The sequence below is a fragment of the Arachis stenosperma genome, chromosome 1 (assembly GCF_014773155.1).
Source record: "Arachis stenosperma cultivar V10309 chromosome 1, arast.V10309.gnm1.PFL2, whole genome shotgun sequence".
Classification (NCBI taxonomy): Eukaryota; Viridiplantae; Streptophyta; class Magnoliopsida; order Fabales; family Fabaceae; genus Arachis; species Arachis stenosperma.
The window spans coordinates 12,702,282-12,774,370 of record NC_080377.1 but is presented as its reverse complement, the minus strand read 5'-3'; the positions used below and the strand labels follow the sequence as shown (position 1 = coordinate 12,774,370).

The 72,089-nt window shown below is 32.0% G+C and overlaps 7 protein-coding genes and 1 non-coding gene across 12 annotated transcripts; all 8 read left to right on the top strand.

Annotated features, from left to right (window-relative positions):
* The first annotated feature begins 601 nt into the window (after positions 1-601).
* On the top strand, positions 602-4,066 carry LOC130966827 (vacuolar protein sorting 38). Of its 3 annotated transcripts, none has more exons than XM_057891660.1 (6): positions 602-974; positions 1,569-1,775; positions 2,151-2,322; positions 3,141-3,286; positions 3,435-3,662; positions 3,792-4,066. In XM_057891660.1, exons 1-6 carry the CDS (start codon positions 795-797, stop codon positions 3,912-3,914), a joined length of 1,056 nt encoding a protein of 351 aa, XP_057747643.1. In that variant the 5' UTR covers positions 602-794; the 3' UTR covers positions 3,915-4,066. The 3 variants fall into 3 exon arrangements, with proteins under 3 accessions (XP_057747643.1, XP_057747637.1, XP_057747645.1); XM_057891654.1 differs by having other exon boundaries at positions 604-974; positions 2,151-2,334; XM_057891662.1 differs by having other exon boundaries at positions 606-974; positions 1,547-1,775; positions 2,151-2,334.
* Positions 4,067-5,155: 1,089 nt separating this feature from the next.
* Positions 5,156-19,482, top strand: LOC130975446 (uncharacterized). The gene is made up of 6 exons (XM_057900244.1): positions 5,156-5,633; positions 9,607-9,760; positions 10,472-10,835; positions 12,652-13,129; positions 18,638-18,791; positions 18,969-19,482. Exons 1-6 carry the CDS (start codon positions 5,156-5,158, stop codon positions 19,336-19,338), a joined length of 1,998 nt encoding a protein of 665 aa, XP_057756227.1. The 3' UTR covers positions 19,339-19,482.
* Positions 19,483-30,274: 10,792 nt separating this feature from the next.
* On the top strand, positions 30,275-33,681 carry LOC130975435 (uncharacterized). Its single transcript, XM_057900235.1, has 3 exons — positions 30,275-30,859; positions 33,407-33,481; positions 33,676-33,681. The coding sequence occupies exons 1-3, from the start codon at positions 30,275-30,277 to the stop codon at positions 33,679-33,681; spliced, it is 666 nt and encodes a 221-aa protein (XP_057756218.1).
* Positions 33,682-40,925: 7,244 nt separating this feature from the next.
* On the top strand, positions 40,926-41,006 carry TRNAL-AAG (transfer RNA leucine (anticodon AAG)). Its single transcript has one exon. It is a non-coding gene; the product is annotated as a tRNA-Leu (tRNA).
* Positions 41,007-45,353: 4,347 nt separating this feature from the next.
* LOC130965408 (uncharacterized) lies at positions 45,354-46,241 on the top strand. The gene has a single exon (XM_057890199.1). It carries the CDS (start codon positions 45,354-45,356, stop codon positions 46,239-46,241), a length of 888 nt encoding a protein of 295 aa, XP_057746182.1.
* Positions 46,242-49,782: 3,541 nt separating this feature from the next.
* On the top strand, positions 49,783-51,039 carry LOC130936617 (uncharacterized). Its single transcript, XM_057866715.1, has one exon. The coding sequence runs from the start codon at positions 49,878-49,880 to the stop codon at positions 50,826-50,828; it is 951 nt and encodes a 316-aa protein (XP_057722698.1). The 5' UTR covers positions 49,783-49,877; the 3' UTR covers positions 50,829-51,039.
* A 2,603-nt stretch (positions 51,040-53,642) lies between these two features.
* On the top strand, positions 53,643-55,909 carry LOC130940958 (uncharacterized). Its single transcript, XM_057869267.1, has 6 exons — positions 53,643-53,916; positions 54,293-54,396; positions 54,496-54,667; positions 54,773-54,913; positions 55,008-55,099; positions 55,191-55,909. Exons 1-6 carry the CDS (start codon positions 53,686-53,688, stop codon positions 55,750-55,752), a joined length of 1,302 nt encoding a protein of 433 aa, XP_057725250.1. The 5' UTR covers positions 53,643-53,685; the 3' UTR covers positions 55,753-55,909.
* A 3,096-nt stretch (positions 55,910-59,005) lies between these two features.
* Positions 59,006-64,145, top strand: LOC130946466 (GDSL esterase/lipase At5g37690-like). 3 transcript variants are annotated; one of them, XM_057875241.1, is made up of 5 exons: positions 59,006-59,274; positions 59,979-60,127; positions 60,833-61,075; positions 62,750-62,834; positions 63,881-64,145. In XM_057875241.1, the coding sequence occupies exons 1-5, from the start codon at positions 59,007-59,009 to the stop codon at positions 64,102-64,104; spliced, it is 969 nt and encodes a 322-aa protein (XP_057731224.1). In that variant the 5' UTR covers position 59,006; the 3' UTR covers positions 64,105-64,145. The 3 variants fall into 3 exon arrangements, with proteins under 3 accessions (XP_057731224.1, XP_057731218.1, XP_057731210.1); XM_057875235.1 differs by having other exon boundaries at positions 62,750-62,837; XM_057875227.1 differs by having other exon boundaries at positions 62,750-62,999.
* Positions 64,146-72,089: the final 7,944 nt, after the last annotated feature.

The window sequence follows — 72,089 nt, the reverse complement described above, 5'->3', positions numbered from 1 at the left end:
AGTGTTAGTGAATAAAGCTTCTCGTAACCCACATTAATATCTTTTTTTTTTGTTTGAAGAAAAATGATCTTGTTTTCAGGAATTTTTTTGTTTGTTTTTGTAGTGATCCTCAAATTTTTTGCTTTTGGTTGTAGAAGGGCCTAAGCCCAAATAGTTCTCAAAGTTAAAGGTTTATATCTAGGCTTTCTACATTTCATTAGTTTTAGCCCAATTCAATTTCCTCAACTCATGTTATGGCCCAATCAATGATAACTCTCTTGTGACTTGTGATAAAATTATTTATAGTCTAGACCAATTTACTCAATATGCATAATAATTAATAATGAACATACTTTCAATTTTTTCGGTCTGCTATGTTTTTCATGAAGAGGCCCAAGCCCATCCTCCTCCGGCAGATTGTTCTCTCCCCACCTCTGCCACCGATTCCGGCGATTCCACCGGCGCCAACCTCCTAGTCGCGACGGAAGCTGCTCCTAGAATCGCTTCGTTTCGAGACGCGATTTTGACTAACAAAATGAATCAATTGACGATGGTAAAGTGTGTTGCGTAAGTGCCACGTGTCCACTAATCTGCTGTTTTACACTTTTACAGTTTACCCCTCCAACAAAAAGAGAAACCAAACTCCTCCACTGACGCTTTCTTTCTTCTTCTTCTCCTCCTTTTTCCGAGAAAATTCAGAACCAATATTTTCCCGAGAAAATTAAAATTTGATGAAGTGGTGATGAAGAAGGGATCGACGAGCTTGTGAGTGTGAATTAAGCGCAGTCCAAGGACGATGGTGAGGTCGATCCCCAATGGAACCAAACCAGAACATCTCGTTGCTGACGACGACGATCGATCCAGAAGATTTGAGAGTGATTGAGTGGGAGGATTTCGAGAGCGAGCTTGCGAGGTTGTCGAGTCTCTCTTCTGCGCTCAATGAAGCCAAGGAGAAGAAGCGTCGTCTTCATCAGAAGCTCCATGACCTCATCCAGGTAGGGTTTTAGTAAGAGCTAGGTTTATGGCTTTGCGCTTTTAATTGATTTCCTGAGATTGTTGAATTCAATTTCTGCTGAGTGTGGTTGATGAGGAGTTAACTTAGAATAAAGAAAAATTTTAGGAAGAAGCTCTGTTTTGGTGAATTGCGGGGGAAGTGGAATCGCAATAGAATGATAGATTTGTGGAAGAAGGAAATGGTTCAATGTACAGTGTTAAATGCAGTTTCATTTTTGGTAATGTTAGAACTTGGAAGCAAACTGTTCTTTTTGTTCGAATTTGTTTATTCCACTAGATGCAACTTCCATTTAGGGTTATCCATGTCAGTAGATCAGAACTAGGGTTTTATTATGTACTTCAGGCACTGGTATTTGAGATTGTTCCTGGTAGGCATCAATAATATAAGCATACCAATTCAGTCTTGCTTGTTAAGTTGTTTGTTTCTTGCTTTCATCTTTTGTTGCTTTTGACCATGAATACTTGTTTCAGTTGACAATGACATATAGGGGAATGTTATGGTTATTTACTTTTAAATCATTGTACTTGTCCCTAATAACGGCCCGCGTATTAGCGGGTGATGATCTTTTGAGCAGGTCAATGCTGAATCATTGGGCCGTGTAAATGAACTTGAAGAAATGCGGCAGAAATTGGAATCAAAGAAATTGATGGTGGAGAATATGTCTGTGCGATCTAGGCTGGCAAAGGAGGATGCTTGCAGGCAAGAAGAGCAGCTTGGTGGTGCAGTCCAATCGCTGTTGGTGGCAGGAGGTGCTCTTTCCGTGGCTAGCAGAAATCTTCAGGTTGATCTTTTTTCATATTTTGTTATGGGCTTTGAGTACTACATACTTTTTAATAAGTGAGTTTATGTTATAATTTTTTTTTCTTAGCCCCATAAAAAAAGGGGGCAGAAAGACTTTGTTATATGATGCAGTTCAGTCAACTGTATTTTTGATGACTCAGGATGTGTTTGGTTTAGCATTTGAAGCATAAAACATAAGTTTAGTTTTCTTGAAAACTTCACTTTTTCGTTTTGTTTATTTTTTCCCTTTTTGTTCTTGTTTAGAACTTTAGTGCTTTGCCATCGATTGTCACACAGTTTCTTGGTATTATAGTAGAATCATATGTTTCTGCTGATATTGTAGCATGATAGTTAGCTCATGATGTTGTAACTATAGGAGTCAAGTCGGGCACTGTCTGAAGAAAAAGGCTATGTTTGTCTAAGAAATTCACAGAAGATGCTAAAAATGAGGCAACAACATATGGCATCTCAAATTTCAATGCTATATCCTGTGAAGATCACTGTTGGACCAGCACAAGAGCAAGTTGAGCTTGAAGCATATCCTTCAGGTAGCCTATCAGGTAATAGATTGCTCAATTTGTCTGTCTTTGTGAATGGTACTGTTAAAATATGAAATGGTTGACCTTATAAGAAGTAGAAACTATAGTTTCAAGTAAAGAATGAAACTGAGGTGATGGATGTTGCAGTCGCTATATCTCGGTTTCCTAGTGGCACTTTGGGTTCAGTTCTTCCTTAAATTGAGCTATTGTGGTGATTGGTGAATATGATGTCTCTCATTATCTGCTTCTTCTACCAGTTGTGGGTCACCATCTTGTTTTTTTTTTCTTTTTATGCTTCTGTGGTGGTTTTGTTTCATGTTAACTGATCTAAGTTATAGATCTATCTTTCCTTTTTGTTGAAATTAACAGTAGATGATTATCTTTCCTATTTGTTGAAATTACAATGGCAACTAAATAATTAATTATAGATGATTATCTTTCCTTTTTCATTGTGCAAAAGAGTATTCTTTCTTCACAGCAATACTCATTTATCATAGTATCATTGCTTGTGGACTGTATCATTGTTCCTGTGTATGGTGGTCTTAAGGGCTTGGTAAATCTTAAGCCCCTCTAGAGCTCTGTCATTGTAGCATTTTCAGCTTTCACTCTCTTTAGGTAAAAATCCCTTATTTACTTTGTAATTTGTGTTGATTATGTTTTGGGTTGGTTAGGCTGCTTTATATTATGACTACAACAGTTATAGATGATGATCCAGTTATCTTGACCAGTGAATTGTATTAGAATAATTAGATAATATTACTTCATTTCTAATCGAGTAAGTGACACATCTTCTGGATTGTTGCTAAAAGTTGCCCTTATTTACCTAGGAACTCCTGCTGGACTTAAACCAGTTAATCAAGGATCGTTGACAATTCAGGGCCTGCATTTGACAATGCTATCTTTTAAGATGAGCTTTTTCACCGATAAGAAAGAAATTCAAAGGTCTGCTACTGCCCTAGGATATGTTGCACATGTAAGTTTGTAGCTCCCTGGTCCTTTTCAACCCTTAAATCTATCTGTTAATAGTGAGATGGTCAGTTTCCAAATAGTCAATTCATATTTTGACATTTTTTTTATATGGAAAACTTCCTGTGTTACTTAATGCAGCATTCGATTTGCAGGCTGTTTCACTTGTAGCCTCATACTTGCGAGTACCTTTGCGTTATCCGTTACGATTGGGGGGTTCTCATTCATATATCATTGACAATGCTCCTTCCATAGAGCCAACGTCATCTGAATCTACATCAAATGCAATGACTTCTGCAAACACCAAGCATGTGGAATTCCCCCTTTTTTTAGAAGGTCAAGAAACAACAAGAGCGGCTTATGCTGTATTCTTGTTAAATAAGGTATACCTTTTTATTTATCTTTTGTTCTATATAGCAATTCGTAAACAAGCTATGGATTTGATTTATGATATGTTCCATTTTTACTCTTTGGCTTATAGCTCCTTACCCTTTTGGTTATTCTGAATGTAGGATTTAGAGCAGCTTTTGAATTTCATTGGTGCAAAGAGTTTGGGACCACGCCATATATTGGCTAATTTGAGGGAGCTTTTTAGGACTATCCAGTCTAAAGCTTTCATAGAGAACTTGATCTAGTCTCTATTTTTTGCCATAATGAAAGTTTTCTGTAAATTGATTTTTGTAATTCTTACATGGGTGCAAATTTTTTGGTGTGCACCTTCCCATGTAGCATTATTATCAAATTGAAACGAACTTTCTACCATGGATTTGGAATTCTTTTCAATTTATACACAGCTTTTGAACATGCTGTCCTCTGAAGAACACAAGAACATACTTTAGCCAGATGAATTAAGATCATATTTGTAATTGTTGGATGGATATTCAGTAACAAGTAAGCTTTCATTAACACATTAATATTTGCAGCGTTCCAAAATCGCTGAACCCAAAAGGACAATTGTTTGCCACCTGCTTCTCACCACCCAAATAATTAACAATAATACCTATTTCTTCTCGTAAATTATCCTTATAATCATTCTAACTATTTTCTAAACTAGTAATAAACATTGAGTAACCTCAATTATTTATGGTATATACTATTCTAAATATAGTTGCCAATTAGGTTTACATGTCATTATGGAGTTTAAAATGCAGCAACTAAAGAGATATTTATTAGATGAGCCTAGGAAATGGCCATCTTCATGATGAAGCTTGACTTGAGAGACACTGCTGGCCTGTATTAGTGTCAGACAAAACGGGTAAAGTATTTTTTTTATTTATGAAATTTTTTAAAAATACTGATATTTAAATCATTTTAATTTTACTTTTAATATTTTAAAAGGTTTAGCCAATATGTATTTTAAGATTACATATTAAAATTATTAATTTATAAAGTTTCTATAAAATAAAATATAAAATTTAAGTTTTTAATATATTTTGTGTATTTATTAAAATAAAAAATTAAAAAAAAATTTATTAATAATGCAGGCACATGTTAACTAAATTTTATTATTTTAAACATTTTAATTATATTTTTAAAACTTAACATGGTTAATAGAAATGATGACGTCACAATACATTACAATCTTGGGCTAACGTCATATGTTTTAACAATGAAAATAATCAATTTTGATTTCCTGCTTCTTCATCTTTTTTTATTTTTTGTTCTTTTCATTTATCTTTTTTACGACTTTCCTTTTGTTGAAAATTGATCTCCTTAATAACATACTAGTAGAAATTGAGCAACCAATCAATGAAAGTGCATTGTGGTGTTAGCTGCCAACTTTGAAAATCAACAAATATCTAGTCTCTCATCATACTACTTCATCTATAAATACTGAACCATGCATCAATCACAACACATTAAACAAAAAAAAAAAATGGGAAACACCAAATTACCTTATTTTATGCTAAGCCTCTTAATATTATTGCATGGTGCAAAAGCAGAACAATGTGGTAGACAAGCAAATGGAGCATTATGCCCAAACAGTTTATGTTGTAGCCAATGGGGTTGGTGTGGTACCACAGACCCTTATTGTGGTTCTGGTTGCCAAAGCCAATGCAAAGGTTCAACACCTTCAAATCCATCACCACCACCTCCGCCACCAACACCTATTGGTGGTGGTGGTGGTGGTGGCGGCAGCAGCGGCGATGTTGCTAATATACTTACTTCTTCTATGTTTGATCAGATGCTTAAGCACCGGAATGATCCTAGCTGTCCAGCGAATGGATTCTATACCTATGATGCCTTCATTGCCGCCGCTGACACTTTCGTTGGTTTTGGCACCACCGGTGACGACGCCACCCGCAAGAGGGAGATTGCTGCTTTCTTGGGTCAAACTTCTCATGAAACCACAGGTACATATGAATTTTTAGAATTATCTAAAAATAAATAAAAATAAAACTAGGTAATACTTTTAGAATAAATCATTAAATCAACTTTCCTAGCAGACAATAAAAAAATATTATTGGTTTAAATTTAATGAGTGGAGTAAATTTCTAAAAGACCTCCAAATAATAAGTTTTTAATAAATTTTTTTATAAGGCAATTAAATTTGTAAAAAGAAAAGTATAAAGAGCCAATGAAATATTTATACTATATGTACAATGGAGGTTTATGGAGTATTAGAGATATAATCATTAGTGTTACTTTTTTCGTCCCATCAGCTTAAACTTTTGGGTTGAGTGGTATCATGACATGGTATTAGAGTGCTAGATCTAAAAGGTCAAGAGTTCGATCATTGGTAAACCCCAAAATTAGATGTTCATTTTGTAACTCAATAGTCCATTGTACACATTATACATCCGAGACTAAAATATTATGAATATCATCCTTATAAATTGATAAAATAATAAAATAAATGATTAATGTATCTTCTCAATGCTAAGCTAAGTCTATTGAAAACTTAAAAGGATGACGGTTATAACACTTTGGTCTTTAGCAAATTTTTATTATTTTAAGAGTCATTTATCATTTGTTAAATTTCTTTGTTAGACATAATAGTCTCCCGTCCAAAAATAAAATAAAATAAAATAATTATTATTATTAATTGCTTAATAATATTATACTACATTTTTTGTATTTTTTGGATAAAAATAATGATAAATTTATTCATTAAATTTTTATATATATATAGTCACTCAATAATAATAATAATAATAATAAAATTATTAGAAATTATTTTATAAGAAATTTAAAATTAAAATCATTTGATATTTTTTGTATTTAATATAATTAAAAGATGTCCTATGTAAAAAAAATATATGTTTGTATTAAAAAATATGTACTAAAAGAAAATATTTTAATTTAGATTTATATTAAATACATATTTTTTTAATACAAACATATTTTTTAAAATAATACATCTTTTGATTATATTAAATACAAAAATATCAAATAATTTTAACCTTGAATTTCTTGTAAAATAATCTCTAATAGTTTTATTGATTATTATTATTATTATTATTATTATTATTATTATTATTGAGTGAATATATATATATATATATATATATATATATATATATATATATAAAAGAATCTAATAAATAAATTTATTATTATTTTTATCTAGAAAATACAAAAAATCATGGTATAATATTATTATGTAATTAATAATAATAATAAATAAAATGATTAGAGATTGTTTTACAAGAAATTCAAGGTTAAAATTATTTGATATTTTTGTATTTAATATAATCAAAAGATGTACTATTTTAAAAAAAATGTTTGTATTAAAAAAATATGTATTTAATATAAATCCAAATTAAAATATTTTCTTTTAATACATATTTTTTAATACAAACATATATATTTTTTTACATAGAACATCTTTTGATTATATTAAATATAAAAATATCAAATAGTTTTAACTTTAAATTTCTTGTAAAATAACCTCTAATAATTTATTATTATTATTATTATTATTATTATTATTATTGAGTGACTATATATATAAAAGAATTTAATGAATAAATTTATCATTATTTTCATCCAAAAAATACAAAAAATATAGTATAATATTATTGTATAATTAATAATAATTATTTTATTTTATTTTATTTTTGGACGGGGGACTATTATGTCTATCAGAGAGAAACATTGGGAATTAATTTGTACATTAGTTTTTTTTTGGACTAAAATGTCCGTTTTTAAAATATTTGGGGATTGATTTGGGTAAGTATACTGCCGGAAAATGAACTAGAGACTAATTTGTCTGCCGAAATAAAACCTTAAGAATTAATCTGTATATTAATTTTTCTTAAAGACTAAAATGTCCAATTCCAAAATTCTCGGAACTAATTTGGATAATTACTCTAAATTCATTGATGATTGATAGATGGTGGCACTAATAATCATACATGCAATCTTATTATTACATTTTCTTGAATAAAAGGGGTATATAAATTTATTGATAATTGATATATGGAGGCACTAATAATCATAGATACAATCAAAGACGATTTTTAGAATAATAAAAATTTGTTGGATATATACAAAAGTGTCGCGAATGTTATCATTATTATAAGTTTTCAATAGACCTAAAACTAAAACTTATCATTGAAAGATAGATACATTATTGACTTTTATAGAAATGCCACAATCTTGTTACCTTAGAGCAAAGAGAGTATATGAATTTATTGATGATTGATAGATGGTGGCACTAATAATCATACATACAATGAAAAATGACTCTTAAAATAATAAAAATTTGCTAAAGACCAAAGTGTTATAACCGTCATCCTTTTAAGTTTTCAATAGACTTAGCTTAGCATTGAGAAGATACATTAACCTTTACAAAAATGCCACAATTTTGTTACCTTTTCTTAAAGCAAAACGAGTATATGAATTTATTGATGATTGATATATGGTGGGACTAATAATCATAGATACAATTAGGGATGACATCTAGAATAATAAAAATTTGTTGGATACCAAACAATCGAGTGTCACGCTTTTAAGTTTTCAATAGACTTAAAACTTAACATTATTGATATGATACATTAACTTATATAGAACTGTTACATCTTGTTATCTTTTCATTATATTAATCATTGATATATGCTAACACTAATGATCAAATATACTATTAAACACTATTTCTAGAATAATATAAATGTGTTGGATGTCAAAGCGTCACTAGTGTTATAGTAGTGTTTGTTTTGAGGTATTGAGAGGGAGATTAGAAGATTGAAACTTAATATTATATTTATTATAATTTCGCTACGTTACCAACACCATTTCTGCCAACATCTGCCAACTCTTATTTATAATTGTGTTTAATGGAAGTGTCTTTGTGGATGTGTCTAATAAAAATGTCTTTTTTATAGCTGTGTTTTAATAGAAGTGTCTTTATAGATATATTTTTGGATGTGTCTCTTTATATATGTGTTTAAAATATAATAACTAATCATTGTTGGCAATAAGTTGGCAGATAATATGTTGGTACCCTATACTTTTCCTATTTATTAACCCAGAGATTGATACTAAAATTTCAATATCTATTTTTAAAATTTCAGTATTTTATTATCTCAAAAAAGTGAAGACGCAGGTGACTAAATTTTTTGGAAACGGAGGCCAAAACTTTGATAATATTTTATACCTAAAATACTCCTATCTCAATTAATTAATTTTAACTTTACCTTTTGTATAAATTAAATTAGAATTTCATTCTTATTTCAGTATTTGTCTCTCATTTTACACCAAACACAATACTGAGACTTATTTTAGTTTTTTACTCTTAATCTAAATCTCTCAATCTCTATCTTTCTTCCAAATGCTACGTATTAAGTTTTCAATAGATCAGACTTAAAGCTTAGCATTCATAGGATACATTAATTTTTATAGAGAAATGCCATAATCTAGTTATCTTTTCTTGAAGCAAACGGAGTATGTGAATTTATTAATGATCGATATACGGTGACACTAATAATCATAGTAGTAATGTTAGAAAGACAAAAAAAAAATTAAAATTTATCTTATTTAATATTTATTAATTGTTGTAATAATTAATAAATATTAAATAAGATAAATTTTTATTGTTTTTGACTAATTTTTTTATTATTAAATATTTCCGTAATCCTAAATATAATTAAAGACGACTTTTAGAACAATAAAAATTTATTGAGGACTGAAATATGTAGTGTCATCCTTATAAATCTTTAATAAACTTAAATCTTAGCATTAATAGATACCTCGACTTTTATAGAAATAACACGATCTTGTTACCTTTTCTTGAAGCAAGAAGCAATATATGTATTTATTAATGGTTGATAGATGGTGGCACTAATATTCACACATACTAGCTTGTTTTGACATTTCTATATATAGGAGGGTGGCCAAGTGCACCTGATGGGCCATATGCATGGGGATATTGCTTTCTTAGCGAAGTTGGCGCCACAGCAGATTATTGTGTTGCCTCCGACCAGTGGCCTTGTTCTCCCGGTAAAAAATATTATGGAAGAGGACCAATCCAAATCTCTTAGTAAGTCATCAATTCAAATATAATTCCTATATAATTAAGATGGAAAGATATATGTAGTTATATTTATGTATAGTTGATAGCTAAAAATGATCATTACATGGTAATATAACTAAATATATCTAAAAAATTTTAATTATCAAACTCTATATGAAAATAACTACATATAAATTTTTATGTTAAAATTATTTATTATTAGCATGGTTTTGAGAATCAGACTAAATTGATCAATTTAATTTGGTTAACTGAAAATCGATCACTAAACCAATTTAGTTTAAGATAAAATCTATTTTACAATGAATCGGTCAAAAATTAAAAAAAATGGTAAAAAAAATTGATTAATAGATCAATTGAACCAGTATAAATTTTTAATAATTAATTAATTTAAAATAATAAATAAAAAAATTAACTTTTAAATTACGCATTTTAATATATAATTTATATTTGACTCAATTTTAGTTGAATTTTAGTTAAATTTTTGAATGATTAAACTTTTGAATTATTAAATTAAATCTCTCTAATTCTATCAATTTGGTTTGTAGAACCTTTTAATGTGAAACAAGCTAAATTTTTTTTATATAATTAAGAAGGTTAAAGTAGATATTTGATAGAGAAATGAAAGAAAAGAGTATTTTTCTCAACTCCTCAAAATTTTAGGGTATGACTTTTTTATGCAGCATGAATTGATTGAATAATGTTGATATTTTGTTACAGCAATTACAACTATGGTCCAGCGGGTAAAGCTATAGGAGTTGATCTTCTTAACAATCCTGATCTTGTAGCCACAAATCCAACCGTGTCATTCCAAACAGCATTATGGTTTTGGATGACACCGCAAGGGAGTAAACCATCCTGTCATGATGTCATCACCGGAAAATGGACGCCGTCTGATGCTGACAAGTCGGCCGGCCGAGTTTCCGGTTTTGGTGTGATCACTAACATAATCAATGGTGGAATTGAATGCGGACACGGGTCGGATTCTCGGGTCCAAGATCGGATCGGTTTCTATCAAAGGTATTGTCAGATGTTGGGAGTGAGCCCTGGAGACAACTTGGATTGTGGCAACCAACGGTCATTTGCTTAGGCAAATTGCAATAGGCTAAGGGATGTTATAAAATAGGTAGAAGTTCAGGTGATGCAGTCAACTTTACGTAAAGTTGATAATTAAGAGCAGTTAGATAAAAATTTAGTCAAATTAATTAAATTATTTAATCGCTCTCAACTATCAACTTCACAAGTTGACTTGAATTTTTACCTATAAAATAAAAGAATTATTACAGTAACCCTAATAAGTGTAAGAACAAGCTAAGTTTCTTGCTAAAGAAGAAATATACCTTATGGTTATAATAATATAATTCTTCTTTTTTTTTTCTTCTTAGTTTTTCCCCGGCTTTTTAATTTAAATATGGAAGGAAATGAGGTGTTGGACTCGCATATGGGGAGGAGAGGTGCTTCACTTCGTTGTGGGATCAGAAGAACTAGAACACGGACCTGCGAGTTGTGTTCCTAAAAACAAATGATTCAAATTGCGTTTTGCTCAACAAATTTAGCCAAAACAAGTAAAACGGAGGATTCGAATTGCGTGTTTCAGATTTCAAATTCCATCAGCTGTAAATCGGACCATGTGATTTGTGAAACAAAACTTCATTTCCAAAGAACTTGCATGGTCCGAGTTGTTTTATCTTTGGCTCAGAAAAATCTGTCCCACATTTTTATCTTATACGTCATAACTCCACATTTAAAAATAGCACACCCAAATCTTCTATATCTATAAAATTGAGCCTTTTTTTTCCCACCTCCAGCCCCATTTACCACTAAATTAATTAGTGGAAACAATTTTGTGCTAATAACCTAGTCAAGTCAACTGTGATAAATATCTCATATATAATAAAATATGGAAAACAAAGAAAAAGAATTATCCAAAGTAGATGGTGCATTTACTTTGAAAGCAATTGGTCATTCATCAGTGTCAGTGGTCCGGAATTATTGCAAGTCCATTTGAAGTTTGTTAAAAAGATATATTTAATTATTACCCAAAAAAAGAAATACAAAACTTACCTTTCGATGGATATATTTAATTATTAGTAAAAATTGATCAAGCCTATTTAAATTTGATCCCAATTAGTCTCCCAAAAAAAAAAAATTGACCCCAATTTATGTGTGCGTGTTTTTTTTCTCGTCTCTAATTCTAAATATATGTTATTTGTTTTTAGTATATTTTTATCTAGTAAATTTTATGGTGATAATTGTTATAGTGAATATAGTGATTATGAAAATATTGTAGTTAAAATTAAGGTACACTTTTTTATTATTTAGTAATACTTTTTAATTTAATCACATTTTTTATTTTATTTTTAAAAAATAATGTTGTCAAATAGCAAAAAAAAAAAAATCCAATTTTAGCTACAATGTTTAAATATTGTAAAAGTTTCATATTTACTATAATTATCTTAATGATAGCTATCATAGAATTCAGCTTTGTATAAATGTCTTATTACAACCAATTATTAAACATTATTATAAGGTTTTTTTTAGATAGTTCAGTACAAATTCAATTCAAACAGAAAAAAACAAACCAAATTGAGAAAACATTCTAACTACGACATTATTGTCATCAAGAATAGTATATCGCAAGTCTATGATAATCAGAACCTCATACAAGTATATTTCGGTGATATTTTTAGAGATTGATACCATTAATAAAGATGTTGACGTGGTAACTATAAATAATCTGTTTTATTTTTTATATACTACTAGAAATTGGGCAACCAATGAAAGTGCATTGTAGTGTTAGCCGCCAACTTTGAAAATCAACAAATATCTAGTCTCTCATCATACTACATCTATAAATACTGAACCATGCATCAATCACAATACATTAAACCTCTCTTTAAAACAAGAAAATAATGGGAAACACCAAATTACCTTATTTTATGCTAAGCCTCATAATATTATTAGTGTGTTTGTTGCATGGTGCAAAAGCAGAACAATGTGGTAAACAAGCAAATGGAGCATTATGCCCAAACAGTTTATGTTGTAGCCAATTTGGTTGGTGTGGTACCACAGACCCTTATTGTTTAGCTGGTTGCCAAAGCCAATGCAAAGGTTCAACACCAACACCTTCAACTCCGACACCAACACCTAGTGGTGGTGGCAGCGGCGGCGATGTTGCAAACATAATTACTTCTTCCGTGTTTGATCAAATGCTTAAGTACCGGAATGATCCAAGGTGTAAGGGGAATGGATTCTACTCCTATGATGCCTTTATTGCCGCCGCTCGCTCTTTCGGTGGTTTTGGCACCACCGGTGATGATGCCACCCGCAAGAGGGAGATTGCTGCTTTCTTGGCTCAAACTTCTCATGAAACCACAGGTACATAGCCCAAGAACTTCAAATGTGAATTTTTGGAAATCATTTTATCCAAACATAAAATTAGGTTATATTTTTAGAATAGTGAAAACTCAAATGCGGTCAACTTCAAGTAAAGTTGATAATTGAGAACTACTAGATAAAAATTTAGTCAAATCATTCAAATTATTTAATAATTCTCAACTATCAATTTCACGTGGCTGCACTTGAATTTTCACCTTTTAGAATAGAGTCATGAAATCAACTTTTCTAACTGACACTAAAAAGATATTATTGGCTTTAATTTAACTATTAGATTAGTAACTTAAATTGGTCTTTATTACTTTACAAGTTTTTCGAGAATTACTCACTTCGAATTAATTGATTTCTTTGTTGTTTTCAGTAAAATTTTTAATATGTATTACATAAGTAAAATTTTAACAAATTTTTTTATAATACAAATATATACAATTATACCACACACAAAAAAAATCATCATACAATGTCAATAACTAATCTCTTTTAAAATGATAGAACGAAGTAAAGGTAATTCTCAAAAAATTGTTAAGTAATAAAAATTTATTGAGAACTAAAATATTTAATTTAAAATTCGTCATTTGAATGTTTACTCTACTAACCAATAATAGAGTATAGAGATATTAGTATATAATAGTGAGTTAGTTAAATTGTGGAATGAATAACAAGAATTGGTTATGCTGTTATCTTGTTACTGCAACTGTGTTGTTATTGCTATAAATGGCATACTGCAATACTCTTGTAACAGAGCTTAATGCACTTTTCAATTTCATATCCTTTTGTTTCTATGAGTCTTCTCTCAATCCTTTCATGGTATCAGAGCCAGGTTGTGAATCCATGGCTTCTATCATTCCTACCCAATCAAATCCTCCCACCAACATTTTTTCTGCACCTGTTCTTAAAGAACTTACTGAAGATACATTCAAAACGTGGAATCAATTAGCCTTACATGTTATTCATGCTAACAGGTTGGGCTCTCATCTCAGCCAAGATCAGATTCCTCCTCAATATGCGAATGATGCTGCGCGCCTTGCCGGTACTGAATCTGAAGCATTCAAGGATTGGATCACCAAAGATCACTATTTGTTTACATGGTTACTCACCTCCATTGATTCTTCCTTCAAGAATCGCATGTTGGACTGTACCTACGCTTATCAAGTCTGGAATAATATTCAAGAATATTTTGCCAAGATCTCCAAGATCAAGATTCAACAGTTGAAAGCACAACTCAAACTGGTTCAAAAGCACGGTCTTTCGGCTACCGAGTATTTGAAGAAAATTCGCACAATCGTTGATGCTTTAGCTGCAAATGGATTTGTTCTCTCTGTTGAAGATCATATTTCAGCAATTACTGATGGTTTGACCGAGGATTATGCCTTGTATCTCTCTAGTGTCATGACCAAATCGAACTCTTTAACACTCATGGAAGCTGAAGCTCTTTTACTGGGTCATGAAGACATGCTCACAAGATTTAGAAAGTCTGATCTCTCTCAATTTCAAGCTCACTACACTCAAGCCTCTTATCCACCAAGAAGATCTCCTGCTACTTTTAACAATGGAGGCCGAAGAGGAAGAGGTTTTCGTGGAGCACGTGGAGGTCGCACCTTCAATTCCAATTTTCGACTCCAATGCCAGGTGTGTGGTCGCATGGGACACACTGCCCTGAATTGTTTTCATCGGTTCAATCAAGCATACCAGGCTTCCTCCTCACCTTCTCAATCATCCTCAGCTCCACAATCTCCTCTGCCACCTCCATCGACTTATCATCAACCTCAAGCTTACCTAGCCACACCTTCAGTTCTATCCGACTCTACATGGCTCCCAGACACTGGTGCGAGCCATCACATCTCCCCTGATCCGAATAATCTTCTTCAGCCCTCAGCTTATCAAGGTTCTGACCAGATTCTCGTAGGTAATGGCTCAGGTAGTGCAATTTCCTCTATTGGCCACTCTTATTTAATTAATCTTGAGACTAAACAATGTTTCATTCTTGATCACTTAATTCATTCTCCTGACATTGCAAGAAATCTCATCAGTGTTCACAAATTTGCTTGTGACAATGCTTGTTATTTTGAATTTCATCCTAATGAATGCTTTGTTAAATCTCAGGCCTCCAAGAACGTTCTTCTCAAAGGGAGATCTAATCATGGAATTTATGAATTTGAGAATGTTGCAGTAGTTCAATCTAGGCCTAATGATACTTCTTCTTCTTCGTCTGTTACGAGTGCTCCAAGTACTTTTCTTGCTCAATCAGATTCTTATAATCTATGGCATCAAAGGCTTGGTCATTGTGCTTCTAAAACTACTATAGCTGTAATGAATAAATGTCATGTTCCTATTAATATCAATTCAATGAATTCTGGTTTGTGTGCCTCTTGTTGCAAAGCTAAGATGCATCTATTACCTTTCTCTACTGATTCTTATAATTTTCATGCTCCATTAGATATGATTTATTCTGATATTTGGGGACCCTCTCCTATTACTTCCTTTAATGGTTTCAATTATTATATTTCTTTCATTGATGCATATACCAGATACACATCTGTTTTTCTTCTAAATTCAAAGTCTCAAGCTTTTCAAGCCTTTTTACAATTTCAAGCAAATATAGAAAGACATACTGGTCTCAAAATCAAAGCACTACAAACTGATCATGGCCGAGAATACCTTTCTACATCTTTCACTCAATATCTAGCTTCTCAAGGCATTACACATCGTTTTTCATGCCCTTATACACACCAACAGAATGGAAGAGCTGAGAGAAAACATAGGCATATTACTGAAATTGGTTTAGCCATGTTGGCTGCTGCATCACTTCTCTTGTTACATTGGGATGATGCATTCCTCTCAGCCACTTACATAATCAATAGATTACCTTCCTCTAATACTAAGAACTTGTCTCCTTATGAACTTTTACACAATCATAGCCCTGATTATTCTTTTTTAAAAGTGTTTGGATGTGCCTGTTATCCTTGTTTGAAGCCTTATACCTCTCATAAATTTGATTTTAAATCTGATTTATCAGTATTCTTAGGTTATGCTCCAAACCATAAGGGATACAAGTGTCTTACCAAGAGTGGTAAGGTGATAATTACTCGTCATGTTCTCTTTGATGAACATAAATTTCCCTATACTGATCTCTTTTCTAACACCAATCTTCCTCTTGTTAAAACTCAATTTCCTCATACTGTCCTTCCTTTTCCAATTTTAACATCCTCCCCCTCTTATACCTCAGATTCTATTTCTCATGATCCATCATTATCTTCTTCTTCTAATGGTGGTTGTATACAAATTCAAAATGTTCCTTCATCTAATAATGCTTTACCCTCAAATTCTTCACCAGCATTTGTTTCAGACACCACTACATCTCTGCAGCCTGCTCATAATGTTTCCTCCCAAAGCGATTTTTCAACTGTCAATACAGACAATATTCCTATTTCTGGGATTGAGATACAACTTGGTGCTAATTCTAATGTTACTCCTACCACTAATTCTCATCCTATGATCACCAGATCAAAATCTGGTGTATCAAAGCCTACCTCTTTTTCTGTTATCACTACAACCTCTTCTTCCACTGACTTGATTAATCAACCCCCTACTACAGTTTCTCAAGCCTTGAATTCTACCCATTGGAAACAAGCAATGCTGGATGAATTACAAGCTCTATATAACACTAAAACATGGTCTGTTGTACCAGCTCCATCTCATGCTAAGGTCATTGGTTGTAGATGGATATTCACCATCAAAAGGCATCCTAATGGCGAGATTCTGAAATATAAGGCTCGTCTTGTGGCGAAAGGTAATCATCAAATCGAAAGTATCGATTTTGATCAGGTTTTTGCACCAGTGATCAAGCCTCCTACAGTTCGAATTATTTTAACCCTTGCTCTATCTTATAAATGGCAAATTAAACAACTCGATTTTAACAATGCATTTCTTAATGGTGACTTAACTGAGCTTGTTTACATGAAGCAACCCCCTGGGTTTCACCAAGGTAATAATCTACAGGTTTGTCAATTACATAAATCACTCTATGATTTGAAGCAAGCGCCCAGATCTTGGTTTCTCAAGCTTGCTGCCACTTTGGCTAAATTTGGGTTCACTAAGACACGGTCTGATCATTGTCTGTTTATGAAACACTTAGGTAATCTTAAACTTTACATATTAGTCTATGTTGATGATATATTGATAACTGGAAATGACTCTCAGGCTATTCAAAGTACTATCACAGATTTAAATCAGATTTTTTCTTTAAAGGACCTTGGTGAGTTTAGTTATTTTTTAGGCATTGAAGCTCATAAATCACATACTGGTTCTTATCATTTATCACAAACAAAATACATTCAGGATGTGTTATCGAAGGCTGGTATGGTAGACTCTAAAGGAGTGCCAACGCCTATGGTAACTACAATGAAATTAACAAAACAAGGCACTGATTATTTTCATAACCCAACTTTATATCGATCTATTGTTGGTTCCCTGCAATACGCTACTATTACACGCCCTGATATTGCTTATTCAGTGAACAAGGTTAGCCAATATATGCAAGCTCCTCTTATGTCACATTGGAAGTGTGTAAAGAGGATCCTACGCTACCTTGCTGGAACAGCAAATCAGGGGATTCTATTTCATCCTAGTACTGATTTAAGGTTATTTGCTTTCTCAGATTCTGATTGGGGGTCAGACTTGGATGATCGACGATCCACTTGCGGTTTTTGCATTTATCTTGGCTCAAATGTGATCTCCTGGTCCAGTAGAAAGCAAGCTTCCGTAAGTAGAAGTAGTACAGAGGCAGAATATCGGGGTCTTGCAGCATGTGATTCTGAGCTCATTTGGGTGCTTCACTTGCTTGAGGAACTTCGAGTCAACATCTCAGCCACTCCAATACTATATTGTGACAATATTAGTGCAGTTTTGTTAGCTGAAAATCCGATTCTCCACAGTAGGACTAAGCATTTTGAGTTAGATCTTCACTTCGTGCGAGAAAGAGTGAACCGCAAGCAGCTTAGTGTTGTTCATATCAGTGCCACTGATCAAGTGGCTGATATCTTTACTAAGCCATTACCTCTAGAATTCTTTGACAAATTTAAAAACAAACTTAAAGTAACTCCTCGATGGTGACTTTAAGTTTGAGGGGGGCTAATAGAGTATAGAGATATTAGTATATAATAGTGAGTTAGTTAAATTGTGGAATGAATAACAAGAATTGGTTATGCTGTTATCTTGTTACTGCAACTGTGTTGTTATTGCTATAAATGGCATACTGCAATACTCTTGTAACAGAGCTTAATGCACTTTTCAATTTCATATCCTTTTGTTTCTATGAGTCTTCTCTCAATCCTTTCAACCAATGTCAAGCATGTAAGTTTTCAGTAGACTTAAAAGCTTAGCATGGATAAGATACATTAATTTCTTACAGAAATGTCACAATCTGGTTACCTTTTCTTGAAGCAAATGTGGCATGCATTAATAATGATACATACAATAATGTTTTTGTAGGAGGGTGGTCAAGTGCACCTGATGGGCCATATGCGTGGGGTTATTGCTTTCTCAGTGAAATTGGCGCCACAGCAGATTATTGTGTTGCCTCCCAACAGTGGCCTTGCTCTCCCGGTAAAAAATATTATGGCAGAGGACCAATCCAAATCTCTTAGTAAGTCCCCAATTCAAATATAAATATGTATCATTCCTATATATATACTTAGTATGTATGAATGAATTGAAACACTTCAATTGCTACACCCTTTATGTATTATACTAGTAGAATGCATCTTAACATTTTTATGTAACATGAATTGATGGGATAATGTTAATATTTATTTTTTTATAGCAATTACAACTATGGTCCAGCCGGTAAAACTATAGGAATTGATCTATTGAACAATCCTGATCTTGTAACTACAAATCCAACTGTGTCATTCAAAACAGCCATATGGTTTTGGATGACACCACAAGGAAATAAGCCATCAAGTCATGATGTCATCACCGGAAGGTGGACGCCGTCTAATGCTGACAGGTCGGCCGGCCGAGTCCCCGGTTATGGTGTGGTCACTAACATTATCAATGGTGGAATTGAATGTGGACACGGGTCGGACTCTCGTGTCCAAGATCGGATCGGTTTCTATCAAAGGTATTGCCAAATGTTGGGAGTGAGCCCTGGAGACAACTTGGATTGTGGCAACCAAAAGTCATTTGCTTAGGCAAATTACTTGGCTTGCTCATGATTTTCAATAAGGAATATGTTGTAATAAGGGGATTATTATAGTGATCCTATGTGTAACAACAATGCAAGTTTCTTGCTAAAGAAGAAACAAATTGATGGTTATAATTATATAATTAAATAATTTATTGTGTGTTTATATTATTTTATGTTTTATGAAACAAAAATCATCTATTGCGACAAGAATTAACATTAGTCATGCCTCTATGTTTATTTTTTTTTCTCAGGATATTTTATAATCTGACTTTTGATTAATTTATTGCGATTTGTGTTATATTTAAGAATTTGTTGTTAATCAATAATAAACCCAATATAAATGCATGGGAGTACTCTTATATATGGAGTAAACCACTACCACAACTTCTAGGTAGCATTTGTTTTCAGAAAAAGGACACAGAGACATAGGCAACACATCTTTAAAGAGTGTTTAAAAGTAAAGATATGAACACTAAACACATTGTATCTAAGACAATTTTTTATGATTTTGTGTCAACTCTTTTACGAAGGACAATGATGGACACGAGATTTGAAAGAAGGACATGGACTTTTTTTATGAATTTTTTTCTTTTTGTGCATAGATATTTTTTATTATTCCACTGTTACCCCTCTTTATTTTTTCTAATTTGCGTTGTTCTCAGAAACGTACTTTCTTCTCCATATTCTTTCTCTATTTTTATGTTCTTTTTTTTCATTCCTTCTTATGGTTCTTACTTCAATATCATTTTAACATTGTATTATATTATTTAATTTGTAACAAAAATAATGATAAAAATAATTAATCTTAAAATTTTTGAAAGATAAATATTATCAAAGGTAAAATTGATCTTTTAAAATACTAAAAAATAATTTATAAGTTGTAATTGATTTTATATAATTTAAAAAAATCAATTTTTTGAAAAGAAAAATTAATTTTTAGATAAAAAAATTTGGTTTTCTAAATAAAAATAAATTTTTATGTAAAAAGCTATTTTTTTCATGTAAAAATGGATTTTTTTTAAAACTGATTTTTTATTTAAAATTAATTTGACTTATTAACTTAAAAGAAATTTTTATTAACCGAACTCAGATTTATTTTTTTGTTAATGTTAATCATATGTATTCCTACATATTAATAATAAATTTAAAAATAAAATAATTATATTTATAAATTTTATTTTAATATAAATATTATTATATAATTTTTTATTAAAATTTTTTGTCTCTTCAAATATTTTTTTTCAAGTTTTACTCTCATTTTTTATTAAATTAATTTGTATTTAATATAAAAAATTTGGAATCACATGACTATTTTAGTTATTTCATATAATATTTTAGTCTTATCCATATATATCTAAACATAATACTGGATATTACATTAGTATTTTGTACATCGTATCCAAACACAATACATAAACAATAATTTTTAATATTTTCATCCTATTATTTTTGTCTCAGTGTCATATGTTCTGTTCTATCTTTAAAAACAAACGCTATTTAGAGACTTGAATCATTCTACATTAAAAGAGAAAAAAAGTTGTTGGAAAAATTGGGAAAAGCAACACATCTTCCTCTATTCCTAGTCTTTCGCCCCGTTACCACTAAATTAGTGGAAACTATTTTATGCTAATTATGTAGTCAAGTGAAGTCAACTGTGATAAATATCTCGTATATTCCACAAAGAAAAGATGGTGCATTTACTTTGAAAGCAATTGGTAATCAACGTTAGTGGCTTGGAATTGTTGAAGTTCCACTAACATATATAATATATCCCCCAAAAAAAGTACAAAACTTACCTTTTAATGGATATATTTATTTAGTAGTAAAAACTTATCAAGCCTATTTAAATTTTACCCCACTTTATGTGTATAGTGAATATAGTGGTTACGAAGATATCGTAGTTAAAATTAAGGACAAGTTATTAAAATAAATCATTTGTATTTTAATTTTATCAGAATACAATATTTAAAGATTACATATATAAATCCAACTTTCACATTATTATTATTGAAATCGCCATAAAAGATTAGCGGATTAGGAATACACATAAACCGCTAAAAGGTCTAACGATAATTATAATTTTACAAACACAATTAACACCCCTCCAGCAATTTAAGTATAGCGGTATCCTTGATTATAATTTTAGCTCTCCGTCTTGTCGTAAATCCTATTCATTCCAAGAAACTTTTGCATTAACCTTCAGCAATTTGTCCATGTATGCAGGCTATCTGATTAGAATGCATGCAAGAAGCAGGTGAAATTATATTTGTTCTCAGTGAATGTACTCTCACGTTCATATTTTGATATGCCGCAACTTCTTATGTTTATCGATGTTATACACTTGTACCTTCTTGTTTTTAAAATTGTTTCCTACAATTCGTTGAAAGTTGGAATTTTTTTTTGGACCAAATAAAGTAATGCTTCCGTTGGAATCACTTATCTCACATTGTTTATTTTCGTGTGTGAAAAAGATGTTGATTCTATTAGATGATAGAGGTAGTGATATAGCTAGCTAGCTTCTGAAAGATGAAGTTTTGATGCATATTCAAGGATCAATATGATTTCTTTTTAGCTTTTTTTTTTTTCCAGTTTTTCCAGTTTTCAAAGTTTTTTTTTTTGAAACAAAGGAAGCTCAACATATTAAAGTGGAGCATACAAAATAAAGAAGAAGACACACAACAAGCTACCCACAAAAACCAACTCCTAGCAACTCCCGTCCTATCAACAGCCTCCCCCAGGATCACCTCCCCGCTATTCTGTGTAGCTCATCACCGTCCTTGTGTAGATGACCTCCAGACTTGCTCTTGTATTCCTAAAGATTCGTGCATTCCGTTTCAACCAAATGTTCTAAATTACTGCAAAGAACACTGTCATCCACATCTTCTGCCCTTGTTGTCTATTATGCATGCCATGTCAGCTCTCAAACATTTCTCTAATGGTTCCAGGGATCACCCACTCTCTTCCTAGAGCCTTCAACCACTTGCAACACACCTGCCATGTTACTTCACACTTAAGGAATAAATGCTCAGCAGATTCTAATTCCTTAGTACACATTACACACATACTATCACCCAGAAAGTTGACTCCTATTTTAGTCAGCCACTCCTTGGTGTTGACTCGATCAACTAACACAAACCACCCAAAGAGCTCAATTCTCGGAGGTACAAGACCTTTCCAAATGGAGCTCGTGAAGCTATAACTTGTTATCTTAGCCGGTAGAGTCTCCGCTTGTATAGCCTGTATCATAGAACTAGTAGTGAAAACACCTGTATTTTCAAACTTCCACACCACACTGTTCTCCCGACCTGGTGACAATCTCACTGGCCTTAACCTCTCATGAAGCTGATTGACAAGTTCCAGCTCCCATTGGAACAACTCCCTTCTCCATTGGAAATTTCATATCCAATCAAGCCCATCCCAAAAACCACAATCCCCAATTAGAAGTCCTTGCTAGCTTGAGATAGAGTAGAGTCTCGAATAACTCCCTTTGAGAACACCACCTTGAATCCAGTTATCTTCCCAAAACCGGGTTTGCATACCATTGCCTATTACCATTGCCAGTCCACTTACCAGTTTATCTCTAATCCGCGGTTCTTTTATATTCAGCTGACATATGTCTTTCCAAGGCCCTCCTTTTACTGGTACAGGCTGAGTGGCTAACATTACATTCGGGTTCAACTTGTTACACGAACAAACAATCTTCTTCCACAGCGGGCAATCCTCCTTTGAAAACCGTCACCACCACTTAAACAGGAGCGCTGTGTTCCTTAGCACTGCATCACCAACCCCCAGGCCCCCAACCTTTTTTGGAGCCTGGACCAGCTCCCACTTAACCATAGGTATACCATAGTCACCGTTCTCCTTGCACCACATAAAATTTCGTTGTAGAGTGATCAGCTTGTCCGCCACCGCCTTTGGCATCTTGTACAGACTAAGGTAATAAATGGGAAGACTATTCAGTACCGACTTGATAAGGACCAGCTTACCCGATTTATTCAGTACCTTCGCTTTCCACAAGCTAAGCTTCTGTTCCACCTTATCAATAATTAGTTTCCAAGTCTTTACCAAGTGCGGATTCGCACCTAAAGAAATTTCCAAGTATCTCACTGGTAGAGCAGCTTGCAGGCACCCCAGTAGTTCACATGCCTGATCAATCCATCTTTGCTCACAGTTCACCGATATCAGATTTGATTTATCATAATTGATGCTCAGCACCGACATCAACTCAAAACACCGCAACAGTCTCTTATAGTTAACAATAGTTTTAGTCTCCGATAGACAGAACAAAACAGTATCATCTGCGAATTGTAGGTGTGACAGTTCAATATGATCTCCTCCTACCAGTAGTGGCGCAATGCGTCCGTTCTTGATTCAGTTTTCAAAGTTTGTGAAGAAAAATACAATCTTGCTGCTAACACAGGTATTAATGGCATAATCAGTTATCATTCAAAGATTGATTTATTTCATTGAAAAAGAAATTTTTAATAATTCAATTACGGAAAAAGGGACACATATTTTATGATTAATAGTAGTGGTGGTGTTATTATTATTTGAAACACGGATGAACTTTTATGAGTTCTTTACTTTCATATTAAACTTTACCTTGGCCAACATTATTATCTTGCTTTGTTATATAAATAGAAGAGATGGAAATATCACTCAAATTTCATCAACAATAGCTCATCATTTATTGATGCATCTTGGATCCATAAGGAAGGTTGCATAAGAGATAGTCATGCTCTAAAAGTATAAATCGCTATATCCCTCATGCGATTTATGCATTGTTAGACTTCGTGAAGAAACTGCTGGAGGGGTGTCGCAATTTTTTTTATTGTGTTTGAACGTAAACCACTATACTTCTTTAATGATTTACGTGTATTCCTTATCCGCCGGTCTTCTGTTGTGGTTTCTATAATAATATGAAAGTTGTATTTACGTATGCAATCTTTAAAAGTTGTAATTCAATAAAATTAAAATGTAAATGATTTATTTTGATCATTTGCCCTCAAATTAAGATACAATTTTTTTATTTAGTAATACCTTTTAATTCAATCACATTTTCTATTTTATTTTGAAGTTAAAAAATATTGTCAAATAGAAAAAAAATCTAATTTTAACTACAATTTTTAAATATTGTGAAAGTTATATATTTACTATAATTATCTCAAATAGGTATCATAGAATTCAAATCGTATAAATGTCTTATTACAATTTTTTTTTACTGAAATAAACTAAACAAAGAAAAATAAAATAAACAAAACAAGGAACTGCTTAAATAGAGGGACAGTCCCATTTAAGACCACTCTTAAACTCCTCCCAAGGTGAAGGAAGTTCCACATGGGAAAGTTGTAATTTTATCGCCATCTTTACCATAGTATCTGCCACCGTGTTTGCATCTCTCATAATCAAACGAAAGTCAACATGCCAATTCTAATGTATGATATCTCTTATTTTGAGCACCAATGGTTCAATAAACCCAAAACCATCTTGAGTAACAAGATTAAATGCTTCCACACAATCCGTCTCACAAATAACATCTCGTTGACCCACATCTCAAGTTAAGAGATATCCTCTCCAAATAGCAAACAATTCTCCTTGAAGAATATTATTACTCTCAATCATTTCCAAATACTCTCTTTGCCAACTCCCATTATAATCTCTAATAACACAAGCAAAACCAACACTATCACCCGAACCAAAATAACTAGTATCACAAATAATCTTAAAAGTACTAATGGATGGGGGATTCCAAAAATCATTTAGAATAGAGGAAAGAGACATACGTTGTAATTTAAAAATATTCCTAAATTCCTTTTTTGAAGTTAATGCCAGACAAATCACTTCTTCTGAAGACCAAGTTTCATGAGAATTAAAGTCTTATTACAATTAATTATTAAACATAATTATAAGATTTTTTTAGATAGTTCAATATAAATTCGATCCAAACAGAGAAAAATAAATCAAAATGAAAAGATATTCTATCAGATTGTTTTCGCGCGGTATTATCATCAAGAATAGTATATTCTAAGTCTATGATAATCAGAATCACAAAATAAAACCTAAACAAGTATAAAATTAAAATATATTTGATATATATTTTTGGTGGTTTAGAATTTAGGGAGAGGAACATAAAAAAAATTTATACGCACTAAAGAAAGAGTCAAGTTAGAATTTTTTTTCCACATCTTACCAAACGATGGTGAGAGTATCTACTTCTTCAACTTAATTTATATATGTCCTAATTACTCCTAACACAATAATAATATTCTCATATGATCAAGCCACCACCACCGGCATTAACAACACAATCTTTATTTGTTTAACAAGTTGCAATGTTTTTACACATCGAAAGACAAGGTATGAAGACCGTATGAAACATCTCACATGACAATCAAAAAAGGTTCTTCATTATTTCGTCCCCTTGTTGTTGGTATGGTAATTGAGAAGAAGTTATGTCATTTTCACACAAGATTGATTAGAATTGATGCTAATGTTTCAGAGCGACAAGTCTAAAATTAAATGAAGTTGACTAATTAAATTAGCCTTAAATTTTTGTTTTACTTACACATGCTCTAATCATTGGAGACAAGTAGACAACAAAAAATAATGTCTTATTCGAATGTATATTGTATTATTGTACCATTTTACGGAAGCCTACATCACATGGAATGCAAAAAGATTAGGATTATTTAATTTATAGAGTTTAATTTTGATGCACTTACAGTATAAAATGTTTTATACAGTTATATAATTATATCCGTTTTTTTAGATAATCATTCAAGTGGTCGATGTGAAAAATAATTATTTTTACTGATATGACATTACATAATTAAATACATGTACTTTATACTAATATATAATGCATCAAAATTAATTAAATTCTTATTTATAACATGAATGCAATGTACCTACCTACATTATATTATATTAGAGTAATGTATATACTGTTTGTGTATAAAATAGGAAGTAGTAGTAATCATTATTTCTTGTTCTTTTAGTATCTTTATGCACACTCTAAGGAGTCTCAACATAATTTAAGCAATTTTATTTATTTGAAACCACTTAGATAAAGATATTTAAAATATTTTTTTTTAAAGATATTTTTTAATAATTTAAAATTTAACACATATAATCAATTAAATCGTGTTATTTTTGTTAAAATTAAGTTAGACAAATTAATTTGACTAAAAAAATAGTGTATCAAATCTTGAACCGATCTAAATTAATATTTTTTTTATAAAAAATGACTACAATATTCTTATTATAGAAAAAGATTAAAATACTCCTGTTATATATATATATATATATATATATATATATATATATATATATATATTTAAAACTCTAAATCCTAACTCTATGACCCCAGAAAAGTAACGGACTAGAATTTAGGATTCTCAAAATTAATATATATAATAGAAGTATTTTAGTCATTTTTATAATAAGGATATTGTAGTCATTTTTTTATAAAAAATACTATTAATTTAAACCAGTTCAAAATTTAATTCACCATTTTTTCGATCCTGCAAACTTTTCGATAGACTAATATACTCAGCAGCATTATCACTTTGTATTGACTTTAGTTTAGTGTTAAGTTGTAATTCAACCATTTGTTGAAAATTATTAAACACTATTTTTAACTGAGATCTAGTCTTGATTAGGTACAGCCAGGTAAACTTTAAAAAGGCATCAATAAAATTTACAAAATACCAGTTTCCATTTCTATCTGAGAGGGGAGCAGGCCCCCAAATATCCGAATACACAAGCTGCAAAAGATGTGTGTACATTGTTTGTGAAGAGGGAAAAGGGAATTGGTGTGATTTTTCTATACAACAAGCTGAGCAACTTATCTTTTCGGGTGAGACAGAGATTTTGCAGGTTTTTAATGCTTTTGAGAGTACATTATGGTTTGGATGGCCTAATCTAGCATGCCAAAGTAAAGACTCATTCTTATTTCTTATTGCAGAGACATAAGCAGTTGGTGTTTGTGTGTTGTGAAGATTAGCAAACTTATAGAGGCCTCTCTCTACTGTGCCTTGAAGCACAATTCCCTTTGTGTCTTTAGTCTTTATACAGCACCTATCATTATGGAATTCAAAGAAGATCTTGTTGTCACAGCATAATTGGTGGACACTCATCAAGTTCTTAGTAATTTCAGGAACACAGTAATTTCCTCATATGCAATAACCTAGAGCTTAGATTCATTTTAAAACAAGAATTTCCAACAAATGAGATTTGCAAACCTATTCCATTGCCGATCACAACTTGCTCTTTGCTACAGTATTCTTCTTTCTCCATCAGATTTTGTTCCTCAACAGTCATGTGGTGTGTAGCACCCGAATCTGGATATCAGTTTGGGTCCTGGACTGTTGCTGGTGTTGATAGCATGTTGCAAAAGTTAGCTTCAGGCTGAGCAAGCTGATCTGAGCTGCTGTGACTGTATCCTTCTCTTCCATAACTTTCTTCTTCATACTGGTCCTCATTGTACCTGTACCAATAGGTTCTTGCAATATGGCCAAACTTATTGCACAACTGACATTGTGGTCTATCATTTTCATATCCTTTAGTACTATACTATCTGCCTCCTCTGCTAAATTGACCTCTTCCATTTGTGAATTGTGCCTCATTTGCTGAATCTTATGCTGGCCTTCCTTCACCAGAAAAATTTCTACCTCCTCAAAACATTCTGCCTCCTCTTCCTCTGAATCCACCTCTGAAGCCTCATCTTCTTGCTTGTGGATGCTGGTTATAGTTTCTAAACTGTGCTATATTTTCTTGCATAAATGCTTCAGGCTTTCTGAATTTTGCAAGCATGCTTTCATGAGCTAGTAGTAGTGCTTTCAACTTAGCAATAGTTATGCTTTCTGACCTGACAAGTACTGAAGTGTAAATTGATGAGTACTCTTCTGTTAAGCCATTCAAGGTTGCGCTCACATGATCACTTTCTTTCATCATCTCTCTTACAGAGGCCAGTGCATCAATTGTGCCTTTGATCATCAGTATATACTCAGTTACAGATCCTCCAATTTGGAGAGTGCTGAGTTTGTTCTTCAGCTGCATCACCTTAGCTTTGATTTGTGTATACGTGCATCCTACCATTCTGGTGGTGAAAGGCTTGCTCATAGAGACTAACAATCATGATTTTAGAAGTGCATCTTGTCATTTTCACTGCTGATATTCTGGATTTGCGGTTGTATTTCTTCCATCTTCTGAAGTCACAAACTGTAGAGGAACTCCTTGTCCTGTAATGTGGCTCAGCATATCATTTCCTTCTATTGTCAAAATTGCTTGATCCTTCTATTGCAAGAAGTTCTCCTCATCTAGTTTCATTGAAATTGGAGTTGCTGTGAATCCTTGAGCCATGACTGCTCTTGGATCTTGGATCGTGGTGTGTAAAGCTGTGAAGTTGAAGGCTCTGATACCATGAAAGGTTCCAGACCTCAGAGTGAATTCAGAGAAAAGGAAGAAAGAAGAATGGGGCTGAAAGCATGTGTGTATTGATGCTTGAGCGAAAAACTGTCTCAGTACACATGAGTATTGGCATTTATAGACACACCTGAACCTTCTAGCAACTAACTTGATCTATGACAGTTGGCAACTAACTGAATAACTGAGCACTGGCCTAGAAACTTCTGCTGAGTCAACAAGAGCCCACTAATTCTAACAAAAAAACTGAATTACAGCCTACTAGTCTAACCAACTAACTGAACAATGCTAACAATATCTTTAAGCAGCAGAGCAGGCAGCAGAGCAAGCTCTTTGCTCAACCTCTAACAATATCATCACTTAATATAATGTAATTGATCATAATTACTTATTTTGATGCACCTTAATTATCTTATCTAACATTATTCTTTAAAGATAAATTACTAAAAAATATTTTTTATATTTAAAATGAGATTCAAACTCCTAATTTTTTAATTAAGAAATAAATCAGGTGATGTTGAATTTTGAGGTCACACCCACATAATTAATATTATTATTTTGTGCATGTTGGAAGCTTGACCGAATATATAACCCTATATGTAGCCCTATACACCAAATCAAAACCTAGATTTTGAATCTATTATTCCATGCTAGATTCTGCCTCATTTTGTCTTTTTCTTCATTTTACTTATTCACCTCTCTCTTTCATGTACAATGAACTACTTACAAGATTGATATTAAAAACTAGAGAATCAAGCAATGCCAGCGCTTTTGGATTTCATCAAAATGTACACTGCTAATGATTGTGGAGACAATAAGAAAGCATGCCTATAGTACATGTCTGCACTCTCATATATGCTCTCAATAATTGGTATTTAATTTAAATACACAATACATAGATTTTTATTTTAAAATAGAAGTGGAAGTGGTGAAATGCAGGTTTACCAGGGTATATGATTTATTTAATTTAATTTTATATATATATATATATATATATATATATATATATATAATTAAGAATTTAATTAAAAACTTAATTTTTTCAATCGGTATCAGATCTTGAAATAATATTTTTATCCTAAATAAATTTTAATTTTAAATCCTAAACCTTAAAATAATATTTTTATCCTAATTAAATTTTAATTATAAAATTTTAATTCTAAATCCTAAACCTTAAATTCTCAACAAAAAAAAAAAAAAGAAAAAGATATGAGAGTTCATAAATAGCAATAGAACTATATGTTACTATGTATGTTGGCAACTATAATGGATTTGAAACTAAAGAAAATATTTAGGTATTAGTAGTTGTTGGCCAGAATGATAGGTACTAATTAATTAATAATATTTTTAAAAGACATATGCTTACAATAAATTAAATCAATTTCTTGGCACATGAAGCACCCATGTGTTGGTTTCTTCTTCTAAGGTTTTTATATATAAAACGTTGTCCATTCAAACCAAAGTTGTTCATTTCAGCATCAATAGAATTCCAACCACTACCAGAGAGTAACAAAATGTGTTCTTATTCTTTCATAGCAACTTCAGATCAAGTTCACTACCATGTTAGATCCATTAGCTTGCCTTCTAGATTACACCCTTTATCCAATGACATCGAAATCGAGCTCAAGAATTTCGAATTATTAGCATCTTCCATGAATAATGCAGATTTATTAACAAGGCTTGTGCATTTGTACAATTGTGTGAATGAACAAATCATTGGTTCTTCACTCTCCCAAAAGGTTCTTCTCCATGATCAAGATCAAGAAAAGTACTTAGATAAAGTACTCGATATGTCACTTGTTTTTCTTGATGTTTGTGGATCGGCAAGAGAATTGTTGCAACTCGCGAAAGAACACGCGCAAGAGCTTCAATCCGCGATGCGTCGCGGAAAGGGTCAAGATTGTTCCAGCATTAAGAGCCAAATCTGTGATTACTTCTGTTTCAAGAAAAGGGCAAAGAGGGAAATCTCTAAGATCCTTAAATCATTGAAGAAAATGGAAAATAATCATGGCTTTGTTAATAGTAAGACACATTGTTTATCAAATGTGTCTAAAGTTCTAAGAGAACTAAGCATTGTAACCATTTTGGTCTTGAGAAGAGTACTAATTTTTATGTGTCCACAAGTGTTGAAGAAAAAGAATAATTTTGGTGAGTGGTTATTATTGTTCTCTAGAAAAAAGAGGGTCATCAATAGTAATGAAATTGATGTGTTTCCATGCACAATAGTTAGGAAAACCAATGGTTTTGTTAAGGATGATTTAGAAATAGTTAAGAGAAGATTAGAGGGAGTAGATGAGTGTGTTAGAGAGTTAGAGGCAGGACTAGGTTGCCTCTTTAGGTGCTTAATTAGACATAGAGTGTCACTTCTTAATCTTCTTACTCCCTAAAAATTTATTAGAAATTTTGTACATTTTTATTAGCATAACTTCATAATGTGATTTATGTAATATTGATATGAATATAAATCCCACCACCATCTTTTCTTAATTTTAATGGTATGAAATTCATTAACGATGGACATATAAAAACATCAAACAAATCTTTTTTTTTTCTTACACAGCATTATTGTTATGAATTCTATATTTCACTTTCTGAACTTAACCATGATTCAAATCGAGTTGCCACTTTACTTATTATCTTAAACGAGTGTTAGAATTTAAATTTTATTTTGTGTATACGGCAATTTATTAATTAGTGATAAACTTTTAAAATAACCCTTAAATTTACGATACAGTACTTTTTAACATGTCAAATTAGGAGTATTGTAGATGAAAGAAAACTATAAATACAATGACCAATTAAAGATTGACAAATTTGCTTGGATTTTTTAGTTTATCAAAAGTGTGATATAGTATTGTCTAAATTAGGTTTTGCGGTTGATTTTAAAAACAAAGTATAGTTGGATAAATTACATCTATTGCAAAAGACATATATAAAATTACTAATTATTTCCATAATCATCTCTAATCCTTTTGGCATTATTATTATAGAAGGGTAGTACAGTTTTTAATAGGAGTGACAAAGTGGGTCGGTCCGCCCCCAATCCGTCCTGTCCCACTTAGGCCTGTATTATAAATGGGGCGGACTAGCGCTAATTAAAGTGAGCTTAAAATGCTAACTCATCCCGTTTCATAGCGAATTTTCGGGTCAGTGGACTAGTCCGCTTGATTTTTTTTTTTGAAAAATAAAATTTATTAAAATTAATCAAAAAATAATAATTAAAAATTAAATATAAATAAAAAATAGTTAAATTATAATATAATTTTTTTATTATCTTTTTTTTGTTTTTAATTTCAATAAAATTGTTCAAAATAATATTTATCATAGAACTATCTTTATTTTAAAAAATAAGTCACATCATTTAAGTATATATATGAAATTGTAAAATATAATAAATAAAGTTAATAATTAAAAGAAGAATAAAAATAAAAAATGACAAAAAGTATTTAAAAATAATATAATTATTAATTTTGTAGTAGTAATCACTCTTTTATTTAATAAAAAAAGAAAAAATAAAAATCGTTGGCCCGGCGGGCTGGCCGATCCCACCCCACCAAAATCCGCAAATTTGACCGTGCGGATTTGGCAAATTTTTTTAATTTGAAGGACTCCAAAATCTAATCCGACCCATTTTTTAATGAATTCAGCGAGTCGATCCGATGAATTTGACCCGTTTTGCCACACTTAATTTTTATATATAATCATTTTAAGTTATACACTTGCATACAAAATTACAAACGTGTGATCAAGTCTAGCAGGTATTATCATAACAAAAAATTTTTGGAAATAATAATTTTTAGTAATTTTGAGTGGTTGTTGGTCAGTATAAATATTAAATTATCTTTAATAAAAATAAATTGTTATATTAAAGATCTATAAAAATAAATTGTTATCATAATATCCATAAAAAAAAAAAATTAAAGATCTATAACACACATGCAATAATATAATATGCAACGATTATATTAGAAGGCCAACTCGCTAAGCCATTCGCTGCCACTTTTTGTCTCAACTATTTTTGTTATGAGGTGGCAGCATATATATAAGACAATACCCTATTTGTTGGAGCACATGCAAATTAAATGACAATGTTGATTTCTTATTATTATTATTATTATTATTTGAGATTCTGATAAGATCAATGCTTTCCCAATCATCTAAAATTTGGTCCGGACATGCATGCATGAACATGACTACACATTTCGCAAAGTACACAAGGACAAATGAACAAAAAATGTAATAATTCAACTAATAAATTAAAATTATAAAATTTAATTCAGACAACTATATATATGATCGAATTTGTAGTTGTTAATTCAATTAATTGAAGGTACAGCAGGGAACAATGCAGATTGCTTTTATTCTAAGTTCCTAACTCCGAATATTGTGCTTAGGTACATTGCTCTAAACATAATTTTGTTTAAGATGTAGATGCATGCCCAAAAAATAAAAATAAAATAAAACATACGAAAACAAAGAATAAGCATCTTATTTTTAATTAAAACGTGATTCTTATGCACCCCCCCCCCCCCTTTATGCTTTCAAAATAAATCTCTTTCGGTCTTTCCACTACTTTTTAATAGGACATAGCTTAATTAATAATTGTGATGTTTTCATTTTGATAACATTTTAATTTCCAATGTTAGAAGGACAAAAACATTATTGTTGATGATGGAAACTACTTTTGTGTACTGTTTTTCGCTGTTAAGGATCTGTTCAAGGTATAGTTAGTCATAAAAAATATACGTCGTCCTATTTTTTCTACGGATAAACTATACACTAGATTCTAAAAGATATGATAGATATCTATAAAAGATATTCTAACATTCAAATCAAGTAATAACTCAAAGAAAAAAATGAAAGTGATTTAAGTAAGTATTAAATTTTCATGAGTTCTACCTTTTACCTTATATAGACATGACTGTTTTTTTTTTTTGTTTTTTTTTTGGGACTTGGGCTATGCCCAACAACCCAAACCCGACTCCAAGAACCACCTGAAACCCGACCCACTCCCTAAATTGAATGTAGCGCTACTCATGTGTTATCCCTGGCCGCCATTACTTTGAAGTTTGAATAGACTCCATAGTCTATAGCCATGAATTAAGCTACCATGTTGCTGCGGATGACGTCCTCTGCACGGCTCAGTGAGCTCCTCTATACAGTGCACTCCGACAAAACCAACAATGATGACCACGACAAACTTCTTTGTATAAAAGGCTCCGATGAGGTCCGCGAAGAAGACGACGGGCAACTCTTCTGTGCAGCAATCTCCGGTTGGGTAAGCGACGAAGATGACGAGAAAGCTCCTCAGCGCAGCAAATGAAGATGACGAGATGGGTCTTTCAAGGTCGCTCCAAGACGTCCGATTTGGTCTCCTCCATGAACAGAGTTCCAATGTGCCTCTGTGTAGGAGGGAGGTCACAGATCCCTAGGGAGAAGGGTTGCATTGCTGACCAACAGTTCCGTGAACCACCAACGCCATGGATTATGATGACGCGTCCCTTCCGCTTAGAATCCAATTAATTTCGTTCTCTTCTAACATGGTCTCCCGTTGAAGAATATTTGTGAAAGTGGTATTAATTGTTACCTTCTTCTCTGTTCTTCTTCTTTCTTCTTTTTTCTTCTTTTTTTCTTTTTCTTTCTTTTTTTTTTATTTTGAGGATTTGATTTCTTATTAGTTCAATGATAAACCTTTTTTCATCACCTCAAAATTTGATGCACTGAATCACATGATTTTTCTCAAGGTTGTGTTCTCAAACTTTCTTTTTGTATTATATTACAAATTTCTGTAGGTGGTTGAAGACTCCAATTTGGGGATAGGGTTTCTGCTTCTGCTGCTTTAGCCACTGCGTGTGCTAGGAGGTTGCCATTCCTAGGAGTCCACGTTAGACCCTTTTCAGGTAAAGCTTCTAAAAGTATCTGGATATCTTGAATTATTGCCCATGCTCTGCCGATGGAACTTTTGGATTTGATAGCTTGCACCAATCTTTGATTGTCTGATTCAATTAATGTCTTTCCCAGTTGTAAATTATTTACAATGATGAGGGCTTGTCTTATTGCCATGGCTTCAGCTATAATGCTTGAGTTAGCTTGAATTTTACCTGTAAATCCTAATAAGACCTTCCCTTCTTTGTCTCTAACTACAGCAGAAATAGTTCCATTGCCAGATTCCTTCTTGAAAGTAGCGTCCACATTTACTTTCAGCCAATCATCCGGAGGCGGTCTCCAACGGACCAGGTTAGCATTTCTTCTTCTTATTTCTACAGTCTTTGTCTCTGCCTTTTTTCCTGCAGCACCCCAATAACTGTATTCCAATAGTTTGGCTTTCTTAATTGTCCAACTAGGATTAATCTCCTTCTGTTGAAACAATTTATCATTTCTGGATTTCCATACTTCCCAGAGCAAGAATCCTATTCTGCTAATTCTTTTTTCCTGGTCTTCTCCGCCTTCTGCTCTAATCTTCTTAATATTGTCCATTAGCCAATTTTCTAATGATGAGACTGTTTCTGTTGTTGGAATGCATTGACATTCTGCACCAAACCAAACAGCCCTTACCCACTCACAAAGTAAGAGGGCATGCTCTACTGATTCATTTTGTTTTAAGCAAATTTGGCATAAGGGGTTGTCTAAAATCCTTTTTTTGTATAGAATAGTATACACTGGCAAAATGTTTTGGCTAGCCTTCCATAAATGCATCTTAATTTTTGGCGGAACCTCCATTTTCCAAATTTCTCTCCATAGATCCCTTTTATCTGTACTGGTAGATGGATTTCCTTGGTTTTTGGCTAGATAATCCTCTTTCGCAGCATAATAGCCTGTTCTGATTGAATAAATTCCATCTTCCTTTCGCGGCCAATATAGACAGTCTTTCTTATTCACTACACTAATTGGAGTTCTGATGATGGCTTCACTTGTTTGTTGTGAAAACATGCTGAAAATTTTGCTCTTATTCCATCCCACACCTTCTTCAATAAGCTCTCTAACTTTGGATGCATCCTGACTTTCTCCCTCCAATGCTCGGCTAGCTTCGTCGATCCAAGTGTCCCTCCAAATACTTATTTGCGATCCGTCCCCCACACTCCATTTACCTTTTTTTCTAAGAAGTTCTCGTCCATGTATTAAACTCTTCCAAACCCATGACGATCCCTTGTTTATCTTAGCCTCCCAAAAATTGCCATCTGGAAAATAGATTGCCTTTAGGATCTGAACCCAAATAGAGTTTGGGTTCTTCAAGGCTCTCCAAGCTTGTTTCGCCAGATACGCAGTGTTTTGAAATTCTAAATCTTTAAACCCCAAACCACCATCTCTTTTACTCATTGTGATTGATTCCCAATTTTTCCAATGTATACCTCGTTCTTTTCCTGCCGAAGCCCACCAAAATTTAGCTACCTTAGAATTAATTTTTCTCCAAAAGACTCTTGGAAACTTGATGATATTCATAGCATAAGCAGGCACCGCCTGCACTACTACTTTAATGAGTGTTTCCTTGCCTGCCTGGTTAAGGAGTTTCTCTTTCCATCCCTCCAACTTATTCATAATCTTCTCCTCAATCCATGCTAGAGCTCTGTATAAAGATCTCCCCCATATCGCAGGTAGGCCAAGGTATTTGCCAGGTGAATCCCATGCCGGCATCCCTAGTATTTCTTCAATATTAACCCTATTTTGAATGGATACTTGATTACCAAAGGTGATTCCTGATTTATTGAGATTTATTCGTTGACCCGAAGCTTCTGTGTATTCATTAAGAATTGTTACGATCTGAAAAACTTCTTCCTCGCTTGCCTCCGCAAAGATGATGCAATCGTCTGCAAATAGCAAGTGAGTAATATTTGGGGCTGTGGGGACAATCCTAACACCCAAGATTCTTCCCTCTCTTCTTGCTTCATCCATAAGGATAGTGAACACTTCTGCTGCTAAGATAAATAGGTAAGGCGAGAGTGGATCACCCTGCCGAAGACCTCGTTGAGGCTTTATCTTTCTCGATAGCTCTCCGTTAATTTTGAATCTATAGTTCGCTCCTCTAACACATTCCATTACTAACTTAACCCATCTTGTCTGGAATCCGAAGGCCAAAAGAACCTTTTCTAAAAAATCCCATTCCAGCCTATCATACGCTTTATTCATGTCAAGTTTGATTGCCAAACTATTTGATCCTCCCTTTCCTTTCCTATTTAGGCTATGGTAAACTTCTTGAACAATAACAACGTTATCCTGAATGAGCCTTCCTCCAACAAACGCGCTTTGTGTTGGAGAGACAATAGCTTCCATCCACTTCTTTAGTCTTAGCACAATTATTCTTGAAATTATTTTATAGATGAAATTGCAGCAACTAATGGGTCTAAGCTCATTTAGACTTTCTGGATTCTTTGTTTTTGGAATAAGAACCACTGTGGTCTCGTTTATCTCTTCTGGTATATGTCCGCTACTGAAAAAAGCTCTTACTGCCGCACAAACTTCCTTACTAATTACCTCCCAATGCTTCTGATAAAAAAGCCCATTCAATCCATCAGGCCCTGGAGCCTTAAGGCTACCCATGCTAAACACTGCCTTTCTTACCTCCTCATCCGTAATATCCATGAGTAGCTCTTTGTTAATCTCTTCAGTAACTCGTTGTGGAATTTTATTGATTGTGCCTTCGAATTCATGTCTAGTAGCAGAAGAAAAAAGTTTTTGAAAATGTTCTTCAATGTGCTCCATAATCTCGCTTGTGTTATTTAACCATTGACCTGAGGCATTCTTCAGTCTTTCTATTCTGTTCCTTTGTCTTCTATGAATAGTGGTGGCATGGAAGAAAGCTGTGTTTTTGTCCCCCCATCTGAGCCATTTTAATCTAGATCGCTGTCCCCAAAACTTTTCCTCTTGTCTCCATAATGTTGCTATGTTCTCCTTCAGAAGTTGCATCCTTCTTTGGTTCTCCTCTGTGAAGTCTGAATTGTGTAGTTTTTTCAATTCATCTTTCATTTTTTGGATCTCTCTATCGGCTCTTTTGAAGGTAACTTTACTCCACTTCTTTAATTCCTCCTTGCAATTGTTGATCTTCCTGCTGATTTTGTCCCATTCATCGCCATTTTGCTCTTCCTTGCACCAACCCCTTTTGACCACATTAGAGCAATCTTCGTGATCAGCCCAATAAGCTTCAAACTTAAAGTATTTCCTTACTCTGTGGACCGGAATCACATCCAAAATAAGAGGACAATGATCTGAACTAACAGCTGACATTAACGAGAGTGATGCATTTTGATACATAGACATCCATTCCCAGTTCGCCAGAGCCCTATCTATTTTTTCCCTTGTCACAAATCTATTCCTTGGATTGCTAAACCAGGTAAATTTTCCTCCCTTTAGATCAAGGTCCATCAAAGAGTTGGAATTCACAAACTGTCTAAATTCTTGCATTTGATTTTGCGGTTTCGGGTGTAGTCCAACTTTCTCTTCCTGACTTAAAATGTCATTAAAGTCTCCAATAAAGAGCTGAGGGACTCCTTCATTGTTGTTGCCAGCTGTGATACTCCTCCATTGATCTTTTCTCTTGTTATAATTTGGGTTTCCATACACAAAACTACCTATCCATGAGTTTCTATTTTTATCTTCAATTCGAGCTTTAATATAATTGTCACACCAAAAATAAACATCAACTTTATATATTTCATTCCAAAAGAGACATAGCCCTCCGGACAAACCCCGGGGTTCTACCCAAAAAGCGTTTTCAAAATGCAACCTTTTTTTCAGCCTAGTAATAGTTTTTTCCTTAGCTCTAGTCTCTATAAGAAAGACAATGGCGGGCTTAATCTGTTTACACAGACTATGTAACTCCGAAACTGTCGCCGCGGCCGCCACTCCACGACAATTCCAACTAATAATACTCATGGCTGAGTTGGGGGCATGATAAGGCCCGCCTCCTCAGCCGTTGAGTATTTCAAAACATTGCTTCTCCCCTGTAATTTCTGGTAGCTAGTCCCTGCCCATTCTTCATTTAAGCACTTCTTCCTTTTTGACACATTTTGAGAGTACAACATAGTTTCTTCTTTTTCACCTATGTCTTCCATTTGCAAGTAATCTTCTTCATTTCTTCTTCGCTTCAGGCTTAGATTATTTTGTATTCTTTGAGCCAACTCCATCTCATAATCCTTTGCTATCGTTATCGCCTTGTCATTGCTTGTAGTTTGATTTTCGTCTTCATCCACCAGCTCTACAAAATAAGTATCTCCATCTAGTGTCTTATAAATCTGTTTGTTACTTTGTAGCATCTCATTACTGTCTTCCCTATAACCACAGCAGATTTCTATGTCTTTGCTTATAATCTTTTGTTGGGTTGTAAAATTGACATAGGCCTCTAAACTCGTCCCCATAATTTCTTCAGCTTTGTTGCTTGCATGGTCTTTTAAAAGTTGCCCAATAGACATGTTCCTTTCCTTTTCAACTAGCATATCCTCTTTTTGATGCTTCTCTACATTGGGCTTTAGTGGAGATTCAGCCCAATCTTCATTCAATTCAGCTCTTATAGGTGTTTTGTTTGGCCCACCACTTTCTTTTTCCTTCCTATATATCCTTCTTTGTTCCTCAAAATCCCTAACAATCATTTTTAATTTCCTACCAGTTTTGTCGTTATTTCCTTCTCTCTCTTTATCTATGTTCAGCAGAGATTCAGGGATATTTTTTACCTGTTCTTCTACTCTCTGACAATCTCCATCTGCTACCTCTAGAGCCTTCTTTTTAACAGAACTTTTCATGCACCTTCCTTTTTCCTGTTCACTTCCAGCTCTGCTTTCTGCCGCTTCCTGTGGTATGTCATCCTCGCTTTCTAAGCGGTGAGCTTCACGCGCTTCTTCCTTCTCATCCAGCCACATAGAACTTGTTCCTTTACTACCTCTTTCCTCCCTCGGTTTCAGCCGCCTAGCCTGTGCCACCCCTAGACCCATTGAGTATTTTGGCTCTCTTGGATTCCAACAAGCCATTGCTGTTGGATTCTTGCACTCCTTCTTGTTGTGACCTATGATCCCACAGTTTAGGCAGTAACAGTCTTGTAACCTTTCATATTTAAATCCAATCCATAGGTTTGGCAAGTTATTTCTGTCCATCCAAAATCTAGTAGGGAGAGGTTTAGATGCATCGATTGCCACTCTAACCCTGAGAAAGGTCCTTTCCAATACCTCTTCCACCCTTGGATCTTCCACTTCTGCTACAATTCCCATTCTGCTGCCAATGTCTCTTGCTGTGTCTGCATTGATATATTCTTGCGGAAGTCCGTGAATCTGAACCCAAAACTCCAGGTAATCATGTGCTACTTCATACACAGATATCCCTTGGGTCCATGTTTGAAGATTGAGAAGTTGTCCCCTTATGCTCCAAGGTCCTCCGTTTAGTATTTGTAACCCTTTTCTCTTGTCTTTGATGCTGACTAAAATTTTATTTTTGTCGACTGCAGAAATTGATATGCCTTCTGGATTGCCCCATATTCCCAGCAGCGTGTTCTTGATGGTCTTGAATGGAAGCTCCTTGTTCGAGATAACTTTCCCAACCAAGTTAATGCAATCGGTCATGAATTTGTGCTGCTCTCTTTTCTCCAGTGTGATGGTTTTACCTTCTATTGTTTCTTTTTCAAAACTTGTCATCTTGTATTCTAGAAAAGAGTGACTATTCTGTTTGAAGTAAGTTGTAATGAGTTAATTTAGGACGGAGTAGTGGATACTTCAGTTTATGTAAATTTGTTGATGTTAGATGGGTACAATAGTGATAGATGAATAAGATTTTTGATGACAATGCAGAGGGTCTGTATAAGGGTCTGTCGCTGGCTAATGAGTTGCTGCATGCATAAGGCGGATTCGAAACCCCGAGTTGACCACTCGACTAACTCAAGTTGGTTTTTGATACAGTATTTTAAGAAACATGTTAATGTGTCATCTCAACTAGGCTAGGCCTGTGGTTCTTTTTTTTTTTGTTCATAGGCCTGTGGTTCTTTACTTCCAAATTTGAAATCTATTTCCCTTGTGGGCCTTTCTCATTTTTATTTTGGTTATACGGGCCTTTCTTATTGGGTTTGACTTAAAAAAGTATCCTTATATTAAATAGCGAATGGCCCTTAAAAAATGTGGGCGTCTGCTTATGTGATGAATCAAATAAAGAGCGACCGAAAATTATAAATTGAAAGACACGAAGACCATCAAAGTTGAGATGGCCGAGTTGGTCTAAGGCGCCAGATTAAGGTTCTGGTCCGAAAGGGCGTGGGTTCAAATCCCACTCTCAACATTTATTTTATATAATAACAAATGCAATTGGGTGATAATTTATTTATTCTTTATAGTGTAATTCTCGTGTAGCATATTCAATATAAAGAAAAAACACATTTCTTCCGAGAGTTGTAAACTAACACACCAAAAGACTAGTTATCTAACATTTTGTAGTTATATTACCAACATATCTAATGTTATGTAATAATAGTAAAAATATAGATTATATATACAATTAGGTGAATGACTAAGCAACACAGCGTAGCCAAATGCCATAAACCTAATGAATCAAATCTTTCACAAAATATCAACTAGTTATTTTTGCAAACACGCGTCAATATATATTAGGAAAAGTATATGGAACCAACTAATAATCAGCCAAGAATAGAACAACATAATTAATTAGTTGGGAGAGAATACGTTAGTGTTAGAAAAAAATCATGGAACAGATGCTTTGATCATTCATTAGTTGGTTCCATATAATTAAATATATTTTAGAGTAAATGACATTTTCGTCCTTGACCTTTTTTTTCACGGACATTTTCGTCCTCAAGCAATGGAAAATACATTAAAGTCCCTGACCCTTGAAAAACGTAGACATTTATGTCCTTCCGTTAAATTCAGCCGTTTGCACTGAACGGAAAAGGCTGAACTAGCAGAAGTGGCACTGAGGTGGCACGTAACGGAGGCCAGGTAGCATGGAGCATTTCGTAACAGGACGTATAAGTCCCTGGAGACGGAGCATTTCGTAATAGGACGTATAAGTCCTTGGAGACGAAAACGACGCCGTTTCGTCTCCTCCCCCATCTGTCCTTTTCTTCTTCTTTGGTCCCTTTTCCTTTCCATTCTTCTTCCTCAGCCCCTGCCTCCATCACCGCCGCACAGCCGCGCCTCTGTCAGCCACCATCAACGCCGGCAACCTCCTCCTTCCTCTCTTTTCGCGTCTTCTTCCCTTTCTCACTCCCTTACTCCCATTAGTCTCTCTCTCTTGTCAACCTTCACCAAAGATCAATTTGTCAAAAAACATTCCATGTGTCGAGGGATAACACTGAAGGGTCCAGACAGAGAATATAAAAATAAAGCAGAAGCAAAAGATATACCTCAAAAAGTAGTTATAGTTCTCTATCACTATCTAGTTGTTGTGCTTGTGCATTTGTTGCTGCCTTATTAGCTTCTTCCAAAACAAAGTAATTCAATGAATCAACATCCCTTGAACCTGGCAATTCAAAAAACATATAAACTTAAAATTCGATCTATTAATGCTCCCTCAAACGTTGGTTAACACATGGGGTGAGAGTGCAATGGGGAATAGATAATACAGATATCCAGCAAGTAAAATAAATAAATAATTAAGTGGATAAATCAGTTAATAATTGATGGTGAGAAAAGCCATGATGTTTTTTATTGAGTTAAAGAATACCTTTCTTCATTCATGGCTGCTCAGATAATTAGATAAAGCAGTAAAGAATCACACATAAATTATATCCAATAATCCAAGACCATTCAAAAATATTTTCCTCCATTCACGCACTTGTGTCTTGACAGTGTTGATACTCAATTAACTGTCTAATGCAATTCAGAATTTTACAAGAATAAAATATATCAATCATTGAACTCATAAATGTAGAAGCAGAGTGCAGAGTAGACTCAAACATAGCATGAAATTTTAAGAAACATGCGACACTACATTATAAGCATATGCCACAAAGCTCCTTTGATGATCACCGCAATCCACTTCCCCAATCTCTATTTCATCAGTTCCTTCAATTGCTTTTCCCAAATCATCCCACAACGTCCCCAAGTTCTTACTGTAATAATAAGCATCATCATTTTACAGCTTAGAAATCACTCTTAGTTCAACAATATAAAAGCAGTTAAGAGAATGAATGAATCAATTACCAATGCTTGCACCAGGGAACGCATAACTTGACAAACCACGCAGTGTCCTTCTCCTTGATCTATGAAGGGGAAAAAGTCAAAAGCATTTCATGTGAATCTCATTGAAAATTTCACTCCACATCAGAAGAAAAGCAACATCCCAAAGGTCAATTTCAATGGTTTTCACGCAAAACAAACAAAAACAACATGGAAAAAAAGAGAAAAAGAGTTCACCTTTACAATTATGCAAATTGAGGACCCTCAAGCATGTGAAACCATTGGCAATGACGTCGAGATCAGAATTGGTGACGCCGGGATAGAACGACCGCGAAACGGACTGGGCAAGGTCCAATTCGAGCAAGCATGTGAAACCATCGCCAGGATCGAACAAAGCTCGTCATCAGTGAGAGTGTCATTTATGCAGAGGTCCGAGGATCCCGATCCGACACTGTTCATTATTGTTGGTGCGGAAAAAAACCCTAACCCCTCGAGATTTGAGACTAATTTTTGCAGAGAGGCGGCGGCACGGCGGTAGTGGGTCGCCGAGAAGGTTGTCGCGGATGAACGGTGGATGAAAGGAGGGTGAGGAGAGAGAGACTAATGGGAGTGAGGGAGTGAGAAAGGGAAGAAGACGCGAAAAGAGAGGAAGGAGGAGGTCGCCGGCATTGATGGTAGCTGACGGAGGCGCGGCTGTGCGGCGGTGATTGAGGCAGGGGCTGAGGAAGAAGAATTGAAGGAAAAAGGGACCAAAGAAGAAGAAAAGGGCAGATGGGGGAAGAGACGAAACGACGTCGTTTTCGTCTCCATGACTTATACGTCCTGTTACGAAATGCTCCGTCTCCAGGGACTTATACGTCCTGTTACGAAATGCTCCATACCACTTGGCCTCCGTTACGTGCCACCTCAGCGCCATCTCTGCTAGCTCAGCCTTTTCCGTTCAATGCAAACGGCTGAATTCAACGGAAGGATATAAATGTCTACGTTTTTTAAGGGTCAGGAACTTTAATGTATTTTCCATTGCTTGAGGACGAAAATGTCCGCAAAAAAAAAAGGTCAAGGACGAAAATGTCCTTTACTCTATATTTTATTAATGCGTAACACATGAAACATATAAATCATATCCAAAACCATCCAATTTACAAGAAAAAGAAACATTCGTGTATCTATCAGTAGCAACATCTGGTTAAAGTTATCGGTGCCTCTGGTTTATCAATTAGCTGATTCTTGACTTATATAAAATTGGTTTCCTAGCATTGTTGTATATATTAATAAGAGATCGGAAAGGGGGGAAAAATATGAAAGATTCTCTCCCTATAGCACGTCATTTATACAAAGCATTCTTAGTAACTTAGTATCATATTTAACGGTAACATATACATACATAAACATTAGTATTAATACATGCCACTCGTGCACATATTAATTTAATCTTTGTTTAAATATAATTGACCCTTGGTTCTCGGGATTCTAAGTAGCTTATCTATAACTCAAATAATTGTGGATCTCAACCTATGCAAATAACATTTCTTTAATACTCCATGTTTGCGGTTGAAGCTCCTTCAATTTGAGACAAATCAAACAAAGGAAATTAAGGGCACCCCATTTTATAATGAATTTAATTTTAGTGTATTGTTGGTATAAAGTAATTTTATATGTATATTTAATTACATAATATTAGATTAATAAAAATAATTATCTTTTATATTGATCGTATGAATAATTATTCAAAAAAATAAATATAATTATACAATTATATAAAATATTTTACACTGTTAATATATCAAAATTAAAATATTTTATAATTGAAATGAATAGGGTAATGTGGCAACATAGGAGGCAAGCTTAGGGGATGAGTAATGAGTTGTGTTTACCAACACACGGAGAAGAAGCCAAGTATACAACCTAAGGTTCAAAAACATTAATTTAACACTTGCTATGAGTTGTAATTTGTAACTATATACCCTTGTGGCCTATCTATGATTGTGTTACATCACCTATAATAGAGCACAGTGTTGGGAAAGATGTGACAAATAAACCAAAATTGTAGGGAGACCCATGCGGGTATCACATGCTCCTCACTTAGATTAAATTGGGTGATATTTAATTTTGCTATAGCAAACCTTTTTTTTTTTCCAAAAAAAAATACTTTTTATTTTTTTTTTCAAATTTGAACACTTAGAAAAATGGCATTTATTAATTTTACATTTTATTAAATAGTTAAAAGGATTATATGTTGGTGTGTAAATGAATAAAGATTTTCTTTTTAGTGTTGGAAAATTGTGAAAATTTAAGAGTTAAAATTTCTGTTTTTCTTTTTAATTAATTGTTACTTAACCTTATGGGAGTTGAATGGGAAATGAATAATATTTAATACCTATATAAATAAGAAGACTCAAGGATTGGTAATAGCACACCAAAGTTGAGCTTCCATTACAATATTAGAGGGAAACTAAAAAAAAAAAAAACAACAAAAGAGAGGAATAAAACCATGGCAAGCAAGTATCAACTTCGTTCCATTAGTTTGCCATCAAGATCTCATCCAAGCACTATTAGAGTTGATGAAGAACTCATCAAGCTCAAGACATGGGAAGCAACATCAACATCAACATCTAAGTCAATTGCCATTGGCTTTTCCTTGCTTCAAGATTTGTACCTCTCATTGGATGCATTTCTCAACATGGCATCAACACAACATGTGATTTCTCAAAACCAAGGTGGTGATGAGAAATATTTTGAAGAGGTCTTGGATGGTTCAATGAGGGTTTTGGACATTTGTGGCATCACAAGGGACATTATGCTACAAATTAAGGAGAATGTTCAATCCCTTCATTCCTCTCTAAGAAGAAGAAAAGGAGACTCAAGTGTTGAGAAAAGTGTGCTTGAGTACAATTTATTCACCAAGAAGATGAAGAAGAATGCCAAGAAGGTAATCACAAATTTGAAGCATATGGATAGCAAATTTGGGGTGTCACCAATTTTGAATCTTGGTGACCACTTTGGTGCTGTGGTTAGGGTTCTTAGGGAAGTGATACTAATGAACTTGTTTGTGTTCCAATTACTATTGTCTTTCTTCAACATGTCAAAGTCAAAGTCAAAGTCAAAGTCAACCAAATGGTTGATGGTGGCAAAACTTGTGCACAAAGGGGTCATAGCTTGTGAAGATAACTCACAAAATGTCAATGAGTTGCAATGTGTGGAAGCATCTCTAAGTACCCTTTTAATTGAAGGGATTAATAATGGTGAGAAGATGCATATAGCACATGAAAAGTTGGAGGCTTTGGAGAATGTTCTAGAAAGCCTTGATAATAATTTGGATAGCACATTTAGGAACTTGATTAAGACTAGAGCCTCCCTTTTGAATATGATCTCTCAATAGAGTTTTCTTATTAGTTAGCAAGGTAGTTTTGTCTCTAAATCCTATTAGACATCCAAGTTTTAGGGATATGCTGAGGATTTGAAATTTTCTTACCTTAGTTTTTTGTAAATTTGTATAACTCAAAGGTTAGAAATCAAATGCAAAGAAGAAGCTTATTGTTATATTCTATGTTGTGGTTTCAAAATGCCATATACTTAATTTTATTATTTATTTTTTTCTGCATATATATCTAATAAAAATATTATTCATACATCAAAATTAGTCACTAAAATTAATTATTAATGTATTTGTGTATAAATATATATATAATTTAATTTATTTTAAATATATTTATATTTTAACATATATTGTATATTGGTGATGACTGATTTTAATGAACGTAACATATAATCGTACATCTAATTTTCTAAAACCATTTAGTGCATGATGCATGTTTAATGGTAATAAGTACATGCTAATAATTAATTTATATTTTAAACTTTTGAAAAGTGGCTATTAAAATAGAAAAAGTCCAAGTAATTAGCATTCTTTTAGTCTGCAATAAACAATTTTATTTTGTCACTAAAAGAAAAAAATATATATTCATTAATGAATTTTCTTATTTTTTATATTGGATATAAAATTATTAGTCATGTAATTTGATTCATTGTAAATTAACACTTCTTAGACATACTTTTTTTTTCATTTTTTTTTATTTACAAGGGTGCACTCATGTGTGATTATTAGTATACAAAACTTTTTGAACAGTTGCCTTAGCTTTGATTTACAGTAACTAATCAAATCTTGTATTTATGTTCACCTTTTAATTATTTATGAACATTTTGTAATTAGGAGTCATGAATCATAATAGGATTTATTTTATTTATTGGTTTATTTATTTTTATTTTTTATATATTTTCTAGTTCGATAAATTAAAAATCAATTTGTTGTAGATTTAAATTTTATTTAAAATTCTACTATTGACTAATGATAATTTGCTCTATATATATATAAAAAACAAGATTCAAATTTTTAATATTTTTTTAAACAAACGAGTGAACTGATTATTCGATGGTTATTTTTATTTTTTATTTAGTTGGTTGCAAAAATGACAAATTTATAGTTCTGCCTTCAAGACATAGTCATCAAAAGTGAGGCAAAGGAGTATGGTCTGAACTACACGTGTTGACCTGTGAGTGAACTATGCAATGACCTTGAATATCAAGAAAGATAAAGGTTTTAAAAACTTAAATATGAATATATATCACATGTCTTTTTTTCATGTATATAATTTCAACAATGTACCACTCCTACTTTTCTTTATAGAAAAGCATCTTGTATATAGGCATGTGGCTTATATTTATGTTATGTCCATAAGAAATGAAAGAAGAAAAAGACTCTATCAACAAATGCTAAATGGGTTCATGTATGTTCCTAGGTTATTTAATTTGTTTTGTAAGTTAAATGCGTTTATGTTCCTAGGTTTTGTTCAGTAAGTCAAATTATTATTATATGTATCTTTAATAATCATGTTATTTACTTGTATAAAAATTTAGCTATTAACTTATCAAAACAAAAAGCTATTAATTATTATAAAGAAATACATTATAATTCATTTTTAATGATGACAAATTTTTAATGATATAATATATATTTTATTTAACTTATTTTTTGCAATAATTATATATTTGTCGTTATTATTATATATTATAACAACAATTATATATTTTTTTAACCATTAAAAAAGGTATTTATCGACAATTGTATCAATTGTTGAAAAACTTTTTAGCAATAAAACATAAGACGGTTAATATCTAATTATCTATAATTATATTAGCAGTTATTTTTATTATTATTAAAAACAAAATAAATAAATACTAAAAATAATTTTTCTAATAATAATATGTATTTTGTGTCCCTGTAATTTTTTCCATCATACTACTAGAAAATTGTTTAATTATTTTAACAAAATTAATTATTTAAATAACTAATTATATAATTAAAAAATATATAAATTAATACATACATATATAAATATAGATAATAATTAATTTAATAGCTGATTATTAATATACATACAATATTTTTCTTTGATATAATGCATCTTAGTAGTTCATGGATATACTCATAGAGGTTTCAATTTCTCTAGAATCATTTTAAAATTATAATTTGACGTGTTTCAAAGCAGGCCTGCCTCCTGATTAAATAATGCTTTATATGGCATCCCTATATACTATATATATTTTAGAAGTCATGCTATTTCTTTAGGAAACACATAGAATAATATGGTATTAATATGACAAATCATATACATGTATGTGTCAGTCTTCTTTCTTTGGTAAAATAACCACGCCCCTTGTGATTAAATAATTTATCAATATTATTCCACATAAATACTATTCAATTAAATAGAAAATAGCTATGATAGATATTATTCCAATCATATATATAAATTTCATTTTTATAATCTATTTTTTAGGCCGGCAGAGTTTGGACTTTGGACCATTCAAGATTGGTAACTATCTTTCTTAATTATTTTTAAAGAATGAATTGTGATATACTCATGATATTTAATTTTTGTGGTGTGACACAATTTATATTAAAAATATTGGTTAGGAGTTTAGATAAAAGAGAATATTTGGTTAGGAATTGGTTTTATATATTCATTCACACACGGCGAGATCTATTGTAAAGGATCTCATGCAAAGAAAACAATTAATATTAAAAAATAATTCTCTAAAATAAAAAATTATCCGATACATAGTATTCGTGCAATAATATAAAAAATTAATAATTTGTGTTCACTATATATATATTAACTCCATTCATGAACAAAAACCACAGGTACCATAAATTGTTGCTTAGATTCATTGAAGTTATACAGATGCAAAGGCATGGACAAAGGAATTGGTGTTTTTAAATGTCTCCTTTCTTGTTCTATAAAACAAGGAGGGAAAAAATTTGTAAGGTACACCTTCCCCATATGTAACAACAAAAATTGAGGTATTTCAATTTTATTTTATATATATTGGGGTGATGCTTGCTTCTATAGTTCTATTGCTGGTGGAAGACGTGACAAGTGACAACATAACCCACGTCACAGGAAAAAAAAAAAAAAACCAAACACTGCCTAATACCTACATATGTCACATGTTTAATAAATTATATATCAAATATTAGATATGTTTATATATATATATATATATATATATATATGTGTGTGTGTGTGTGTGTTTTTAATTTTGGTCCAATTTTTAATTGATTTTGACCTTTATTTTTTATTATTGATAATTTTTTGTCTTTATCATCTAAATTTAATAGTACAAAGTTGCAATATATAGAGATCTAAAAAAAAGTTTAAAAATTTGCAACAACAAAAGAAGATAAAGTTTTTTTTTTAATATTTATAATGATAAGGGCTGAAAAAAATAAATATATTTAAGAGAAAAATTTTAAAAGAATTAAGATTAAAACGGCCTACATTTTAGAAAGAATAAAAAATATATATTTAGATCAAAATTAAATGAGCATCAATTGCCAGAAAGATACCCTTGGCTTTCTCTCCTTTCCCCACTTGAGATGTCTATAGGTATAAATAGAAGAGGATTATTAGTATTATAGCATTGAGTCCATCACAAAATTTGGTTACCCTTTATCATGAAAAGGGCAACCATGGCTACCTTTAAACATTCTAGCAAATATGGTGTTAGATCTATTAGTTTACCAACTAGATCACATCCAAGCACAATTCAAGTAGAAGAAGAGCTCAACAAGCTTAAATCATGGGATTCATCATCATCATCATCATCATCTTTGTCAAAGGTTGAAACAATTTGCTATGGTCTATTAGGCCTTGGTAAATTGTATAAGTGCATAGAACATCTCTTGAAATTGCCATTGACCCAACAAGCATTAGGTCAACATAGAGATGAGAAATGGGTCAATGAGTTCTTGGATTGCCCCTTAAGGTTCCTTGATCTATTGGGAAAAACAAGGGATTCCATCATGTTGATGAAATCAAGTGTTGAAGATCTTCAATCTTCACTTAGGAGGAGAAAGATTGGAAATCTTGACATTGAAGGATACATCTCTTCATATTGGAGCCTTAGAAGGAACATTAGAAAAGAATGCACAAAAAATTTGCTTTTTTTGAAGCAAATTGATGATGGGCCATTTCCTCCTCCTCCTTTGGATCTTGATGATAACCATCTTTGTGCATTGGTAAGAGTTCTTAGAGAATCAAGTTTGATCACAAGCTCAATTTTCCAATCACTTTTTGTGCTCCTTTCTTCATCAATCTTGAAATCAAAGCCTACTAAATGGGCATTTGTGTCAAGATTGGTGCATAAGGGTGTTCTTATTTCTTGCAACAACAATCAACAAGAGAATGTTAATGCTCTTGAAAAAGTGGATCTATCACTTTGCAACTTGGAACTTACTATTATGGAGAATTTGAACAAAGAAGAAGTGGGTGAGAGGATTCAATCTACAAATAGAAGCCTTGAAGCTTTGGTATTAGGAATTCAAGGGATTGAAGAAGGGTTAGAGTGCTTGTTTAAGCATTTGATTAATACTAGAGTGTCTTTTCTTAATATAATTTCTCCTTGAGCATAATATATTTTTAATTTTAGGCATGTATAGTATATAGTTATGCATATTTGGAGGTTTGCTTGAACATATTATTATATTTTTCCAGATGTATAGATACATATGTAGTTGTTAGGTGCCATTAATGATGAAGCAATATTGTATACTCTGCTTGTTAATCAAAGTTTTGTTCACTCAAATATTGTGATCTTTCCTAGCCCTTTTTTCCATGTATGTAAACCAAATAATAATAATAATTTGAAAAAGAAATTTACAAGTGCTTTTCACTTTACTTTATAAAGCGCCTTTCACTTTACTTGAATATTTTGGCTAATGAATCTTTAATAATACATTTGGTAAAAGTGTCTTAAACTAATAACAATGTACTACACATAACAGAGTGTGTCATATTCTGACCTGCCACAAAATTTATGGGCTATAATAAATTAAATTAAAGAAAAACGGACAATAGATCATTGGCTATTTTATTTTGGCAAAAAAAAAATGCAATGATTCAAATTAAATATTCATAGATTTCTTATGTGTTTCATTCTTTTAATAATAAAAAATTATAATTATTTAATTTTAATTAAAGACTTATTATATCTTCAAACAAAAAATGGTTAAAGATCTATTTTATATTTTCTCTAATAAAAATGCTGTAGAAAACTATGATTTATATGAGTCATGGGCATTACCCAAAGTTGGTGAGGTAGCGATACTGGTCACCTAACCATAGTTCACAGACTTATTATTATTATTATTATTATTATTATTATTATTATTATTATTATTATTATTATTATTAATTGATCAATTAATAATTATCAGTAGTCTGGTAACTCGTGTTGAATAATTTACAAAAACATATTGGAATGAAAGTGATGAGAGTTAATATCAGAATGTGATAGCAGAATATCATATTTATTGTGTGTAACTGTGTATCATCTCTTAACTGTAAACAGATAATTTCAACTACGTCTAAAGCCTAACTGGCAAGAACATGAATCTGATACAAAAATTATAAATATGTGATTTAATAAGTTGGTGCCGGCTGCAGTATGGATCTTTATTTTTTAACGGTACAAGAGTATGCTATATATTATTATTTTATTTTTTGTTCTTTGTATTACACATGGTATTCCCCACAAAATCTACTATATATAATGACAATTTAGAGATATTTGATATATAACTTATAATCTTAACTAATTTTAAATTTGTTATTGTTATAAGTATTTATTAAATAAAAATGTGAAATAATAAAGCAAATAGGATTTGTGGGTGGTTAATTTTATTTTTTTTGTTTTATACAGTATCCTCAAGTCGAGTATATCCGTCGCGAATCAGAGCTTTATTTAAGGATTTGTTGTTTGTCAATGAGTTGTTGTGTGCATAAGATAGAATTCAAACTTCCGACACTTATTTAAGTAAACTAGTGAACTAACTAATAAACTATCCCAATTTGGTTTTGTGGTTAATTATTATTATTTTTGGTTTTCTATCGTATCCCCTTATCCATCAGACCAAAAATTAATATGTCACTCATCTAAATTTCATTTAAGAATTTGTTGTTGGTAAATGAATTGCTACATAGACAACTAATTCGTGGTTTGTTAATTTGGATTGCATGGATATTATATTTGGGCCTTAGGCTTTGTTTCGTTAACCTGTCAAGAATCATCAGCTATTAAGTTGGTGGCCCAAGAAATATTTTGGATCAAGTTCAGCCCAAACATAATTAATATTAAATATCTTTTATATTGTGGTAAATAAATATCTTTTATATTCATATAATATATATATATATATTTTTTTCTTTTTTTATTATACATAAAAAAAATACTATTTCATTTTCGTTGCCAAAGAAATATGTATTTTCTAAAAAATTTCCATGGTTGTTCATTTTGTAAATTAATTTATTATTGATATATATTTTTTTCAATCGAATTCTTAAATTAACACATACAAGAATAAATAGTTGTAAAATAATGAAAGAGAATAATTATTACTATAAAGTAATTTTGTGATTTACTATTTAAACAATTCTAATATATTTTACTTTTTAATTATTTTTTCCATTCACATAAATATTTATATAAGCAACAATTATAGATTATCATATTTGATGGTGAAGTACAAGCTTAGTAGAATTAAGCCTCACTTTAATATGTGTGAGATTGACAACCTCCACACTTGTTTATAAACACTTTGTAACAAGCAAAATGTCATCACAAATACTCAATTAAAGAATACTAAAATTTCATATTATTTTGAAGTATCAAATCACGTACTCTTTTACTTGTTTGATTTATAGAAGAGATTTGTGTGTGTAAAGCTTAATATAACGTGGTTTGGCTATGTCTAACATGACAAAAGTTAGATCATAAGTTTTGAGTTTAGACAACAATAAATACACAAAAGACATGGTGTATTATAGCCATTAATATCTCAGAAATTAAATCAATATAACTCCTAGATCTTAGAAGAAGCTTAACTCAAACTTAGTCAATAAGGTTCACGAATCCCTAGATAGAAAACGTGGCACACAGATAGAGACTCATTGAGTGATTCCACAAATCTACACGGTGGGTAGCATTAGCATAGGATTCCATCCTACATAGAAACTAGCCAGTAACACAATCATCAATAATCCAATCCATTATTCCCATAACGGCTACATTTTCCCACAAAAAAAACAAACAATTTCACATATTTTCCCTTTATTAATTTAATATAAGTTTCTATCTTTAAAAATTTTTATCGCATAAAAAAATAGAAAAGACTATTTCAGCGTACCGTTACATTTCTCATTGCTCACTTCCTTCTCCTTAAACCTCCAAAGCATAGTTCACGCATTGAGTCTTGAGCAGTTACCATGACGACTACTGGAATAACAGGTGCAACCTCACGCGCCAAAAGGGCGATGAAGCTCACGCTCGCCCTCCTTGGCTTAGGCTTCAACACCTCCAAATGCAAGACGGCGGCCAAGATGGCGGTCGCCAGAATCAAGCTCCTCCGTAACAAGCGGGAGGTTGTCGTCAGGCAGATGAGGCGCGACATTGCCATGCTCCTCCACTCCGGTCAAGATGCCACTGCTCGCATTAGAGTACATTCAGTTCTTGCTTCCTCTGTTTTTTTTTTTTAATTTTAGATAGCGATTAGGTTTTAGTGCAATTATTATGTGATTACAGAAATTAATTATATTCAGTAATTGTGTGACTCTTACCATGAGAAATTCGAGATTTAGTGAAAAATTTTCAATCTTAAAGATGCTTTGATCCATAATTAGACAGTAACTAGCTTAGATACTTTGTTTCGATTCATTTCCAATGATACACAGTTATTAACAGTTAGCATATAGCTGCCACTTGTGGATTGCATTACTCATTAATGAAAGTAGTTTTGATGTTTCTTGATGAATTTGCATTCTCAGATGGCATTATTTAAGTTAGGGTTCTAATGTCATTGTTGTGAATTTGTAGGTTGAGCATGTGATGAGAGAGCAAAATATTTTGGCTGCAAATGAGTTCATTGAGCTCTTCTGTGAATTAGTAGTTTCCAGACTCTCAATCATTTCAAAGCAAAGGTGAAGTATATATATGAGTACCTTTTTTTTGTTGTCTTCTCAATAGTATTAACCTACTTGAATGTCGAAATCGTAATGCTAGTTCGGAATTATTTTCAGGGACTGTCCAACAGATTTGAAAGAAGGAATTGCTAGTTTAATATTTGCAGCCCCAAGGTGCTCCGAAATTCCGGAACTTGTCTCGCTCAAGAATATCTTTGAGAAGAAATACGGGAAGGATTTCGTGTCGGCAGCTACCGATCTTAGACCTAGCTGTGGCGTAAATCGTCAGGTAGAACTTTACTTACTGCATTCATCTGTATTCTTCGGATAACTTATGTACATTAATTCACTACTGACCTTTGTGCTTTTGAATTGCTGTATCTGTATCTTTTAGTTAATCGACAAGCTCTCAGTGCGAACACCTCCCGGCGAATTAAAGTTGAAAGTATTAAAGGAAATAGCTAAAGAGCATCAAGTAGAATGGGATACTGCAGAGTCTGAAAAGGAACTTCTAAAGCCTCCAGAAGAGCTCATAGTAATAAGTTCTGTCTCTTGATTTTTCATTTGTCTGAGTTATGTTTATCAAATCAAATTTTCATCGCCAATTTGACTACTTTTTGTGTCTATAGGAAGGGCCAAAAACTTTTGTTAGTGCAAGCAGCTTTCCAACAGTCATACCTACAACAAATGTGTCATCTGAATCAAACAAGCTAATTACTAGGTGAAAACCGAACTCTATCCTGCCATTTATATTTATAAGATCATTTTTTTGACATATTGTTTTCTAATAAGATTTTCTGCTATTTTTTCAGATTCTCAGGTGGTGAAAGAGGCAGTGGTGACATGCATTTTGAGGATTCTAAGGCTGCTGCTGAGGCAGCTGCTGAATCAGCTAAGAAAGCAATTGCCGCGGCCGAAGTTGCTGCTTACATGGCTATGAAAGACCATAACAATGAAGCTCCTCAACCATATGTTTACAATAACAAGTTGGATAACTCAAATAACATGGTTCATCAATCAACAATTGAGGAGAAAATGTACAGGTCAAGGAGCTTACCGAGGTCTGAACATAAGAAAGATGAAGATTATTCATCGCCTACTGAAATGTATGGTAGTGGAAATGATTATAAGAGGCACAGCTACCATCCAACTTCTGCAGGACATTCAGATATTAAGTTTGATGAATCCGACTGCGATGAAGAGATTGAAGTGGAAGAACCTCCTTCAACTCTGCCACCTAAGAGGCCGCCACCATCTGTTCCTTCGTCTTTCCTTAAACAAGACAGCAGTGTCCGTGTCCATCCGAAATTGCCAGATTACGACGAACTTGCAGCTCGCTTTGATGCACTAAAATTCAAGAAGTCACAGTTCTAAACCAAAAAACCTGAGAGCAATCTAGCTTTTTATTAATTATTTTTGTATACATAATGATATATTTTGTCTTACAGAAAGAGATACTGAGAAGTGAGAATGTCATATAGACATATAGTACTTGGTATGTTTGGTTCTACTACCTTTTGTCATACTTGTTCCTAATAAAAAATATGTTTAACTAAATAATATTCAGATATGCTTTTCTAACTTGCATTGTGACAACCAAAGAAAAAGAAAATGATAATGGGTGCTAAAAGAGAAAAATAACATAACAAAGAAGTTAAACCATAAGGGTAGAGATACCCAAATGGAAATTCTAAATGTTCACAACATAAACATTATTTTTCTCTTGTCTCTCATGTCTCTAGTATTAGCATTTTGCTGCAGTACTTTGTGCTGATAGAGTCTGCAGACTAATTTTTCAAACTGATGCAATAAACAATAATGATAAAGATAACAAGAAAGATACATTAAAAAATAATAATATTTTTTCTTAATTCTATCTATTTTTGGAATGGATCAAACAAACATATAATATTGTATAAAGAACATGCTCTATAAAAAAACTTCATCCTCTAGTTTATTCAGAACCAAATCATCATATTATCAATACTGAATTAAAATAATTTTTTATTATTTTCTTTTTTATAAAATTATAAAAAATAAAAATACTATAAATACATAAATCAATTAATGGATTGCATGCATATTTGTCTTTTTCTTGTGTAATATAAATTGGAAGTTTAGTGACCCAACCGAAGCACATTCAATGTTATTCCATTCATAGTTATTAAGCCTGTGAGCTAAGATGTATATATGCATAAAATTATTGATGATGAGTATGAGTACGTTAGTTATGTTCATGGCCATGGATCTAAGCATGGATCATTTCCTTACTTCGTTACGAATCCAAATTATATTTAAAGATTTATCGTTAATTAATAAATTATTGTATACGTAAAATAGAATTAGAATTTTCAGACAACTGTTTAAATAAACGAACTAACTAACGACTAGCCTAAATTAATTGATTTCATTGTCAGCTAACGTTACTTTTAATTTAACTATGGACGCCATCACATTTTAGGTCACCACCACCATGCTTCATATATAGGCCATAAAAAAATTGATTATAATGTTATAAAGCCTTTTGATTATTTTAGTTGCTGATGACTTCATGTTTATAAAATATTCTTGGTTGATATATTAAAAATGATTATTTATTTTAATTGTATTCAAATAAAATATTCTGCAGAATATTGAATCAATAAATTTTGAGTGTGTGTGAATGCTAAGTATGAATTACAGAATATTCATAGCATATGCCTTACTTACTTTATATATTAGTAATTATATTAAGTGTATATTAAAACCAATTATCAAAATTAATTATTAATATAAAATACATATTAAAATATAAATTTACATTAAAAATAAATTAAATAACATATATATTAATTTATATATATAAATATATTAGTGACTAATTTTAATATATAAATAATATAATACCAATAGTAAAAATAACAAGAAAACTAAATTACTAAACACAAAGTTTTTTTTTTGAAATCTATTCTTGGGTTGCACTAAAGTACTAAACTAAAGTACTAAACAGAAAGAAAGCCCCGCTTGCATAAATAATGTGATGACGTCACTTCTTTTTCTCCTTCTATTCCCTGTGTTTTTTATTAAGGATATACTAAATCTCTTTTTTTATTATAAAAATATATAAATTTATTTGATTCTTATTAAAGATTAAATTAATTTAATAAAATTATTCAAAATATTTAACAAAATTATCCAACACATGAATTACTCATTTTAAATAATTTTATTATCAAACTAATTCAATTTTTAATAATTGTCGAATTAGTTTAATAGTTTTTACTTGTTTTATAATTACTATGGTGCTTGCTGGATTTGTTATTATATCACATAAAGGATGTTAAAAAATACCAAGAAGAATCTTATGTGAATATAACCTTCAAGAAATGGTTTGCCAACCATCATTCTTTGTTTAAAATGTTACACAAATAATTATACCTGATTATCATGTAAAATTAAGTTCAATTATGTTAGGTGTATATTAAAATTAATTATTAACATAAAATATATATTAAAATATAAATATATATTAAAACAAATTAAATATTATATATATAAATATATTAATAATTAATTTTGGTATATAAATAATATTTTTGAGTTAAATTATATATATGTATTATAATTTATAAATTTTCTGCATAACAATTTCAAAAAATATTCTTTCCTACCTTTAGTATATATAATAATAATTATCAAGGCTAGTTATTTATCTAAAATTTCTTTTCTTTATTTTATTTAATTTTGCTTAGAAACTAGCTAGCTTGCCTCTTTCTTTCTGATAACCACTTTTATTAATTTATTTTTAAAATGATTATTTTTGTTTTAGCCACTAATATCCAACGATATCATTGTTAGGAGTTTTAATCCAAGTCAAGAAAAAACAATGACGGCATTTATCTCTTGGATTATTTTTGCAGAGCACAAACCAACAAAAAGGGGAACAAGTTTATCTATATCATCGGAGTTAGTAAATTTTATGAAGGTTTGCATTCGATAAAAGTGCTAATGTCAAACAAAAAATTAATTAAATTAGATTCGTATCTCAATTCTCACGTATTATGTGTTTAGTATTTGAGATAATACAATATAAATATATTTTAGCTAGCATAATTTTTATTAGATTTGCATTAAAAAATCTTGTGAAACCAGTCATTTTTAATATTTTTTATTATTATTTGATTAGTATAAATATTAAATTATTTTTAATAAATAAATTTTATTAATTTATGTGTATAACTCTAAAAAATATGAATATAAACGGTATTAATTCGTATGTACAAATTTTTAGTAAATATAAACGTAAATTATATACTTTTTATGTAGAGAACTCTTGTATTATTCTTTGCATTATTAGTAATTAAATTATTTAAATTAATGAATGAATAAACTTAACAATAACACATACAAAAAATTGAAGCACCAACCAAATGGATTACTTTGGAATATTTACAGCTAGAAATGTTCGCACTAAAAGCCAGTGGTGACATAACTTGCATGTTTGTCCAAATCGTAGTTATTATATTTCGGAGCCGAATTATCAAACCTATCCATTAATTTACAATCACATAAACATATCATAAAGCACATATATACATATACATTTTCAAAATTAAAGTTTTATATATATGGCGATCATGAGAAGAATAATGAAGAATATGTTAATTATTATTTTCCTAGCTGCTGAAGCCATGGTTGTTGGGTCGAGATTATTATTGAATGTGGTGGGGTATAGAGATCCAGCAGTGCCTGCAGTTTACATATTTGGGGACTCAACTTTTGATGTTGGTACCAACAATTTCTTGAATGATACAAAGTCAAAGGCTGATATGCCATTTTATGGGATTGATTATTCTCCTTCTCACTCCAAGCCTACTGGAAGGTTTAGCAATGGTTATAACACTGCTGATTGCATTGGTAAACTTATTATTATTATTAATTAAGAATAATCATGCTACTTATTATTATCATTATTTAATTTGTTTGAATAACGTTTGTGTATTAACACTAATTAAAAATAATTTTATAATTATTCAAGCTAAATTATATTACATATATACTCTTTAATTTGCGTTATACTTACATTTTAATTTCCTTTCATATTTAAAACTACAAAGTAAAATCACAACAGTTCAAAAGCTGCAACTTTTTTTAAATGTTTATTAAATATTAACTCTTCATATCGTGGCGGTTATAAGCCGCGAAAGAAAGACCAGCAGGGAACAACAGCTGCATACATATGTATATAATTGGCATCATGCATCCACTGTTTTTGTTGTAGTGATTATTCAATTCCGATGAAACCAATAATACTGAGTTAGATAATTTAATGGATAATCTAACGCAATATACTGAATTAGTACGATTATACCAGCGGTTATTAGAAATCGCTACAAAAACTAATCCTCATATCCTAAAGGACCACGGTTGATAAACCATTGCTGGTCAATTTTTTATACAATTTCTAAATAAATCGCTGCTATTTGGCATTTTTTTGTAGTGCAATTCAAGCATTAATATTTTAATGCATGATATGATATATAGATGGATCGTAATAATATACATGTTATTCTAATAATTAATTAATCTATAATAGTGTTTGTTTTCTGGGTCATGGTCAGTGCAATTACTAGGATTCAAGGAGAGTCCACCGCCATTTCTGTATCTTGTACAAAATGATACAGAAGATTTCAACACCCAAATCCTTAAGGGAGTCAATTTTGCTGGAGGAGGAGCAGGGATTCTCCACCACACTGGAAAAAAACGCTTTGTATATCTCTCTCTATCTCCCTCCGTTTAACTTAGACAATTTAATTCCTTAATAGGTTGCATTAGGTAAGTAGTTAATTTAGTATATATAACTCAACAATAAAAGTTTAATATTTTGTCAATGTGTCATGTTAAATAAAATATGACATGCTATATGAAGTACTATACACACATTATTTAACAAGATATTCTTTTCTCAAGTTCATTTACACTTCAAACACGACTTAGATATAATGTTAATATAGTTCACTAATATTGGTTATTTGAACATGAAAAAGTATAGGTAGACAATGAAAATATTAAATAATGTGAACAATAAATATATCGAATGTTTATTTTACTAGGTATACAGATGATTATTTTAATATTAAAATTTAGATGATTAATTTAGAGATGTAGTATGTTTTTATTTGATTAGTCGTTATTCATATTGTTCAAGATGGCTATTGTTTATCTAGTACTCCCCTTTGAACATTGATAGTTTAATAAATAATAAAAAATAGATCTTAATTGGTTGATTAACATGCAATACGATTTTGATATCAATATTTCCTTAATGACTAAACATACATTTTTTGTCAATTAAAAAATAATTTAAATACACAATTAATTAGTAATGTATTTTTACACAGATGCTAAGAGTATTTGGTGTATGAATAATGTTTTTCAAAAACTAAAACATGAATATATGGATGGAAACATGCAGGGGAGGGTTATATCCATGGAAGAACAAATTGAACAATTCTCAAGAGTTGGCGACAATATGACACGGTATCTAAATGAAAGTGCCGCAAAAGGTATAATCAACAAATCTCTAATCCTTATAAGTGTGGGAAGCAATGACATAAATGAATTCTTGATGTTCAATGTAAGCAACTCCAGCAGCCTCATCCAACAACTGCAACAATTCTTGCCGGACTTGATCGCTAGCTATCAAGCTCATCTCACGGTCTTCTTTCATTCCCATTACATACTTTCCTTTTTTATTTATTTATTTACTTTTTTATTAAAAATAAATACATTTTTATTCATGAAAGACATTAAACGGCATATAATAAGTAGTAGAGACACGTTAGATTTAGCTCTAAAAGTGAAAAATAAATATTCTTACTATGCTGAATTATAGACTAAAAGTGAATATATATTTCGATTACAAAGAATCTTAGATAACAAAAGTGAAGACAAATATATGTCTCGTTAATTAATTTATAGATTCATATAGTACATATTATAATATAGTGAAATATCTTTTCCTCTTTTTCGAACTATTTTGAATCTATTCTCGATATGAATTTTTTTCAGCTAATTTGATCTTAAAAGATAGAGTCTTTATGGGGTTAAAGCTCAACCTTAAAGCTTAGGGCTAATTAAATTGACACCTCTACTTTTCATTACTTCGAAGGATTGGTAGTAGTGGTGTCCCTAGTATATACAAAATTTATCTAAGATAATAAAGTATTTATATTTTCATATATTTTTTTATTAGTTTAAATTATTTAAAAAAAATAATTTTATAATATAATATTAAAATTTTTTTGACTTAAAAATTTAGAGTAATTCAATTGTTGTTACATAAAAAGAAAAAGACAATCTGAAAAAAAAAACTTATACAAATTTAACAAAAAATTTTGTACGAAAAGTATATTAAAAATATAATCATTCATGTGTTTTTTTTATTAGTTTAAGTTTTTAAAATAAACAGTATTGTAAAAGAATGTATCAAAACTATAACAAAAATCATTTTTAATGGTAAATTTTTAATGACAATAACATAATGACCACTATATGTCTTATTTGGTAATTATATATTTGTCATTATTACTATATGTTACAATGACAATGGTATATTTTTTACTATCATTAAAAAGGCCTTTCACACAATTATACAATTACTATTAAAATTTTTTAACAACAAAATATAAAATAAGTAATGTCTAATTATTGATAAATATATTAATAGCTATTTTTACTATCGCTAAAAATAAAATAAATAACTACTAATTAAAAAAATGATTTTTATAGTAGTTTAGTTTCCCTCTCTTTCTCTCATATTTTTAAATAGGAATGATTAATACTATCAACAGTTCTATTTATTTTAATATTTAATAATTATTTAACAATATTTTTAGAATGGTTGTGGTGAAGATTTTATTTTGTTATTCTCTTTTAATTATTTTTCCTTCATAGATCACTATCAATATTAATAACTAAAATTATAAATTATTTATACGAATGAACTAGCTTTTAATCAATTCGGATTAATTGTGCTAGCCTTATTTCCAATAATAATAATATTAAGGAGAAGTATAGGGTACTAATATATTATCTACCAACTTATTGCCAACAATAATTAATTATTATATTTTAAACACATATATAAAAAGACACATCCAGAAAATATATCTATAAAGACGCTTCCATTAGATACGGTCATAAAAAAGAAATTTTTATTAGATACATTCATAAAGACACTTCCATAAAATATCGTTATAAACAAGAGTTGACAGAAATTGACAGAAATGCTATTGGTAATGTAGCAGGATTGTAATAATAATAATAATAATAATAATAATAATAATAATAATAATAATATCTAACAATTATTGTCCTTTGATCATTACAGAACTTAATAAACCTGGGAGGCAGAAAATTTGGCATACTAGGTCTTGCTCCTCTTGGTTCTGTCCCAGATGTGCGTGGAAGTTATGGTGGTAACTCTTCCAATGAAATCAATGCTGTTGCTCAACTCTTTAACTATGGATTGTATTATATGCTGCTAGATTTGAACTCATCAAAGTTCCCTGAATTTAATTTCTCCTTTGGAAACACATATTCAATTACCACTGAAATGATCAACAATCCTGCATCACTTGGTAAACATGCATCTGCCTCTAGATAATTCAATTACCTTTGTTTCAAGGGTTTTATGTGTCAGGAATTTTGTTAAGATTATTGTTATAATGGAAATTAAAGTTTCAAAGTTTATTATCTACCTATTTCAAAAAATTGTAAATAATCACAATTTTAAAAAAGAAAGTAATAAATGAATTTTGAATAATGTTTATATTGTATAAATACAGTAAATTACACTTAAATAAATTCACATATATGTATAACTAATTTGTACTCAATTATCACAATTAAATTAAGAGTGTTATTGGAAAAAAGACAATAATTATCTTAAAATATTAACTTTTTTATTTTGAACAATTATTTTAATTTAAAATACAGAGCATATATATGGAAATCCTAAATATTTAAGGATGCATTTTCATTTTTACTGTGTCCTGTTTTTAAAATCTTGTAAAAAAAAATCAAAATAATAAAAGTTTATTTTCTATTTTTATCTCTTAGTTTTTTTTTCTTTACAAAATTATAAAAATAAAAAATATTAAAAATAAAAATACAAATTAAATACATTCTAAGTTTTTAAATATATATATTTTTTATATATATGTTAGAGACCTTAATTAAGAAATACAACGATAGTAAAATCCTTTTTTGAAAATAATATAAATTTCTATTAATACTACACTTATTTTCTTTTATTAAGTATAATCATCGAAGGGTTATAACTTTTATGGTAAGTTGTTCATCATGATAGATTGCACAAAATAAAACAAGTTATGTTCATTTCTTGGCAAAAATTAATAATAAATTTTGTCGAAAAATCACTTTTCTTAAAAATTTGAGTTTATACGAAAACATACGTAAATGCTTATATCTCTAAGAGATTTGATTATATTTAATGAAGGTCTGAGTGATGTAGCAACTGCTTGCTGCGGAAATCAAACTCTCACCGGTGGAACCCCATGTAGCCCAAATGCGACAGTATGCGAATTCCGCCACAAATTCTTGTTCTGGGATAGGCACCATCCAACTGAATATGGCTCTCAGCTTGCTGCCAATGATCTTTTCAATGGCGGATCTGAATTTGTGTCACCCTTCAATTTAAGCACATTGGTTCAAACTTCATGATTCTCATAAGTCATATCTCCTATACATGCTTTAATAGGATTTTTAATAAATGAAAAAAAAAAAAAACAATCAAAGATATGACGGGTAGAAAAAAAAATAGCAATCAAATATATGAGGGGTAGAAAATTAGAATAATGTAATATGTATCCTAAAAGACTTAATTTATTTTCTTTAATTTGATTCTTTTGGGGTTATTCTTTTTATTATTTCTCTTTTTCCTCCTATTTCAGAGTCAAAGTTGATCTAATTATCGAGAAAAGAAAAAAATTAGTGGAAAGTCTTTGACAAACTATGAAACACTTGCTTGATATCGAGTTATATAATTTCAATGAAATATTTTAATCCATCTTGATCTGTGTGCTTGTTATTCGAAATTCGGAAAATATGTGTTTGGACTTTTTTGAATTTTCTAAAACTTCTTTTGGCCCTTGAATTTCAATTTAATAATAATTTTTTTATGCAACCTAAGTTAGGGTTGGCAATTAAGCACAGGACTTGCGCTTATTGTGAGGCTTAACCCAACACCTCACAACACGAGCTAAGGACAACTATGTACCACATGTCGATTTTATCCAAAAAATAAATTCATATCTACTCAATTTGCTTATCTTTTTTGAATTAGATCGGATAATAGATTTAGAGATAACATATGTGACAAATAATAATAGTTTAAGGTAACGCATAAATAATGATTTTTAAGTTGTTCTAATCTAACATATATTATATATATATATATATATATATATATATATATATAGTTTCTTAAATAATATAAATCAATTTAGTTCCTAATTTTTTAAAATAATAAATAACGTTCACTATCATCTTTATAAATGTGATTCTCGCTAATTTTTTGATAAACTTCTGCCTCAATTATATATTTGTGTAGTTCTTATATAGGCAGTAAAATGCATATTAACAACTAATTGAAGTAAATACTTTTTAATTATAGTCAATATAATGACAGAAATCAATTCATGTGACTTAATTGGTATTTATTATTTTTTATTTAATTAAATCTTATGAACCAATTGAAAATACTATATACCACAGTTAAAATTGCTCACATCCAGTAGTCGTTACAGTACCAATGCAAGGATTTAATAGGAAAAGTACGAATAGATAATAGCCTTATTGTATAATGCGTACAATGAAGTTTAATTGTAATTAAAATTAAATTATAGGTAGTTATTTAATTTTAAATTCTTTTTAATTTGAAATTTGAATTAAATTAAAATTACCATCAGTTATAGAATCAAAACAACAAACCCCTTTTTGAATCCGTCATTGCCTCCTTTCTCTTCATCACTTCTTCTCTAACCAACCCTTATCTCTCTTCTTCGTTTTCTCAACCCAGATCACCTTAAGCATCACCCCCCAGCCAACCAACCACCGTCGCCCACCCTTTCTCTTTTCTCTTTCTTTCCTCTTTCCCCATTTCTCCCTGCCGTGTTCGCTGCCCCACGCCGCCGTTCGCGCCTGCCAGCTCCGGCGAGCAACACCCCGGTGCAACCCAGCAGTGGCTAAGTTCTGTGCCGTTGCGACACCATCACTGCTCCCGTTCTTCTTTCTCTCTTTCATCAACGCAGGTTCCATCCCTTTCCTTGTACCGGGTTCTTTCTATTTTATTTATTTCATTACTTTTAATTTTGGTTTCTGCATATAGATTAGGCTTAGGACTAGTTAATATCTGTTGCTAGATTGAACGTGTTTGTTGGCTGAATTTTATGGGTTGATCACTGCTTCCATTGAACTGAATGCTCTGTTTACATATGATGCACACCATATGTTCGATGAAATGCCTAAATGAAATCTATATGTTTAATTCTTATGTATGGCTAGCATTTGACTTAAATTCTATTCTCACGAGGCATTATAATTTATAATTGTGCACTTTTATATGATTTCTAATGATGTTTGAGCTTGAATTTTGTTATGCACTTGTTTGTGCTTTTTTATCAAAATACCAATTTGGTTAAAAATTCAGATGTTATCAATTGTTTGGTATATTTTTAAGAAGTGCATACCATGTTTTATTGAGTGATTTGAATGAAATGGTTTATTCATGTTGGTTTTGAACATAAATGATCACATGCATCATCACTCGTTCTTTGAAGTTTTTGAGCAATTAAAATTGGTTTTTATCAAAATTATTACTTCTTGAACAAAGGGCTGTGTTTATGTGATTATTTTATACTCTTTGACATGAATAAGTAGGCTTCTTTATTATTGCCTTGATTATTTTCTTTGTGCTAATTTTGATTAACCCTCACAAATTCAATACACAATTGCAATAACTAAGTTTTTCAGTCTCAATTCACTCTAAATTGCTTTAGTCTAAGTTGTTTGCGCGTTAATTGCATTTATTCCTTTATTAGTTACTTATGCTTCTTAATTGTGGAAAACCTCACTTTCTTTTGAGCATATTACACATTTTTAACCTGTTTTCCTCAACATTTTACATATTAGGTTTGTCTTCATATTATCATTCCGCGGAAGTTCTTTAATGGAGTCCAATTTGGTTGAACCGCTGTATCGTGTTCCATCTTCCAAGTGGCATATTTATTTTTATGTTTAATGCTTATCCAAATGCATCATAAACATTCATGATTCAACCAAATTTATGAAGGTTTTATGTTCATGGTATACTTTTATGTATGAGGAATTTGTATGTATTAATTAAGCATGGCATATTAATGTGACGTTGGATGAAATTAGGTCTTTCTTGGACTAACTTTTATTGATATATGAATTTATATGGCTTAATGTAAATTGTATGTATAAGCATGAGATTGTTGAATATGAAAAATAGTGAATGTTATTATCATCATTAAGATTTAATTTGATAATGAAAATTAAATAGCCAAGAGTTAGTTATTAACGGATGGGCGACTTAATATGCTTCCTGCATGTTCAGTTTGGAATATACATATGATCACATATGATAAACACTAAATGAATAAAAAAAAAAACAACTCTAGTCACCATTGGCTCTGAAACCGATGTCTGGACTATGTGCTTGGTAGTTGTATCTACTGCATGTTCATGTATGTGATGTATAGTGACATTGTTTGTGCTGGTTAGTGATGTTTCTTTTTTGGTCTATGTGCTTGGTAGAATGATTGACTTGATTTCTTTTTTATGGTTACATTATTTGTGCTAGTTAGTGAGATTTCAAGTAAATGATATATACTAAGGATTTATCTTATTTTTTTATTTTTTTGGAATTGTAGGCCATGCAACTATCGGATGTTATTGAGGTTGGAAGTGAAGAGACGGATCTTAGTTACGAGGTTTGGACTCTGGAGGTCGGTGCTCAGGTTCGCCGCAATGAGCCCCACCAATTTGATGGGTTCATGTCTTTGTTAAGTTCATTAGACAATAGTTAGTTTCTGTTGAACATGACTTTCAGTACATAATTCATGTACTAGATACTATAAACGAAAACAGTTATCTGGTCTAGAAAGAATGAGTTTATTTTAAAAAAAATTTGGATGTTCGTTTCTAAATATTAATGATGTTCACCATTATTGTATCCATCCGGATGGTTAATTTATTAGATAAGATGGATGTTCATTCTGATTATATGATCTCACTTATTGATTACACGATTATCGCTACTCATAAATGTTGGATGTTCATCTTTACATATAACTGAATGTTCAGACTGTGGTCACTATAGCGTCTATTCAGGACGCTTCATGAAATCTTGGCTCAATGTCGAAATTCAAGAACTCAATGCTTAACAAATTCAAGTAATTTGACTTTGGAAAAGTAAACATAAATCTCTGGATAAAGACTGGATGTTCTTTATAGTAAGATTCTAGATGGTTACTTTCACAGAAAAAATTGATGTTCATTTTCGCTGTAACATCTGTTCAGAATGCTTTATGAAAACTCAACTCAAGTTCAAATTTCAAGAACTCAATGCTTAACAATTTCAAGTCGTTCCATTTTGAAAAACTAAAGATAAATCCCTGAATAAAGATATATTTAGACGGATGTCCGTTTTAGCTAGAATATGGATGGTTCCTTTCATAAAGAAAATGGATGTTCACTTTCATGAATTTTTTAGAATGTCATGCCTGAGTGAATGAAGACCAACATATTCACAAAATTACAAAAGGTAAAAGAGGGTCCATAGTTACGTCCTCCTAGTTTCACATAAATAAATTTCCAAGACTAGAACCAGTGTATAAGCAAAACAAGCATATCAAAAGTTTTAGTCTAGTATGACTATGCTAATTTTTCCTATCCTTGACCTTTTCCGTAGGTGGTAATCCTTCAGCCCGTCGCGTCAACGTCCTTGTACTAGGTGCTGTGAGTATGCTAACACCTGATCATGCAATTGGTCCTCTGCAATGCAATGCAAGGTTATTTTCACTTTATAACAAGGAAAAAAAACATAACATGACAAATTAACAATTACATAATCCAACGACTAAAACCATATTTCCTACAAAAATAAGTAGAAACAATGCACAAACCCCTCCAGTGCGCACATTAAACACAGACCGACTCATACAAATGCTGCATTCAGCTTGAATTTAAGCGGACTCACAAATCAACTCATACAATTAAAAGCACAACAATTAGCAAGCCTTATTAAATTCACACAATTAAATTCGCGCTAAACTTTAATCAATTGCTAAAACAAAGCCACCAAAAAAATGAAGATAATATCAACGAATATTCAACAATGATCAAGCAAGTTAACATCAAATTAGATGCACATAGTCCACACAGATACAGTAAAAAAAAGAAAAAAAATTAATTTAAACTGATATGAAATCAAAACCAACAAATTTTTTCGTCCTTTTTTCGCGCTAAAGTTAAATCATCATGAATTGCAACAACGTAAATGAACTACCTACTCCACAATCTCCGGAATGCTACCATCGCACCCAAAGCTTTCTCACCATGGTTAATCACTCATATCATCAACAAAATCTATCTATAATACAACATGCAACAGTGATAACTCTTCGAAAAATGAACAACGCCACATACTTACCTTAGATTGTCATGATCTTCCGCTAATGATGTTAGATGTTTTCCCTGTGACGAGCACGCGACTGGTTTCCTCGAATCGGATGTTCAGCTGCTCGACGATGGCATTGCCCACGCGAGTAGAACTGTTCGAATGCTCGTTTCGGGGTGAGCGCTCCTCTGCCTTCAGCTCTGATCGGAGGCAGAGCGCGGACGGACTCCGGGTTGGTGACAGCGGGATGTTCAGCAGCCACTCTCCCTTCGGTTCTGATCGGAGGCGGAGCACGGACGGCCTCAGCGGCGGTTATGGCGAGGTGTTCTCGACGGCCACGGTGGGTGAGCTTCCGTTCCCTGTTTGTCTTCCGTGGTTGACGTTTGCGGCGCTGACGGGTCTTCCTGGTCAAGGTTCTGCAACAATTGCAAGGGTTTTGGATAGGGAGTGAAACGGTCTCAACCTACTGTATTAGGATTTTGGGGAAAAATGTAATTACTTAAAATTTTGTGGTATGATTAACTAAACAGCTATAATAGATTAGGGTTATTAATGGGTTAATTTACTCTATTAAACTAAATTGGATCTTCTAAACGGTCCATTGTAGCCATTGTAAACATATTTCATTGTCTCCCTAGCGTTACCCGATTTAATAATATGACTATGCTAATATATATGAGAATGTTTAGAGTAATCTTGATGTGAAGATCATAATAACTAATTAAGCACTGTTATTAAATAGTTTGACATATGTAATTAAACTGTTTCATAACATCTACATGTTCACATTTCATAAATAATTTTTACAAGAAAAATTATTCTAACCATCTTCACGTGACATGTGAATAATTTGAGATAATAGTCTAAAACCGTTGCCAAATCAATTACTGATTCAAACCATTGTATTAAAAATGCAACGGTAAAAATTATTCTCTAAAAGGTTACTAGCCCGATATTCATTACAGATTAAATTAGTTTGACTAAAATATTGAAAATGTTTGTTAAAATTATCAAACAAACGATTTATTTGTTAAATAATTTTATTGAATCAACAAACTTACCAAAACCGACCTAACTCAACAAAGTTTGGAATAAAAAACTGCCATAAATCTCTCTAACCAAACCACCAAAATCCCAACTATCGGAACACTAACAAAAGATTCCATCAAATCAGCAACAAGGATACGAATAACAAACCTCAGAACAACTCAATATATACTGGTGAGCTACTAAGCTACAGGTACGCAAAACATTCAGTTTGACTCTGAATAATCTCACATTCTTACTTACTTGAGCGTTAGAATTCTTTTGTAGGTGCCCAACGCTGCCTCCCAGTGAGTAGCTGACGTTCTGCCTCTTGCTCTAAGGAAAGCCGGTGAGCTATACCTCGGAGCGTCCAGATTTGTGCAGGAACAATTGGCACCCACTGTGGGGCCAGAACTTTTTCTAACCTCACAACTCTCTATTTTCTACACCTTTTAATCTTTGTCACAGCACATGGATTTGCGCAGGAACATTTGGCGTCCACTGTGGGGTCGGAACTTTTTCTAACCTCATGACTCTCTATTTTCTACACCTTTTAATCTTTTTTGCAGGTCACAGCACATGGCGGATGAGCACAGCCACGCTCCCTCAAACACTAACCCGGCCGAGCTTCTGGCCATCAATGAAGCCCTTAGGGCCGAAAATCAGAGAATGGCTGAGCTCCTACGCCAGAAGCAAGACAGCCATAGCAAAGGAGGGGAGCACAAGAAAAAGATCGTACCAAGCTATGATGACAATGACAGGATCAACTTCGTCCCAACCTGTCAACCAGGACAAACCAGAAATCTCGTTCCTCTCCAAGGACTATAAGGCAACCGATCGCAACCTGGACGACCCCATAGTCACCACAGCACAGGTCGGAGAGCCATTGGTAAAGAAGATCCTGATGGATCCGGGGAGCAGCGCAGATATGCTATTTTACTCAACATTTCAAAAGATGAAGTTAAGTGACAAAGCTCTCCAACCATCACTCGGGGAATTGGTAGGTTTCTCAGGTGAGCGAGTTTCTATCCGATGTTATATCTGGTTACAAACCACATTTGGAGATTATCCTGACAGCAAAACCATAGATATACAATATCTTGTTGTTGATTGCAAAAGTCCTTACAATATAATCTTAGGCACACTACCCCACACTTTTTCAATCATCATCTTACCATACAACATACATAACCTACATTCAATAATAAAATCTCTATCCTACACGGCCGAGTACTACCAACAAATAATACTAACTCAAAAGTACGAGTATTCAAAGACATTTTCCACAAAATCAAACATGTAATGTAAACATGTGATCAAATCCTAACATTATCAAATTCTTTTGGCTAAACAAGCCAACAGTTCAAAACAAAACCAACTACATCAAACACAATCAATGGCTATAAGCCAGGAGTTCTAAAACACAAACAAAAGAGCAATAGTCTACTACAAGAGAAATAGCTAAACATTTGGATTCTCGCCTTCCCCCTCAACACAATCTTCATCATCATCAACTAACTCCTCACCAACAACAACCTTGCACGGATCCATTGCAGACAAATCGGCAGCAGGCACCAGAAGTCTCGCTTGCTCAACAACCCTCTCAAAACCAGCAGTAAACATCTCGAGGCCATGGTCTTCTTTGCCAGTCTCGAGCTCCTTCTTCTCGGCCACCAGCGCAGCTAGCCTAGCCTCTAAAGCGGCTTTTTCTTCAGCAGATTTCTTTCTGACATTTTTTGCAGCAGTTAATTTCTCCTGCAAAGAGTCCACCAAGTCCGAAGCAGTGCAAAGTTTGTTCCCTTTATCCAAATTATCCTGCATTAGCTGATCTACAGTAGCTTTGTCAAACAAATTCCTAACATGTCTTAACTCCTGCGTTCGGCCGATAGACATCAGCCGAGCTCTGATCACCTGAAACAACCAATAAATCAAATCAAAACAACACAAGATAACGTTACAAAAGAAAAACGAGCAAAGA

Excerpts from the sequence above, each read along its gene's own strand:
- LOC130966827 (XM_057891654.1), top strand. The coding sequence starts at position 795 with ATGGAACCAAACCAGAACATCTCGTTGCTGACGACGACGATCGATCCA. Across the intron at positions 975-1,568 it reads AGCTCCATGACCTCATCCAG|GTCAATGCTGAATCATTGGG; the intron begins GTAGGGTTTTAG and ends TCTTTTGAGCAG. Across the intron at positions 2,335-3,140 it reads TCCTTCAGGTAGCCTATCAG|GAACTCCTGCTGGACTTAAA; the intron begins GTAATAGATTGC and ends TTATTTACCTAG.
- LOC130975446 (XM_057900244.1), top strand. The coding sequence starts at position 5,156 with ATGGGAAACACCAAATTACCTTATTTTATGCTAAGCCTCTTAATATTA. Across the intron at positions 5,634-9,606 it reads AACTTCTCATGAAACCACAG|GAGGGTGGCCAAGTGCACCT; the intron begins GTACATATGAAT and ends TTCTATATATAG. Across the intron at positions 13,130-18,637 it reads AACTTCTCATGAAACCACAG|GAGGGTGGTCAAGTGCACCT; the intron begins GTACATAGCCCA and ends ATGTTTTTGTAG.
- LOC130975435 (XM_057900235.1), top strand. The coding sequence starts at position 30,275 with ATGTGTTCTTATTCTTTCATAGCAACTTCAGATCAAGTTCACTACCAT. Across the intron at positions 30,860-33,406 it reads CCATTTTGGTCTTGAGAAGA|AAGGACAAAAACATTATTGT; the intron begins GTACTAATTTTT and ends TTCCAATGTTAG.
- LOC130965408 (XM_057890199.1), top strand. The coding sequence starts at position 45,354 with ATGGCAAGCAAGTATCAACTTCGTTCCATTAGTTTGCCATCAAGATCT.
- LOC130936617 (XM_057866715.1), top strand. The coding sequence starts at position 49,878 with ATGAAAAGGGCAACCATGGCTACCTTTAAACATTCTAGCAAATATGGT.
- LOC130940958 (XM_057869267.1), top strand. The coding sequence starts at position 53,686 with ATGACGACTACTGGAATAACAGGTGCAACCTCACGCGCCAAAAGGGCG. Across the intron at positions 54,668-54,772 it reads GCTGTGGCGTAAATCGTCAG|TTAATCGACAAGCTCTCAGT; the intron begins GTAGAACTTTAC and ends TGTATCTTTTAG. Across the intron at positions 55,100-55,190 it reads TCAAACAAGCTAATTACTAG|ATTCTCAGGTGGTGAAAGAG; the intron begins GTGAAAACCGAA and ends CTATTTTTTCAG.
- LOC130946466 (XM_057875227.1), top strand. The coding sequence starts at position 59,007 with ATGAAGAATATGTTAATTATTATTTTCCTAGCTGCTGAAGCCATGGTT. Across the intron at positions 61,076-62,749 it reads GCTATCAAGCTCATCTCACG|AACTTAATAAACCTGGGAGG; the intron begins GTCTTCTTTCAT and ends TGATCATTACAG. Across the intron at positions 63,000-63,880 it reads CAACAATCCTGCATCACTTG|GTCTGAGTGATGTAGCAACT; the intron begins GTAAACATGCAT and ends TATTTAATGAAG.